Consider the following 60,948-nt stretch of genomic DNA (forward strand, 5'->3'; position numbering starts at 1 on the left):
CTTCACAGGCTCCACATCAGCGGTTTACTTGATCTTGAACTTTCCAACCTCTAGAGATATGAGAAACAGAAGTCTGTTGTTTACCACCACATGGTCTGTGGTACTCTCTTCTAGCTGTCCAAATGAGTAAGATGTTTTGGTGGATAAACACTCATCTAGAAACACTCACCATGCTCAGGCTGGTAAGGATGGCAGGACATACCCACCATCAGTTGGTACTCCTAGCTGAGAAAAGATGAAGCATTTAGATCAGATCACCTGAATCCATCACCCAGATTCACCATCCTTTCCTCTCTAGCTGTGTGACTGAAGGAAGGAGCTCTGGCTTGGATGTGTCTCTCAAAGGCCTGTTTGTTAAAGGTTTGGTCTTACTGGTGATTCTACTGGGAGATTTTCTGGGACCTTTAAAAGGTAGGGCCTACAGGGAGGTGTTTAGGTCATTGGGGGTGTGTCTAAGATGTGCTAAATATAATAGGCTTCACAAGATTCGGTAATCTAGTGTTGAAGACTTAGATTGGAACCCCCTTGGGGTACACAGCATGGATGCAGAGCCTACCTGCCAGGTATGCTAGTCACCCACTTTAGAGGAAACAGGATTCTATTTAGCTCAAGCAAGTTCACAGGGCCAGAAGTTTGAGCTCTTCAGTGTCTCAACACTAATTGAGTTTCAACAGCCATTTGGCTTCATTTCTGCCCTTGCCAGACACTCCAGTTCTCATTTTCTCGACCAGCAATTAATAGAGGAAGCATCAAGGGCTATTTCAGGAACCATGAAAAGCTAAAGTGGCCAAATTGTTAGCAGCATGCTTGGAAATACAGTATGGAAATAATGCTCTGTTCCAACTGCCCTTCCCCAAACACCCAGAAACACAGTGTTCTCGGACTGACTCTTCCACAGACTTCCTCCACAGTATCTCTGATTAAGCATCAAGGCATTGTGAAACGCACAGGCTTTAAGGACACATATTTCCCTGTTTGGTCTTGTTTACCCCTCATGTTATCCTGGACCAGTACCTGTGCAGCCATACCCTGCAATCTGTGCTTGGAGTCTTTCAGCACCAGGGCAGAATTTCAGATGAGTCTCGTGGGGAAGAGGAACTCAATGACCTCCAAGCTCAAAGCTAAAGGCTTACCCTCACCCTACTTAATTCTCATGTCCCAGGAGGCTTGAAGAGGAAAGGCATCAAAGGCCTGAAACAAACAAACAAACAAACAAACAAAGATATGAAGTAAGTTGACTTGGTTGGCAGAGAAAGCCTAGAAACTTTTCCAACCAATGGCTACACATGACATGATAAAACAGAATGTGTGTGAGAAAAGCCCCAAGATCTCTGAGTCAGGAGAAGCAAAAAGCCCTGTAAATGACCTAGAAAGAACCAGGATGCTTGTGGACCAGGGCTTTTCGACCTGTCCTGACCACCTGGTCTGTTTCTACTCTCAGCAATGCCTTTCTCTTTCTTGCTACCTATGTGCCCCTGGTTCCAGCACACAGGAATCTGTAAATCTTAGCAGGTGCAGACTCTGGCCCACACTATAACAATGGTACTTTTTCAGGACCAGTCAATGGCATTATGACTTGAAGGTGTCCTTTCTACCTCTGGACAGCTTATCACTTCAGATGGGTGAACTTCTTTACTCTCTAAGGTCTTCCACTGTCTAGTCTATGTAAATCTTTCCTGGGAGGCTGTTCATGAACATTAAGTATTTGGGAGTAAGCTAATCATAGCATGGGTGATGGAGTACAGAGGAGCTGTGTGTGTACAGTGGAAAACAAACATTAGTAGGCTCTGCATCTGGTAGTGCAGGAGGGACCTATTTAAACTATCAGGCATTTTCATACCCAGCCTTAAAGGAGTGGAGTGGATCCTCTTGCCCTGGGACCATGGTCTAAGCAGCACTCCCAGAGAGCAGCACAGAAGACTAGTTCCTAACTGCTGATGCAGACATGGGCAGCTTCTGGACCACAGAAAGTAGTGGCTCTTCAGAAATAGAGCAAGAGGCAAAAGAGGTTTCCAGCAGCTCACATAAATCAATATGGTGGATCTGTGCTGAATCCGTTTATGAATGGCTGGTGAAATGCTAAATATCTTTCTATTTGGTCTCCAAAAGCCATTTGATCCCAATAACCCCAAGCCACTGGGAAGATCAGAGCTCTTTAGCACTTTAGTATAAATTCTATGGGCTTTTGGCCAAAAACAATAGTGAACTGGACCAACCTTAATTCTTCATGGATAATTTTGTTTTTTCCCTTTGCATGATTTTTCTATATTCTGAAAAAGATTGTGATCAAATGAAATCATCCCGGGCAATGTCTTACATTAGACCCACCCTGAAACTTTTATCAGTCTCTTTGTAACAGGGAAATTGATTTCCATGAAAGCTGATGAGGCCACTCAGGTTCTCAGTTTTCTTGCCCAGACAGCTAATTGTCTGCGTGAGTCCTAATTGACTGAAGACCAGGTTGTCTTTGAGTTGGAAAGCAGTTTCTACAAACTTGACTCAAAGGCCACTGACTCAAAGGTCAACACTCCAGCTGACGATGGGACTAAACTAAGCCAGTGACTGCTGCCTTCATACTAGTAGTGTATTCATAGCCATTGCTTCTGTATGACAACCATCTCAGTAACAAAGGCAAGGCAAAGTCTACATTGGACACCCTTCATATAAGACAAAACTGCAGGAAAATGGCTTCTGGCCCTGTGAGGCACATAGGTGATCAGGTAAATTGTTATAATAGTTATATCTCCTCCTTCCATTTTCAGGGCAGTGCCCTCTGCTGAAGGCCTGGTCTTTGTACTAACACTGCATAGATTCAAGGAGACTTTTCCTTCATGAGAGCTTGGCGGATGGTGTTATGCATCCCAGGGTCCTCCCTGATTATTGTGGCCAGAATGTGAGACATCTTTTCTATAGGCTTAGGTGTTTGAACACTTGGTCCTTAGCTAGTGACACTGTCATGGAAGGTTGTGGAACCTAAAGGAGACAGCCTCATTGGAGAAAGTGAGTTATTGGGTGATTTAACAGCCTGGCTCTACTTCCTGTCTGTTTTCTATTTCCTGACAGCTAATGGGATATGACATCTCATGTTCCTGTCACCATGCTTTCTTCATCATGGTCAGAATTCCTTCTTAAACTGGAAGACATGATGAACTCATCCTCCCTTAAGTTGTCAGGTATTTGGTCACAGTAATGAGGACATTAACTCTGGTTGATGATGGCCACACAATGCCTTTGTGAGTCTCCATATGTATTATATGGCCCCTCTGCCTGGTCAGGGACATTTCCAACAAACTTCCCAGAATGAAAAGTCAAAGGAATGAGGTTTTCAATCAGAATATCAGGAAAATACATGTTACCTGGGCTTTCTACAATGGGTAGAACAAAGAGTACAGTACTAGGAAAGTCCAGATTTTTCCATGCAGAGGAGAGTTTGTGTGTCTGCAGAGCCAGCAGGAAACCCACTTAGTTCTTAGTTACTTCCTCTTAGTGATGGGAGTTGAGGTGAGTGGTGAGGTGAATTTCAAAGACCGTTTTCGTCCCCTAATCAGCAGTTAGACACCAAACGTTAGCCAAAGTGGGCCAAATGGCACTAGTAGGTTTTTACATCCCTGGATCTGGTTCTGAATAACTCCAAGTTCCCTTTGAACATTGTATGGCATTTTTGAATGAGAGGAAAATGGGTATGAGAGCCTCGATTTTATGTACATTGACCCTAGATGAACTATTTATCCCCTTGTGTGCTGGCTAATTTTATGTCAACTTGACAGGCTAGAATCATGGGCTGTAGTAAAATCTGTAGACCATTTTCTTAATTAGTAATTTATGCGGGAGGGCTCAGTCCACCGTGGGTGGTGTCATCCCTAGGCAGGTGGTCCTGGGTTCCATAAGAAAACAGGCTGAGCAAGCCATGGGTAGAAAGCTAGGAAATAGCACCCCTCCATGGCCTCTGTACCTGCTCCTGCCTCCTGGTTCCTGGCCCATTTGAGTTTCTATCTTAGCTTCCTTCAGTGATGAACTACTGATGTGGAAGCTTAAGCCAAACAAAGCATTACTTCCCCAAATTGCTTTTGGTCATATTTCACCATAGCAATAGTAACCCAACTAAGGTATCTTGAAGCCAGTTTCCTTATCTGAAAAATGAGCTTTGGTCTCCAGGGCCTCTGAATGACAAGTTCATCATGCTATACACAATGTTTTGGGCAGTAGCAAAGTCCATGAGACCATGGGATTCTAAGAGAAGCTTCAGCATCTCATGGTAGAAGAGGCCATAGCTGTCTCATACTCACCTTTGGGGATTGCATCAATGTACTTTTGGATCCCATGCCTTACCTGACTCAGTTCTTGCTCATGGCAGAATGATGTGTGCTGGTCTCATGGTGATGCAAGGAGCCTCTTCTTAGATGACAAAGTGAAGGAAGGAGCGGTGAGCAACTATGCTCTTCTGCCATCTGAGGGTGAGACAGCCATGTGGAGTCAGCTGCAAGCCCCATGTCATGCTACAATCTTGGCCATAAGGTTCAGCTGAGGCAAGTGTGTGAAGGGACTGGGACCCTGAACTTTTTGTTGCTAGTCTGGTCTTGTCAGCCTCTGGAAATGAGCCCATGTGTGCTGAGGCCACAGCTAGCTTGGTTTAGAGGTCCATGAACTCCCTTCTCTACCCCATGAGGACAAAGAAAATTGGAGATGAGAACCAGGTCAGGCAGCTCTAGGTGACCATCACTGAGTCATAGGCCTCATCTTCTAAGGAGGTGGCTCAAAGATGAATCAAATCAAAGATGGCTGGGACCGGGAGAAACCATGAGAAGAAGCACAGTGGTGTGCTGTTTCTGAGGTGCTGATGCCAGGGACAATCACTGTGAGGTGTCCTTCACATCTGCAGGCACTACACCAGGTCACATGGCAACACTCCATGTATGGCACTCAGGGACCCAGTCATCTTGTAGGTATGCCAGCTTAATTAGCGCCAAATGGATCTATCATCATCCTGAGGGAAGTGGGGCCCAGGGATTTTCTCACAACAAGGATTAAGCCAATCAAAAGCATGGGTATGTGGGACCTTAGGGATAGAGCTCCTAGCCACGTGCCATATGTCCATCACTGTGCCGGAACAGCTGTAGCATACCCCTGTCCTATCTATCCTGTTTCACAGGAAGCTGGGAGGGTCCCACACACAGCTGGCCAGAAATGAAGCCAGGACCCACAGGCCACATTTTAGGACTCCATAACTTAGGATCTTGCTTTAGGCCATAGGTATAGCCCAGATCCCTGGGGTGTCAGCCAGAAGTTCGGGACAGAGCCTAGCTTCCCTGCTTTGGGGAGGCTGCCCTTCCAAGCCAGTGCATCTTATTTTCTCCTGCCTATTTGATTTTTTATCCCGGGCTCTGTGTGCTCCTGTAGCACCCCACCCCCAACTTTAATTAGAGCTTATGATCAGCTCATGAGCTCATTCTGCCAACCAGTTCCCTCGGCTCAGGTGCTCCTGTCTCTCAGCTTCTCGCAAAGATGACCAAAGAGAGCCCTGCAGCTTTGAGCTCAGGTAATTGGCCAGAGGATCTCTGGGGACACCGAAGGATAACTGTGCACCCAGAGCCACAAGCAGAGCTAGAAGGTGACATTTGACACTTGATGAAAGCTGCTCTCAACTTCGCAGAGCGGGCAACACTCAGAACAGCATGTGATAGAAGGAATGAATTCCAGGAGAAACAACAGCAGGATACAGATTAGTGGAAGATGATGGTCCCAGAGAGGACCTAAGACAGAAGTTTGACACAAACGGGAGCCTTGGCAACTTGTAATTAGCAAAATGGGATACAATCTCAAAAGCCAGGGACAACTATAAAGCTTATCTCAACTCTGTGCCTTAGAATCTCCACCCCTTTTCAAGGATGTGTTTCTGGAGGCAGAAGTCACAGAGCCAATAAAGTCAGAGATAGTTCTAGAAAATCATTCCCAGGACCAGCTAGTTCCTAGGACAATCAGACTTGCATATAGCACCACTGGGTGGGACTGAGAGAGACTGTGTGAAGCAAGACCAATGATGGGGAGTAAGAGAAAAATATAGAAAATTTGGGGGAGGAAAGAGATGTTGGTCCTTGCATAGACTCACAGCACAGTGATTGGCATAGCTGTATTTCATAGCAATCTTCTTTTTCTTCTCTATGTATATTTGAAATGCTGTGTTAGCAAGTTTTGCAACTATTTTACCTATAAAACATCTTTCTTCAAGTTATAATTTTATAAAAATGATTTCATTAGTTGTACTGTTTGTTGTATGTATACAAGACTTTTTTCATTTCTTTTTATTATTATTTAATATTTTTTCTTATTTTATATATTGATCCCGGTTCCATCTCCCTCCCATCCTCCCTTACCCCTCCCACAGACCTCCCATTCCATCCTCCATCTACTCCACAGGGAGGGTTAGGCCTTCCAAGAGGGATCATCAAAATCTGTTAAGTCATTTGGGGTAGGGTCTAGGCCCTCCACCGTATCACTAGGCTAAGGAGTATCCCTCCATAGGGCAATAGGCTCCCGAAGTCCATTTGTGCACTAGGGATACATCCTGGTTCCACTGTCAGAGGTCCTATAGACTGCCCAGGCCTCCTAATTAACACCCACATTCAGGGGGTCTCGGTTGGTCCTATGCTGGTTTCCCAGCAATCAGTCTGGTGGTCAGTGAGCTCCCCCTTGTTCAGGTCAGCCAGTTCTGTGGGTTTCTGCAGCCTGGCCTTGACCCCTTTGCTCATACTTCTCCCTCTTTGCAACTGGATTCCAGGAGTTCAGCTCAGTGTTTAGCTGTGGATGTCTGCTTCTGCTCCCATAAGTTCCTAGATGAGGGCTCTAGGATGGCATATAAGGTAGTCATCAATCTCATTATCAGGGAAGGGCATTTAAGGTAGCTTCTCCACTATTGCTTAGATTCTTAGTTGGGGTCATCCTTGTAGATCTCTAGACATTTTCCTAGTACCAAATTTCTCTCAAACCTATAATGGCTCCCTCTATTATAGTTTCTCTTATCTTGCTCTCCTCTGTTCTTCCTCTGACTCAATCTTCCTGCTCCCTCATGTTCTCCTCTCCCCTCCTCTTCTTCCCTTCTCTTTCTCCTAACTCCCTCTCCCCTTACCCCTGCTTCCAATTTGCTCAGGAGATCTTGTTCCTTTCCCCTTCTCTGGGGGACCATGTATGTCTCTCTTAGAGTCCTCTTTGCTTTCTAGATTCTCTGGCAGTGTGGTCTGTAGGGTGCTAATCATTTTCTCTATGTCTAAAATCCATATATGAGTGAGTACATACCATACCTTTTTTGTGACTGGGTTACCTCACTCAGGATGGTTTCTTCTAGTTCCATCCATTTGCCTGCGAATTTCAAGGTTCCATTTTTATTTTTCCCTGCTGGGTAGTACTCTGTTGTGTAAATGTACCACATTTTCTCTATCCATTCTTCAGTTGAGGGGCATTTAGGTTGCTTACAGATTCTAGCTATTACAAATAATGCTGTTATGAATATTGTTGAACAGATGTCTTTGTTGCATGAATGTGTATCTTTTGGGTATATGCTTAAATCTTGTGATAGACTGATTCCCATTTTCCTGAGGAACTACCATAGTGACTTGCAGAGAGGATGAATGAGTTTGCACTCCCACCAGCAGTGGAGGAGTGTGCCCCCTTTCTCCACATCCTCTCCAGCATAAGCTGTCATTGGTGTTTTGGGTTTTAGCCATTCTGACAGGAGTAAGATGGATTCTCACAGTTGTTTTGATTTGCATTTCCCTGATGGCTAAGGATGCTGAGCACTTTCTTAAGTGTCTTTCAGCCATTTTAGAGTCCTCTATTGAGAATTCTCTATTTAGTTCTGTACCCCACTTTTTAATTGGATTATCTGATGTTTTGGTGACTAGATCTTGAGTTCTATCAAATGTGGGGTTGGTGAAGATACTCAATTTTATATGGAAAAACAAAAGACCCAGGATAGTCAAAACAACCCTGTACAATAAAGGAACTTCCAGAGGCATCACCATTCCTGACTTCAAGCTCTATTATAGAGCTATAGTCCTGAAAACAACTTGGTATTGACACAAAAATAAAGAAGTAGACCAATGGAATTGAATGGAAAACCCTGATATTAACTTACACACTATGAACAACTGAACTTTGACAAAGAAGCTAAAATTATACAATGGAAAAGAGAAAGCATCTTCAACAAATGGTGCTGGCATAACTGGATGCAGAAGACTGCAGCTAGACCCATGTCTGTTGCCAAGCACAAAACTTAAGTCCAAATGTATCAAAGACTCAACATAAATCCAGCCACACTGAACCTCTTAGCATGAATTGGTACAGGAGACCATTTCCTGAACATAACTCCAGTAGCACAGACACTGAGGTCCACAATTAATAAATGGAACCTCCTGAAACTAAGAAGCTTCTGAAAGGCAAAGGACACAGTCAACAAGACAAATCTTTTAACATTTGATTTATTTCTGCTTGTTCATCTCTTTTGTTTTTTAGACAGTCTTACCATGTATTGAGGCTAGCCTGGAACTATATGCTCTAGGCTGGCCTTAAACTCTCTTAACTCTCCTGCCTCGGTCTTCTTATTGCTTGGATTGAGGCAGGCATATGTCAGGAATAGTTTGGCATCCTGGCATTCAGCTTGGATTGGTTTATGCACAGATATCCCCCTCATCCTTCATCCCACTACCATTTGCAAGAATGTGATTGGCTGCCTAGCACCTTTGCCTGCATGTCCCAATGTACCTAGTAATCTCAGACATGCCCTTTCATTGAGGTGTAGTTATACCCTCTACTAGACAATGGGATAAACTTCGCCACTCCTAAAAATAAAACTTAGGGAGTTTCTTTTTAAATATGTCCCCAGTGTACCCAGGTACATAAAATAGAAAGGATGATCCAGCTTAAACTGATCTGGGGATTCACACTAAAGAAAAACCTATGTCCTCAAGTAAGTGTTAAGGTAAAAAATCCTCTATTGCCTTATTATCCCTATGAATAGTTGGGCGTGTGTATGATCAACATCAGATGCATTATGGGAAGGGACATGCATAGTAGAAAAATTACTGTATGACCTAGTCTCACAATTCAATCAGAACTCTGTCACTATAGTAACCTTCTTCTCTTAAACCCCATAAAAAGAAAGTCCCAAACATAATTGGGGCCCTTCAGCAGTTTCACTCATGTGGCCCATTGCTCTTTTGCAGTGTTCTCTAATATTTCCTATCATTTAAATAAAATTCATTTGGAAGTTTTACAAATCAGTGTGATACCTATTTCAACTCCCGAGTAAGAAGCCAGGGACCTTGAAGCAACCGTACCAATCAATGACCCTTGCAAGCATGAGCCACTGTGCCCAGCTTAACTGTTCATTATTATAATGATATTTCTACATTGGAGTATTTTGTTAGGAAAGACCCCCACCCCAAAGTAAATTTTGCATGCCAAAGAATGTACCTACTTGTTAATAATGGGCACCTGGCTTGCCTAAGGGCAGTCTGCTTACAGAAATGTACTCTATAATGATTAAGATAGTCAACTTGATGGGATTTAGATTTACCATAGAAACACATCTATGAGATTATTTCTATTAGGTTTATGAGGCTATTTCTAAGAAGGCATTATTAACTGAAGAGAGAAGAACTATCCAGAATGTGAACTGAGGTCCCAGGCTGAATTGGAAGAAGGAAGTAAACCAAGCATCAGCATTCATCTCTTTCTTACTTGACAGTAGATTCAATGTGACCAGCTGCCTCAGACTCCTGTCACTGTACCTTCCTCACCATGACAACTTAGCTAAAATAAACTTCCTTACATTATCATTGTAAGGAGGTACTTAAAAAAAAAAAAAAGGAATGAGAAGATAACTTATACTGTCCATGGACTAGCATTAACCCTTAAACAGATCCTACCTTCCAGTCTTGGTTTTGGCTTCTTTTTGCTCCCCCCCACCCTATCCTTTGGATGCTTCTCTTTGTATCAGGCATTGCTGTGGTGTGGGTGCAGTGATAGAAACAAAAATGAACAGTTCGGTTGGGTGTGGTGGGACATATCTGTCATCCTAGTACTGTGGAGATTGATGCCAGAGGATAACCATGAGTTTGAGGTCAACCTGGGCTATACAGTAAGCCTGAGAAATACAGTAAGACCAGAGAGAGTGAAAGAGTGAGTGAGAGTGAGAGAGAGAGAAAGAGAGAGAGAGAGAGATCATTCCTGCTCTGCAGAGACCCGTCTGATGGAAGAAGGGAGACGAGTAGGCAAAGTGGTGGAAACGAAGCTGCACATGTTTTTCTGGGCACAAGGAAGCTCTACTCTGCCCACCCCAGAATCCTGTTCCCTAGCCACAGTGCCTCTAAGGGCACCCCCATCTTCTTCTTGGTGCAGAAACCCTCACACCCAACCTCTTGCTTGTCTCACATTCTTGTATGTGGGCTACAGGAGTTTCAGCTGTCCTGGGTCTGTGATTGTGTCTCCTGCTTCCTACCTAGCCAGGCAAGCATCTTCAGATTGCCAGTGAGGTTGGTTTGCCTGCCCCATCTTGTCTTTTAGAGTTTCTCTCTCCTCCACTCCCTGAAATTCAGTGGCAGCTGGGTTGGTCAGTTCTTTGCCTTCAGCGAAGGATGCAGAGAGGATGCTTGTCTCGAGGCATTAATAGTGCACCCTAGAGACACAGATTCCCTGTAGATCATCTCCACCATTACTCTGTAACTCACATGGTCTTTGGGAAAAGGCAAGTGCCTGTCAGAGGATCCAACACATGGATATTTCAGGGGATGGAAGATTGCTTCCTTGCGGCTGTATTAGGTGCAAGCTGTTGGAGCGAAGAAGTTTTAATGTGTTTTCAGTTCTTCTCTGTCATAACCTGTTTAGAAGCAGGGACTAGTCATCCAGTTTGATTCTTTTTATCCCCCCCAACTCTTACACAGAGGCAAAGTTGATGAGGAGGAAGTAGCTTTCCTCATTCCCAGAAGACTGTAACAGTAACACTTTAGCTTCCCTCTAATTACAGCCACCATGACAGTTCATATGTTGTAGCAATAAAAATAACCATAAACCTTACATAATCATTAAAGTTAAGCAAACAGCCCCGCACTGCATCATAACGTACAGGTAGTTGCTAATAATCCGGGAACAGCATTGGGGCATTCAAGGAGCAGCTTTCCTATCTCCACAGTTTCTTAAACAACTTCAGAGACATATTTTTATTAAGTATATGCAAGGCAGATGATCTTAAACCTCAAGAAGAGTGTGCATAATAATTGTGTACTCTTGTAATGCTCTCTGAAGACCTATTCAGAGTCCATTCGGAAAGACAATAATATATCAAGAAGTTCTGCAAACTTCCTCCTAATGAAGACATGCCAATTTGAGACCAAGAATGTGGCCTCCAAGGACAGAATAACCACTGCTCTCTGTCTCTCGGTATTTTGCTACTTTATTTCAGAGTGATTCAAAATCTAATTAAATTTCTAAACTCTAATGAAATTACAGAAGAAAAATCATTTAGGATTATATTATGTACAATTACTCACGGCTGAAAATTACAGCTACCCTCTTTCACCGGGATGGGGTCTCCAGGGAAAACCACTGTTATTTATCCACCATATAAATCTGAAGCTTCTCCCACTCCTTACAGGTTGGAGGTAAAACTGAATTAATTAAATGTATATATCCTGAGACACAATGGATTGGTGGAGAGGGAGTTCAGGGGAAGAAAGAATATGGGCTGAGGTCTCCTGGTGCAGAACATGGGGTGGGTGAATGTCCTCCATCTCCTGATATAAGACATGGGTGGGTGAGTGTCCTGCAAGGGCAGAGTCCTTTGATACAGGACATAGGTTGAGTGAGTGTCATTCAGGGGTGGGACCTCCTAATGCAGGACACGGAATGTGTGAGTCTCCTCCAAGGATGGGGATCTCTTGATGCAGGACATGGTGTGGAAGATTGTCCTCCAAGGGCAGGATCCCTGATGGGTGAGTGCTCCAAGGGTGGGATCTCCTGATGCAGGAACATTGCCCACCACAATCACAGAAACTCTAGGCAAAGCAGAGAGGCTGAATGTGAATGTACATTCTATGTGTTGTTAGGCTTCAAAAATTTTAGCTTATTTTTCTGGAGACTAGAGAAGGAGTTATCACTAAAATAATGCAAAGAGATAGAGGCTGGAATTTCTAGTTTAAAGAGGATCAATGACTGGATCAACCCTGATTCTTATGAATAATGAGACTTGTGGAGTGTTCCAGCAGCTGTTCAGTAATTTAATAAATCTCTCTGTTTATGATCTGTCTTTCCATACACAGAGAGTTTTGAAGATGCTTCCACAGTTGCAAATATTGCCACCAGCTGCAACAGACTTGACTTGGATTTCCAGGCACACACACTATGTCATTTGTACTTTTGTCCTTGTTAAGAATGACTGAAGGAACTAGATACAAAACTTTTTTAAAACATCTATTTAGAAATATCAGGTATCTACTAAAGCAAGGAAGGGTGGAAATTCCACCTAGAAGGAGAAACAAAAATGTCTTAATTGGACAGGATTTTCTTCTAGAGGCATCTCTAATACCAGAAGAGGAGGAGAGAGGCTTCCAAGCAAAGAAAAGGATGGTCTGCCACTCAGAACTTGTTAGTCTTAGCTTAGTTTCAGGCTAGGATGCCAAAGGGAAAGTCCATAGCAGAAATGGTGACCACAAAGTCCTTGAAAATGACAAAGTCCAGTTAACTTATCATACTCTGTGAAACTGTATCTAGATGTTGGAGTCTTATAAGAAAAAGATAGAGGACAATAAAAGCTACATGGTTGGTTCAGTGACAGAAAGTGTGACCTCAGGTTTCAAGCTATTTTGCCTCCAATACTTTTTTAGTGTTGGCTACTCATTAAAAACTAACAACCAGGTCCTGGATAAAGTGACTGAATGGTCTCTTGCAAACCTGTCACCCTGTATAAAGTGACTGTGATGGTCACCTGTCACCCTGCAGGAAGTGACTGTGATGTCACCTGTCACCCTGCAGGAAGTGACTATGATGTCACCTGTCACCCTGCAGGAAGTGATTGTGAGGTCACCTGTCACTCTGCAGGAAGTGACTATGATGTCACCTGTCACCTTGCAGGAAGTGATTGTGATGTCACCTGTACACCTGTCACTCTGCAGGAAGTGACTGTGATGTCACCTGTCACCCTGCAGGAAGTGATTGTGATGTCACCTGTACACCTGTCACTCTGCAGGAAGTGACTATGATGTCATCTGTCACCCTGTAGGAAGTGACTGTGATGTCACCTGTTACCCTGCAGGCAGTGACTGTGGTTGTCACCTGCATACCTGTCATTGTGGCAGAGGAAAGGTTTTCCATGGTTCTTGTCATACTTACCATGAAGGTCCATCAAGACACAAAGATGTGAGCTGAAGAAGTTAATGTGTGTGTGTGTGTGTGTGTATACGTGTGTGTCTGTCTGTCTGTTTGCTTGCATGTGCATACTTGCAGAGGTCAGAAAAAGGCACTGGGGATTTTCTTCTCACTCACTGACTGTTCCTTTAGGCAGGGTCTTCCCCTGCCAGAAGCTCATGTTTTATCAATAAGGCTGGAAGCCAGCACTTCCCTTGGGGCTGAGGTGACAGTTGTGTGTGCAAAGGAAGCCCAGCTTGATACACAGGTGCTGGAATCTGTACTCTGCAAGCACCAAGCCATCTCTCTGGCTGTCCCTGAAGGTCATGTCTTAGTTTGGAGCATATCTTATGTCATATGTATGTAGTAGACAGAACCAAACAAAAACACAAACAAATGCTAAATGTATACATTTAGAAGCTAGCTTATGAAACATTTCCAAATCTCATGATTCACATAAAAAAGAAAAGTGACATAGCTTACCCAGTTTCAACAATACTATACACACTTCTTCATTTATATATAGTAAAAATCATGCTAAAGAAACTTTTATAAACAATATTTTTAAGTACTGAAACCAAAGTTCAATCAAATTTGTGAAAATGTATACCTTTGGCCTAACAAACATTGTTATGTGAAGAAACATGATGTAGGTTCATGGAAGAGAGTCACATACAGTTTTGCCAGGCAGTTGACAAATTAAAATAGTCACATGGTTTCTAATGACTTTTATGTTGTTTTTTAAATAATTTGTAATTTTCTGTGGTTTTGTATATCACTCTAAATAAACATTCACATTTGAACCTAATTTTATCAGTTATTTTGTATTCTTTTAATTTAATTTTTATTATTTTTAAATTGTGTATGCATGTTTGTGGGTATGATTGTTCACACTCATGTCACAATATGTGTGTGGAGGCCAGAGTACAATGTTTGGCATTAGTTATTGCCTTCTGCCTTTTTGAGGCAGTGATTGTTCACTGCTGGCCAATGAGCCTAGGAGACCCTCCTGTCTCAGCCTCCCATCTTCCTGCAGGAGTGAGAGAGTACATGTATGCTACTGTGCCTGTCTTTACATGGGTTCCAAGATCTGAACTCAAGCCCTCACCCTTGAGCCATCTCCTTAGCCCTCTTTCTATTTTAAACCACTAACTACTTAATTACTTCACCTACATTTTTATCATCTTGAGGGTATATAAAATCTGGATCTTTCACAAGAAAAATAATCAACAAAATATTTTAAATGGAAAAGGGAAATTGCCTATTTCTAATTCTAATGATATCCAGCAAAAAATATCCTACACACATGAAAGTATGATGTAAAAGCCATTTAAGAGGAGAGGGAGGGTAAAGGAGGGAGAGAGAGAGAGAGAGAGAGAGAGAGAGAGAGAGAGGGGAGGGAGGGAGGGAGAGAGAGAGAGAGAGAGAGAGAGAGAGAGAGAGAGAGAGAGAGAGAGAATATTACCAGCAGACTCACATTGGCAACATGCAAAGGTGTTCCTCAAAAGTGAACAGAATGGTGTTTCTTGTGGCTTACAGATGCAGGGAGGAGAAAGGGCCAACAAAAGAATGACTTAATATGAAATCATCACCACAACTAGGTAGGACAAGTTCACCAGCAAGGCTCATCCCTTTAAAACATCCTCTTAGGTCTTCAGGAGTTCTAAGATCAGGGCACAAAGGTCTTTTGAATTACTATTGTCAGTTTTTGAGCTCCTCCATGTAGTTTCAGAGAATTGTCATATCCATCAACTACTCAATTTATAGATATGATAGTCATTGTTTTTATTTAGGTTTTCTTGAACATCAACAAGTCTCTAAACATCAACTTAAGTCTCTAAAAATGACTCCTCCCTTACACTTTTGGCACATAATATGATAAGGTCCCTTGTAGCCCAACCTAGCCCGGAACTATCTATGTGGTCAAGGCTGATCTTAAACCCTTGATCATCCTATATCCACCTCTGGAGTGCTGGGATTACAAGTGTGGGCCACCATGTTCAGCTTAGGACAAAGACTTCAAGGATCAGGAGTTGAACCCCTGTCATAGCAGCAAGAGTATAGAACCTAACCACTAAACCACCAGGGAGCATCATTGAGCTATTTCCATGAAGGACATTTCCATACTATGAATTAAGTTGCTATTGTGAATAGAATGTTAAAACTTGAATGTCCTTTTAATTGGTTTATCAGAGAAAATAGTTTACACAGTGGTTTGTATTCAACTACATAGCTTAGATACCTATTTTTATTTTTATGTATTAATTCTATTGCTTTCTATTCAGATAGTCAGTTGGAATGGAAATAATGTCAGTTTGCATCTTACTTTTAGCCTCAAGACAAAAAAAAAATCTTGTATTTTGCTTTTAAGGACATACAGTGTTGTTGATTTATTTAGATCATTGTTTATTTTTCTCCTTTGATCAACTAATACAGCCAATTACATTTATAGATTACTTTTTACTTTCAAACCACTTTACAATTGTTTGGTTAAAATTTGGTTGATAGAGTGTGCCAGGTATTAAACTAAGTAATAAAAAGACTTCTGGATAAATGGCAGATTAGAAGGGGTGTCCATGCGACTCAGTGTAGGAGGAGAGTCAGGGTAAGAAAGGATACATTCATTTCCAAATACAGCACTAGCGGAAGAGACCAGAGGCTCACGAGAGAGACAATGACTTAATAGTACAAAGAAACAGAAGCGAGGAAGGAGACTCAGCAAGGAGGCACAGACAGCTCCTGCAGCGATGGTGGTCGATGGTGGTGTGCACGGGAGTGCAGGTGCCTGCCAAAGCCAAATGAGGGCATCTGACGCCTTGGAGCTGGAGTTACAGGCAGTTGTGAGCTGCCTGGTGTGGGTGATAGGAACTGAATTCCAGCACTCTAGAAAACCAGCAAATGCTCTGAGGACCTAAGCCGTCTCTCCAACCCCAGCCCTATTTTTATTTGTCCTCTTAAAAATGTCATTTGATGCACATTCTTTAATTCCTTTTTAAAAATTAAAACAATCTTATTTTACATATCAATCCCAGTTTCCTCTCCCTCCGGTCCTCCCTTTCCTCCCTAATGACCCCCACTTCCCAACCCCCATGCACTCCCCAGGGAGTGTGAGGCCTTCTGTGGGGGATCATCAAAATCTGTCATATCCTTCCCCGTGTGACTAGACTGACAGAGCATTCCTTCCTAGGGAATGCGCTCCCAAAGTGCATTTGTGAACTAGGGATAAATACTGGTTCCACTACCAGAGGCCCCATAGACTGCCCATGCCTCCTAACTGACACCCACATTCAGACTGATTGGTTCTGTATAACGCTGTGTAACGCTGGTTCCCCAGTTTTATAACTAGGGTCCAAGTGCTCTCACTTGCTCAGGTCAGCTGTCTCTGTGGGTTTCTCCAGCCTAGTCTTGACCCCTTTGCTCATCACTCCTCCCTCTCTGCAACTGGATTCTAGGAGTGCAGCTCAGTGTTTAGCTGTGGGTGTCTGTTTCTGCTCCCATCAACTACTGAATGAAGGCTCTAGGATGGTATTTAAGGTAGTCGTCAATCTCATTATCGTGGAAGGGCATTTAAGGTAGCCTCTCCACTACTGCTTAGATTCTTAGTTGGGGTCATCCTTGAAGCTCTCTGGACATTTCCCTAGTGCCAGATTTCTCTTTAAACCAATAATGGCTCCTTCTATTAAGGTATCTCTTTTCTTGCTCTCCTCTATTCTTCCCCTGACTCAATCTTCCTGATACCTCATGCTCTCCTCCCCGCTTCTCCCCTCCTCTTTATCCTCCCTCCCTCCCCCTCCCCCCTGTGCTTCCAATTTGCTCAGGAGCTCTTGTCCCTTTCCCCTTCTCTGGGGGACCATGTGTGTCTCTCTTAGGATCCTCCTTGTTTCCTAGTTTCTCTGGAGGTGTGGATTGTAGGCTGGTAATCCCTTGCTGTATGTCTAATGTCCATATATGAGTGAGCACGTACCGTATTTGTCTTTCTGTGACTGGTTTACCTCACTCAGGATGGCTTCTTCCAGTTCCATCCATTTGCCTGGGAATTTCAAGATTTCATTTGTTTTTGTTTGTTTGTTTTTTATTTGTTCGTTTTGTTTTTTCCAACGAGTAGTACTCCATTGTGTAAATGTACCACACTTTCTTTATTCATTCTTCAGTCAGGGCATCTAGGTTGCTTCCAGGTACTACTATGAACATAGTTGAACAGATATCCTTATTGTATGAAAATACATCCTTTGGGTATATGCCTAAGAGTGGTATTACTGGATTGTGAGGTATAGTGATTCATATTTTCCTGAGGAACTGCCATACTGATTTCCAAAATGTCTGTACAAGTTTGGACTCCCACCAGCAATGGAGGAGTGTTCCCCTTTCTCCATATTTTCTCCAGCATAATCTGTCTTTGGTATTTTGATTCTGACAGGTGTAAGATGCTATCTCAGAGTTATTTTGATTTGCATTTCCCTGATGGCTAATGATGTTGAACAATTTCTTAAGTGTCTTTTAGCCATTTTAGATTCCTCTATTGAGAATTCTCTATTTAATTCTGTGCCCCGCTTTTTAATAGGGTTATTTGGTGTTTTGGTAACTAGATTCTTGAGATCTTTGTATATTTTGGAGATCATCCCTCTGTCAGATGTGGGGTTGGTGAAGATCTTTTCCCATTCTGTGGGCCCATTTTGTCTTGTTGACTGTGACTTTTGCTTTACAGAAGATTCTCAACTTCAGGAGGTCCCATTTATTAATTGTTGATCTCAGTGTCTATGTTACTGGTGTTATGTTCAGGAAGCAGTCTCCTGTACCAATTTGTTCAAGGGTACACTTTCTCTTCTAAGAGGTTCAGTGTGGCTGGATTTATGTTTAGGTCTTTGATCCATTTGGACTTGTTTTGTGTATGGTGATAGATAAGGATCTATCTGTAATCTTCTACATGTCAGCATCCAGTTATGCCAGCATCATTTGTTGCAGATGCTTTTTTTTCCTCCCTTATATGAGTTTACCTTCTTTGTCAAAAATCAGGTGTTTGTAGGTGTGTGGGTTAATATCAGGGTTTTCAATTCAATTCCATTGTTCTACCTGTCTGTTTTTGTTGCAATGCCAGGCTGTTTTCAGGACTATAGCTCTATAGTAGAGCTTAAAGTCAGGGATGGTGATGTCCCCAGATGCTCTTTTATTGTACAGGGTTGTTTTGGCTATCCTGGGTTTTTTGTTTTTACGTATAAAGTTGAGTATTGTCCTTTCAAGGCCTGTGAAGAATTGGGTATGCAGACATTTTTAATTTCAGTTAAATACAATTTATCCATTTCTTCCATTGCAATAAATATATCTACTGCAAAATTCATAGTATATTCTTTCACTTTATATTTATTGTACTTATATTGTAGTTATTTCTTTCAGATACCCTTTTTACTGTTTTTCATTTGTCTTTTCCTCTTTTGTGGGGGAGTGTATGGGCTTCTTTGGACAGACTTAGTTTCCTGTGGTTGATTTAAAATTCAGGCAGTTCACCTTATGATTCTGATGTTTATCCCTAGCCTATGACTTTCCCCTCAACAAATTCTCAAGAATATCATTGCCCATGTCTCTGTTGGAATAAGGAAATCACTTCAGCACATGCAAACTCCCACCAGATACCATCCCATCCTCCTACTCCACACTCGTGTTAGAATCACAGAGAATATTAGTTGTAAAAATGAGTGTGTTTGTAATAATTTTTACAACAAAAGAAGGTAGAAATTAAAATGAAGAACAATTGGATTTAAAAAATAGGAAGTACATATTTTAATGAAGGTGCAGGGGCATGGCCTTACTCTGGAGTTCTGTGAAGTCCAACCAAACACTCAGAGAAAATGTCCCCTGTGGGACTGAAATTTAGTTTCTTTTTATCTCTGAAGTCTGCTAAACTAATGCAAAAATCCTTCATCTTTACAGTATGGGTAGCATACAAATGACTTGTTATTGATCCAGCTATATCCATTTTTGCTCCATCCCTATCCCTCAAATGGATTTTCAAAAAGAAATGTATATTTATTTTTCCATTCTTTTGGTAATTGATTGCTTTTTAAAGTTGCTTGTAAAAATAACAACATTGAATTCCAATATCATTGTTTGGTTTCCTGAATTCCTTTTTAGTGGGATATATATTTTTTTCTTCAGATGTTTCGCACCACTGAGACTGTATCTTTTTATTTTAAGGGGCCTGGGTGTGAAGCTGTGGCTTTGGTGAGTGCTTGTCTGGGTGTGAAGCTGTGGCTTTGGTGAGTGTTTGTCTGGGTGTGAAGCTGTGGCTTTGGTGAGCACTTGCCTGGGTGTGGAGCCCTGGCTTCAGTGGTGTGCTCCAGCTATTGTTTAACAGCTGCTTCGGTTGCTTCAGTCAGGATACACAATGCAATCTAAGTTTTATCAGCGATCTTCATTCTCTCTCTGAAGGATTCCAAAGTTTCCTTTTCTGTGATTAAATTTGGCCTCCCATCATGTCCTTTAGCTATTTTGTTTTCAATCTTTTATCTTTATTATTGAAAAACGTCATGTATCATTTCCCCAAATATTTCTTTCTTTTCATAACCTGTTCTCTTTCATATCTATGTTGACACTTTACCCCACGTTTCTCCACACTTAGTTCTCCTCTCTGCAACCTTTCCTTCTAGCTGATATGTTCTAGAAGAGCAAAATACTCTTTCCTCTGGAGCTAATTAATTTTCCTGCCGTGTTCAGTCTTTTATTTTTCTCCCCAGAAATGCTCCTTATTTACACGCCTTCATTCCCAGAGGCTCCATTTTTTAGTCCCCATTTTCCCACTGAGTGAGTTCTTTGACAATTACATACATTTATGTGATGCATTCCCATGGCTTTCTCCCTGCCCTCCTGTATCTCTTTCCCACCCATCTTGACTCTCACTCCTTCCTATTTGTTCCATTTCTAGATGAATGACTCTTCGTTGTGTGACCCATTTAGTTCATCCAGGACCATCTGTGTGACACTGAATTGGAAATGTCCACTGGAACCTGATGGGGTCACCGGTGGGTGCACAGGTCAAAGCATTAATTTCCCCTTTCCCGGAATGTATTTGCAGGAAATAGCCCAGCAGTGAGGGGCTGGGCCTCCTGAGTCCTTCCTCTGTCCTTACCTGGATGTCTATGGGCCCATTCTCATGCAGCCCGAGTGCAGCCACCTGTAGCAGTTGAGCATTCATGGCTGCAATGGCTATGTATTGCCCAGAAGATGACAGTTTTTGCTGTCAGTCTTCTTATCTTCCTGCTCTTAGAGTCTCCTGGTCCCCTTTTCTGCCCTGTTCTCTGAACCTCAAGGAGATGACACTAATGTCTTGTTTACAGTACAGCCCTCACTAGACACTTGCTGCCACTGCCCTGTGTAGACATGGATCTGCGTTCCTCACAGTTCACTGGAAAAAGAGGCTTCTGTGCCAGAGACTGAAAGCGCTACACTCACCAACACATAGACTTATAAGGAGGGTTGGTGCTGCAGCAATTGACTAAGCAACAGAATTAAGCCCCTCCCCATAGGTCCTGTGACCTCTGCCATGAGTTTGTGAGCAAGTTTGCAATACAAGGTGTGGGTTCCCTGCTGTGGAGTGGGAGGCGATGTTTCTATTCATTTTCATAAGCGCTTGTTCCCTCCTAACCTTTCCAGTCTCCTCTCTTGTCTCATTGGGTTTTGTTTGTGTCTGTGCCTGTCTCTGTGCTTATGTTAGATTATAGCTTTTCTTGCTCTGTTAACTCCAGTTCCTCTTCCATCATCTGGTGTCTTTTTTTTTTTTTTTTTTTTTTTTTCTTTTGCCCTTGGCTCTCTGCTTTTCTGTTCTGACTACCATGTTCTTGGCCACAGTTGGACTTTTTTTCTCTAGAAAATACTTGGCATGACTTAGAGTGTGAGAGACTGAGTCTGGAGCCAGGGCTGTGAGGCTCTATACAACTATCCCATGGTGCCCCAGCCTCTTCACATTATGCTCTAGGCTTCTGCAACCATGTGCTGAAACCCAAACACGTCTGACCCACAAGGGTTTCCCACAACTTCAGTTTAGATTGTAGAGATCCACAGATCTTCCCTCTTCTTTGCTGGAAGCCCTGTGCTGGTCAACGAAGAGCCAGGAGCAGCTCTAAGCCTGCATTTATTGGAGTCACTTATTGTGTCCTGGATTTGTAGCAATCGTTTTATATATGAAAATCGAGTTCATTCTTTAAGTCAGCATTGCAAGAAACACTAATAACAAAGACAGCATGGGTGGCTTATGTCTTGATTTACAGTGTGCCAATCATTGCTTGGAAGTTGTTGGTGATTAATTGTCTCATATCACCTCTATGAGTACAGTTTCTGTTCTCTCTCTACAAACGGAAAAAAACAAAAACAAAAACAAAAAAAAAAGGCATGGAGCAGTGTAAGGTAAGTGGCATCTGGTTCCTCAAGTCTGTCTGTGGTCTGAATCATTAGAGCTGGTTCTAATACATATATACACATATATAACACAAATATGTACTATATATATTTATATATTAGAATGTGTGTATGGATTGATATAGACAGACAGACAGATAGATAGATAGATAGATAGATAGATAGATAGATAGATTTAACCCAAACACTGGTTATTTTTCTAAAAAAAAAAATTTTTTTTTCACTCTTCCTCATCTCAAATCATGGCCAAGTGTGAAGGTCCGCATGTATGGCTTTGAGAATGCTGCCTTGCTCTCTGAGAGCCACCCTTTGCATTAAGCTCACAGAAGGTCTTGCCCTGGAGCCCCATTCCATGTCTCCTTGGATGTAGCCCTTTCTACCACTGAATGTGTTCGGGTCTACAGCTTCCCTAAAGTGACATCAGTGGATGTCCAGCTCATTAGCTCTCACTGGTCACTGGCAAAAAGTTTAGGGTGAAAATAGCTTTTGGATTTTGGAGCTTTCATTATTTCAGGATTGATGGCTTTAATAATGAATCTTACATTAATACCTTAATGGACTGTATACTTTTTTTTTTTTATCATGACCTGGCCATATTTGAGAAAATTTAGAATCTAAATATTATTCTTGGGTCAGCAACATAAGTGTGCATAGTCATGAGGGATAGGGAAAGAAATTAAGCCATGAATATGTAAAGGCATAAATATAACTTTTACAATCAGGAAGTAATAATAAAACCACAACACACACATATGTCCGTACAATAAACTGGGAGCACATTTGTGTGTAAGATTCCCTTGGGGCTGCTCCCAAGTGCACCACATCTTCATTTCACCTCATTACTACTGCTAAGCACACTGCAAGGTCACGATGCTCTTTTAATGCAAAGGGTGTAGGGCAGGCGGGCTGCAGCCAATGGGCATTGTGCTTACAACCTTCACTTTCCTTCTTTCCCAGGAAACAGGTCTCCCCCAATGTGGAGGGCAGAAGTGGACCATCGTACTGGCGATTATTGTGTGACAAAATTTCCTGGGGAGACACACACGTAAGCACGCACGCACGCACGCTCTATTTGCTCTAGACAGGGTATCCCATGACAGACCAAAGTACGGATACCACCAAAGTCCAACTTGTTGAACCACTGTAATTTCTTTGGGGTAACTTACAGGAGTATGGGTGAGGGGGTCCTTGCAGGACCAGAAATGACTCACACAGGTGCATCACCAAGGCCTGCCCCAGCAAGGGTGCCAGCTCACAAAAGTTGGGAGACATAGAGCACACTGTACAGCCTGCAGGCAGCTCAACAGGTTGGCGAGGGTCCTTAGACCCTGGACTAAGCCTCTTCTTTCAGGCCACTGGTTTGCTCTTAGAGTTGTCTTTGCCGCTCGGTTTCATTAGTTTGAGATGGACTGTCAGCCTTTATTACTTACTCAGCGGGGAGGGGCCCAGCGAATCTGGTCAGTTTCAGGGACTTCCTTAAGCTATTTTGTAATGTTTATCTTTGTGTGCAAAGATTTTTCCCTGTAGGATGGAATGTTACACCCTCTAGAAGCTGCTACACCACACCATCACAACCCCCAGCTCAGTGTCTTCTTGGAGCTGTTTTTCTTCAGGTGGGATTGATGAATCAAATCTTGTAGAAACTCCTTTTTCTGTGACTCTGGTGAATGGACCCAGGAAGGTCCTGTCCCAGATGCTTGCGGAAGCTTTCAGAGCAGCCAGTGCTTCTTGCTGGAGTGGACAGAATCATTTACATTCCGGTCACACAACCTTAACATTTGTTATAACTTTTTCTAATCATTTAATTTTAGGTGTGCAGTTTTTTAATAAATACAAACTTGCCATGTACATGTTACACCAGATAACTAAGCAAAGCCAGACTTTTGTCAAATTTTTGCAAGTGAAGTGGAAACAGCAACCTTTCCCTCCAGGAAGCTTAGTAAAACATCCGTGCACCCACTGCACAGTTAAAGGATTGAACATCATTTCGGCAGCCCATGTACTTGCTTGCTTTCTCTGTCTCCTCTCTCAAACTCACTATGAGAGTTTGAGTCTACCAGTCCCTATATATAACCCATATAATCCCCACCCCCAAGCACACACAACTCAGTGAATCCAAGAAGGGTTTCTGGATTCTCTAGCTTGCTCACTTCTGCACTTCATGGAAATGGAATCATCTTGTCATCTTCTACACTGTTTTCTAACACCATTTTCTGTTTCTGAGATTTGCCCTCCATGTCCTATATGGCTGTCATGTGTTCATTTTTATAGCTGCATGCCCTTCCAACCTGTCCATTCTCCCACTGTTAGATTGTTGTCATTCTTCTGAGGTGAGGTCTTCACTGGATTACAAGTCATGCTTTCTATGTGTCCTTTCCTGTATCTCTGAATGCCCAGGCAAGAGTCCCTGGGACTACATCTGGGAGAGTGGCTGTGTCATGGGACCTGCTGATATTTAGCTTTATCCAGAGAATTAGAAAATTGTTTTCAAAGATGTGTATCATATTGGCTTACGTTCCCACTTAACTAGAACATTACCTAAGGGTTTTAATGTTGGCAATCAAAGAATGCACAAAGTATCACCGTATTGTGCTTCTGGTTTCCATGTGTACAGTTCCTAAGCCCAGGAGTGTAGGGTTTCACCCACACTACAGCTGACTTATACAGTCAGTGTCTTTGTGAGTTTTGAGGTCTCTCTCCTTCCCATGAAAGTATATTTTCCATTTATTTGGATCTTCTTCTGCACACCAAAATTCTTTTGACATTAATCTAGGGTAACCATTGTCTGATCACTGTACACATACACTCTGATAAATGTATTATATTCTATGTAGAGAGTCATTCTTGATAGTAGTATCATTTTGAGTTTTAGGTTGTGTTTTTGTTTGTTTGTTTGTTTGTTTGGTTAGTTAGTTTTGTTATTTTTTTTAAGACAGACAGGGTTTCTTTGTGTAGCTCTGGCCATCCTGGAACCCACTCTACAGACCAAGCTGGCCTTGAACTCACAGAGATCTGCCTGCCTCTGTCTCCAGAGTACTGGGATTAAAGGTGTGCATTACCACACACTGTTTAGGGAGAATATACTTTTTAAAATATTTTCTATGCTCTTTTATTATCGGTGAAGTTTTCTGCTCCTAAAAAATCCTAAATTTTTCGTAAAACTCTTTAAAGTGACCTGCACTCCCCTCTGTTTAGAAATGAAGCTTTTAACAACTTGATTGCATCTGTTGAAAGGTGCCAGGCTTTTCCTGCTTTCCGTTCCTCTCTAGTGTTTCAGGAAATTATATTTTCCTGAGATTGTGTTCACTTCCCCCAAACTTTTATAGTTGGCCTAAAATTGTTAACATTTCCAGTATTGCATGATTGGAGTTTTCTATACTCATATTATTTACTCTTCATACACCATGTTTTTAAAATGTGTTTTCTCTTTTAATCTATTCTTTGAGAAGTTTGTCATATTATTAGTTTTATTAGCAAAAGAAACTTTAGAGCTTTCTGCTTTCTTTCTTCTCTGGTTCATTATTTTAGATTTTAATATTTTTTATTTATTGTTCCCTTTTTGAGGGGGTGGTGGAGGAGAAAAAGCATGCTAGTTTTTATCACCTTGCAACACTGGCTATGCAACTGTTTCCTATTCTTTTCTGCCCTTCTTTTCCTTTCTTTCTTCCTTCCTTTTATTTTCTCTACTGAGATGCATCCTGTTGTATAGCCTTGGCTAATTTGGTATTTGTGACCCTCCTGTCCCTGAGTCCTGAGTGCTGGAACTACAGGCACACAATACCATGCAATCTCCTGCATTTCTTTTTGGCTTTTGCATTTACATATTTCCTTCTAATTATTATCTCTGTAGTTCTATGAAATCTTATATGTAATGTTTTCATTACCATTGGTCTCCAGCTGCTTTTGACCTCGGAGTCACTTAAAAACATCTTTAAATTTCCAAATCCTCTGAACTTCAGCTGCTCATTACAAGGGTCATTATCACAACTCAGTTGTACTGTGCTAAGGAAAATGACCTGTGTGTCAGACATCCTGTGACATTTTTAAGATTTACTGTGTAGCCCATGTATGGCCATTTTGGGTGGCTAGAGGTGAACAAGATCCAGATGCTTCTAATCACTAGGTGATGAGCTCTAAGTCCATCTAACAGCCCACCTGTGTGTCAATCCTTCCCCCTCTTTATTTTTGCAAATATCCCATAACCCTGACAGCTTGATAGTTCCTTCAACCTTGCACTGAAGGGACACGGGGTGGGGCCGAGGGCATGTGAGGAAGGCAGGAGACTCCCTGGCATGATGGAGTTGAAGGTGAAGCAGCAACTTGGGGGCAGGGCGGTGCTTCCAGGCTCTGAACCCAGTTCCCCCTCTGCTCTGGGAGGTGACCGTTCTAGCCTCAGGTAAGTTCTAGTCCATTCCTGCCTGTTGCAACTGGCCCTGTGTGAGATGGGTCAGGATTTGATTCCTTCATTAAGTAGTCATGAAGCTGAGCCCATGCTATGTAGGATACCAGGTAAGGTTCTGGCTTCTGCTCACACATTTACCAGTTAGCACAGTGGGAGCCACCATGACTCCTGTGGCAGCCACAGCCACAGCCACAGCCACAGGTTATTCATGACAGGCATATAGGATAGGACACCTGCTCATGCTGGGGACAGCATGCCACACCGGAAGGGCAAAGGCTCCATTTTTGGGGATGTCAAGTAGTCATTTCAGGCTCTAGCCTAGAAGGTATCTTAGCACTCAGTGCTCTGCTTTTTTTCTCCAGTCTAGCAGCCAGCAGGCTTCAATTCTCTAGCTCAGGGAGTGAAGGCAGATGAAAAACAGAAGTTGCTGCTTCCCTTCCTGGGTAGTACCAACAGGCCGTGCCCCTGGGAGGAGGAGCTGGTGGCAGGCAGGTACCTGTGTTAGCTTGCCATGTGGAAATATGTGAAAATTGGTTGCCAGTAATGGAAAAATGTATGTGTTTACAACAGTATAGAACCATGTGATCCATCTTAGTGCTGGGTCTCCTGGAACTGGAGTTGAAGGTGGTTATAAGCCGCCATGTAGGTACTGGAAACTGAACCTGGGTCCTCCGTATGGGTAAGTTCTCTTATCCATCAAGCCATCTCTCAAGCTCCTATGGTTTCTTATAGCACTCTCAAAGTAGGTGAGGTATTTTTCCTAGACACCATTAATGAGAAGGGTTAGTTTTAGGTTCATACATGTTTAGAGAAACAAATGTGAGTATTTTAATTATTGTGGTCCAGGGGTCTTGGGCGTGCCAGGCAAATGCTCTACCGCTGAGCTGCATTCTTGCTTTTTATTTTTGAGGTAGAGTCTCACCACGGAGCCCAAGATGGCCTGAAACTTTCTAACCTTCATGCAGCATCACACTGGACTGTATAGTAAGACCATATACACATGTTAGTGTGTGTGGAGGTGGGAGCATAGGACATTGCTAAGACACTAAAATTCTGCAAAGGACATTGCTCATGATGCAGCCTCTTCTCCTTCCTGCCCAGAAGGCGCAAAAGTGACCACGCCAAAGGATCTAATGGATGTCTGTCCACCATGGTAGTCTGCCATCTCTGTTTAGACATCTGGGTCTCTGATAGTTGTCAAAGGCAGGCGGGAGGGTGACACAGGATGCTGGCTGACTGGTTAGAGCCCAGCTCTCACACACAACCTCTGTGTAGACTATGGTTTGGTTTCTTCCTCTGTCAGAGTCTGGTCAGTCAGTATTAATAGTCAACACGGGAGGCTGGGATGGGGTTAAGTTGACTGTCACATCCTCAGAGAGCACCAGCCCAGGAAAAAGTGCTGCTGTAGATGGTGGCCACTTACAGGTTTGACAGGGGAGCCCGATGGGTGGCTCAGAGTCTCTCAGCTCAGTTGGAGGTTCTAGACTTGTCATTGTGTGGACTTAGCATTTTGCTTACTCAGTATACTCAGAGCCTCGAGTCAGCTGGCTGAGCCTGGAAAGGCCACCCCAAGTGAGCCCTGAGAACTTGAACGGGAAGCCCGCACTCCCGGCAGTGCAAAAACGTGCAGTACACTGACTGCAGAGATGTCACCATGGGGGTGACTATTATGAGCAGGAATCAAGGATTTTCCTTCATACTCCTGCCCTTGCAGAAGCTAAATACCCTTAAGTGTGAGTGGTGTTCACCATTTATCTATGAGCAGATCCTGCAGTTGGCTATATGGTAAGGAGCATGCATTCTTCTTTATCACAGGTTCCTTGGAAAAATCATTTTGACACCCATGTTTTATCACTTTGCAATCCTTATCTACTTTTGTGGGGGCATCTGAAACTGTTTTTCAGCTGGGCCTGGTTGCACACATCTGTCTGATAAAGGCCTTAGCAGGCTATCATTCATTTAAGTGCAACCCGGGCTACACATTGAATGAGCTGTCTCTGGGAAAAAAACAAAACAAACAAACAAACTGGGCATTAAGGATATAGCCCAGAGGTAGTCTTTGCCTCATGCTTGAGGTCCTGGGTTTGTTCTTAATAGCACAAGCAAAGAAAACAGCAACAGAGCCTGTCATTCTGAGAGGACAATAAAAGGCCTCCTCAGGCTCAGAATCTCCCTGGTGTGAATGTGAGTTGGGGCTGAAGGGGAGGTTGCAGTGGTGAACACTACAGTTCCAGCCCCAGGGCTCAGAGGCTACTCAAGGTGTAGCTTTTTTGACATAGCAGGTCAGGTGATATCCTCCTATAAGACCTTCCAGCAGGGGTCTTTGGGCAAGAAACCCACCTGAAGTGATACCTCAGTCTTAGAGCTCCAGGGAGGGAACCAGAGAACTTACCAGAGCAACTGCTTCAGCCTCCAGTGGTTGACTCTCACCAGTAAACTCCCTCCCACCAGCAGCAGGCAGAAGCCAAGTAACAGGGACTTCCCTCACCCCTGTCTGCAAAGGGCCAAGAGGAACCCACAGCCTCTGACTGTGGCTGTAGCTTCCTTCCTTCTCAGTCACGTGGGGCTTGGCTCTCATCCCCGGAGTCTGGGGTCATGAGGCTCACTTGCCTGATCTCTCAGGAGCCAGGACCGAACACCACAATGAGCTCTAGGCTCCCAATACTGAGAGCCCTCCTCTTCCTCCTGGGTAAGTGAAGGCAGGTGATGGAGATGGGGTGGTGATGCCAGCCTGGGAGCCTAGGGAGCATAAATTGCAGACCTAACCGCCTTGGGCCTCACCTCCCAATTGTGGCACACCCCTCAGGATAGACGGATGGATTACTGACTTAGGTGGGATAGTGAGCAATGTCTCCGTTTCACTTCAGATGCTACTTACAAATGTTGGCTGGGCTGAGGGAGGAGAGGAGGGGCGGTGCAGAGAAAGAGTGCCAGGCTAAGAGCAATCTGCTTCCACTGGCTTTGGCTTTGTTCCTTGCAAACCGGGATGTGCTTCTGACACTTGGAGTTTCAGCTTCTGACCTAATCAAAAGGGAGATAATAATGTTTACTTCATAGGCTTGCAAGAGAATTGAGTTAAACTTAAGTGACCCAAATCAAGATAATTGCATAGCACAGATAGGCAGGTGGTGCCGCCCTGTTCCGGGTGACTGTGTGTGGAGTGGACCCAGGAGCATCTTTAGTTTTAGAAATCACCTTTATTGCTAAGCCCTGAAAGGTAGAAGGAAGGAGAGAGGCAGGGGTAAAGTGGCCCCAACAGGAAAGGAAAACCAAACCAAACCAAAACACCAGGGATGCATAGAGAGGAGGAAATGTGGAGAATTGGAGAGAAGTTAGGAATTTGCGGAGATGTGGACGTCAGTGATGGGGAGAAGTGCTGCTTTGCAAACGCTTGTCAGCTGTTATTTCTTTGGACGGCAGCTTTGCTCACATTTATCAGCACACCACTGTTGCTTCTTTTGGGAAGGCAGCAGAAGCCTTTTCCAGAAAACTAAACAGAACTGAAAGCCAAACAGACTGTCTCCTAATGGTCTCCTGTCTCTGGAGGTGTGGCCTGAATCATGAACACAGACAAAAAGATTCCCACAGCTGGCCTCCATGGGTGCCTGTGCCAGGCAGGGGCGAAACAGACCTGGGTCTTGGGAATTAGCATCTCAAGATGGACACTGCTCATCTACACAGGGACAGATGTGGAGCCCTGACTGTGACAAGGCTAAGATAGCAGGAGCAGCAAGCTCAGGGTAGCTGAGCTCAGTGTTCCCTCCGAGCAAAGGGCCAGAAGCCAACAGAGTCTCTAATTTCTGTTTTGGGCTAACAGAAATACAGACTGGTCTGTCCCAGGGAATTGGAGAGGGAATTGTGGATTTAATAAAAACCAATGAAAAAAAAATCAAATTGTATAAACAGGCAATTCATTGAAGAATTGCTGCAGACAATGAGCTTTGGCGATGCTCAGGCTGACATGAAGTGTTGACATGAGGCATGTTTTGGTGCTTTGAGGATGGGAAGTGCTGGTCAAAGCTTACCTTGGCTCAGTCAGTTCCCACAGCTGTATGGAAAGCCACCTGGGGTACCTTTTTACACTCCGTGCCTTTTTATACTCTGTGGCCCAGGCATTCACCTTTTAATGCTTTCACGAAACGGTGAGGATCGTGGGGTTAACTTCCAGAATGTTACTCTTTGCTCTGCTCTTTGCCTTCCCTGAGTCAGTCTCCTCATCTGTCATTTGCAGCTAATGACCTATCCAGCTTCCCATGGCTGTTGAGAGAATTAACCCTGCTGCCTGCCACCTTCTGTCCTCTTAGTGCAGCGTGTGGTGCATGGCATACACCCAGGGTCAGCCATTAGAGGGACTTGCCGATTCAACTTCACAGAGGCATTGGGGGGAGGGAGGGGGAGAAGCTGTTCACAACTTTTGACTCAGAAATTCCAGGTCAAAGAATTTACCCTAATGAAATAATGGGGTATTGCTTCCCAAGGCATTTAACAAGATGTTGCTTGGCTCAGAAGGGATCACAGCGAAGGGATTGCCCAGACCAGATTGGTCAGTGCCATGTCTATGGGAGCCATGTCTACGGGAATTGTCTTGTTGTTGATAACATGGGAGGGCTCACTGTGGGTAGTGCCAACCCCAAGCAGGTGGTCTGGGTTGTGTTAGCAAGCTGACTGAGCATGAGGTAGATGCTAGCCAATAAGCAGCTTGTTAGTAAGTTGGTTGTGGTCATGGTGTTTATGAAGCAACAGAAGATTAAACTAGAACATTATTTGAAATGTGTTTGTGTGTGTGCCTTAATGAAAAGGTAGTTTTAGCTTTCTGTACGTAATATAAACACCCCTAATATTTGCTTTAGAGTCTTTCGTCTACAACCTCTTTGCAATGGTGATCCCATTCAGTTCCCACTGAGTACACATGCGAACTGCCTGTTCTGGGCCGTGATTCTGGATTGGTCTATATTAGTACTGTCCTGCTGGTTTAATAAAGAGCTTAGGAATCTTTGTTGCTTACCTGTAAGGTTACACATTCTGCTAGTTGCCATTAGATTCTTATTAACTGTGAGAGTTCCTTTCTATTTCTCTGGGACTTTTCCTCAGAAGCATGGTGAAGGTCACTCCCTGAAAGTCAACCCCGTGTGCCTCTTCCCTAAGAGCTGTCCCATGAGCCTCATCCACTTCTCAAATACAGCCCCAAGGGTGCTGCTGTCCCTGTAGTCATGCCCGTTTGGACAGATGTGGAGAAAGAAGCACAGGATGATGAATCAGCCTCTCAGAGGTCACACAGCAGGAAAGTGGCAGAGCCCAGGTTCAAAACGGGACATTTTGATGCCCCAAAGCCACATTTTCAAAGCTAGCAGCAAAGCACCTCTCCGCTCAGTACGGAAAGGGTATCTCTCTCATGGTTTTTAAACTGCCTTGTTCAAATTTCCATTTCACACTTAAAGGAAGGCACAGACAGTAAGGAGTATGCATATACTCAGAGGGGTTGACCGTTGAGAGCAGTTCACCCCATTTCCTTTATCTGTACTTCTTTCTATATGTCTTATTCTATAAACCATTTGAGGCCAAACTGTGTAATATCAAAGGTCCTCTTTATCCCCTACATTCATCAATGTGTGTTTCCCAAGACTAGAGACAGGCTCAGCAGTGTGGATGGAGCTGGAGGGACATCACATGACACAAAGAATGCCAGGTACACAGACCCGATACCACGTGCGATCACCTGCAGGTTCTGACAGAGTCGTTGTAAAGGGCAGAGCAGTGGGTAGGGTTTACAGAGGGGCTGGATAATACACACAATGCATGTCCGTGGGAGAAAGTAGTGCTGGTGTTCCTCGATGCCACAGGATGACTGCAATCTGTAGAGTATTTCAGCATGGCTAGGCGAGTACCAAGGTTCCAGTACAGGGATATGAGAAGGGGGAATGGGACTGCTGGTTTTCCCTACCCGACCATTGCCCATTGTACATCGTGTGTGTGTTCAATCATTATGCTACCATTGCCCATTGTACATCGTGTGTGTGTTTAATCATTATGCTATGAACACATGCAAACATAACGTGTTCAATCTTTATGTTGTATTCTATAAGTGCATGAAAACATAAGTTGTTGATTGGAAATGAAGACAGAATATAACCCCTTACACAGCTATAATACGGTCAATAGTCTTAGGAATCATAGTGCTAATAAAATAACCATCTGGGAACCACGTTTCAATATTTCCCACAATGATTGTTGCCACCTTGACTGTGGGGCAGGTGCTGCCCAGGGTTAGCCTCATCACTTTAGCCTTCTACAGGCTGGGGTATGCATGGCCTTGGTTTTCAGGCCAGTGATGTTTTTGAAGTACATAACTTCCTGTTAAGTAAGCCCCACCCTGCGATAACAACCCTCATTTGGGAGTTGCCTGATAGTCCCTAACGATTACACTTAAGTGATTTTTTTTTCTACCAAAAAACTACATGGTCAATGCCCTTATCGTCAGCTTTGTGGGTGGAGGCAAGACTGCATGAAAAAGGCTGAGGCAGTGTCGACCTTGTGATAAAAGACTCCAAAACTAGGTCTTGGACTTCTACTTAAATACCAGGTGATCAATATTTTTAAGTTGAGCTAAAATATTGATCAAGGATAAGCACTGGTAACATCTAGTAAAAGTCCTCAGCATTTTATTAGAGGTCTGTTTCTTCTGAAAGTGCTGCTGTAAGAAATATTTCCATGGACTTGAATTCCAGCAGAAACGTCAGCCATCTGTCTTTGTTTTAATGGTGTTGGAAAGCATCTGCAGAATTCTATGTATTATTATAATCATGAGAATAAAAGGGATACAATATCACTTTAATTATGTTCCAGGGCCTAAAACACCCTTCACTGGAGGAGCCAGGGTTATTGAGAGAGAGAGAGAGGAGAAGCTTTTCCCCCCACTGCCTTAATTTATAATGAAAAGATGGCAGAGGCCGGAGTAAAGAGAATTAAATTCGTTTTTATCTTACAAAGTCAAAGTCATCACTTTATTCCTTGGCTCTCAGTCCCTGAGATCTTTGTGCGAATCTTTGCTGACAGCTTTTCCCCAGTTCCAGTCTCTTGCCAAGACGATGCTTTAGATTCTGCGGTGAGGAAGATGTGTGAGAAGGAACCAGTGTGTTCATTCTCCTTTGTGCCTATCAGATCATCACGAGGAGATGAAAGGAAACCATCCCCCAGGGCCTCTTAGCCAGTGGGCAGGCAGGTGGGAAGAGAGGAGCCTGGACAGACGGGCAGGGCCAGGGACTCCACAGAGCAAGATAGCAGGACTAGATTTAGGAACTGATCCCTTTTTCTAACTGGGTTACTCCCCAGCTTCAATTTTTTTTTTCTTCTTTGTGGTTGGTTGCTGGGTTTTACTGTTGACTTCCAGGCGTTCTTAGAGTCATCTAGATGTTCGTGTGCCACCTGCCAAATCTGTGGCTGAAGAATGGGTTGGATATTGTATAGACTCATTTTTTTGTGTTTTAATTTTTAAGTTAAAAATTTGAGACAGGGTCTCAATATGTAGCTCTGGCTGGCCTAGGAACTGCTAAGTAGAGAGACTAGAATAGTCTTAAACTCACATAGAGATCCACTTGCCTCTGCCTTCCAAGTACTGAGAGGAAAGGCAGGACCACATCTGGCTTTGTTTTTGTTTTTATTTAGTATTTCTCTGTGTGTCTACATATGTGTTTGTGCTTGCAGAAGCCAGAACAGAGGTGTCAGGGAGTTACAGGAGGTTGTTAGCCACGTGTTGTGGCTGCCTGGAACCAATCTGGAGTCCTCTAGAGTGCAACAGAAGGTCTTAACCACTGAACTATTCCTCCAGCCTGAATGTATCGAATGTCAGTGAAGTTTAATTTACTGGTTTTCTTTTCTTTGCTATGAGGCATGAAAAGTTTTTGCCTTAAGTTCTCAGGATTTTTGCCCAAAATCTTTTATAACTCCATGCTTTACTTTTACATCTGTTTTTGTGTATGTGGGTGTTTTGTATGTATGTATTCATATACATATGTATATGAACATGTGTGTGCAGGTGTGCAAGTTATATGCATGTACACACAGAGGTCACTGTCTACATTGGGTGTCTTTCTCTCTATTACCCTCCATCTTTTTTTTTTTTTTTTTTTTGTGCATAGGATCACTCACCAATTGAGCTAGACTAGCTGACCAGTGAACTCCAAGCATCCCCCTGTCTCTGCCTCTCCAGATTACAGGTATGTATCATTGTGCCCAACGTTTGATGCAGGTGCTAGGGGACTGAATTCAGGTCCTTATGCCTGTGTGGGGGCACTTTATATACCATGCAACTACTCCAGCCCACTGTGGCATTTTTTTTATCTTTTTGTGTGCCTGTTAAGGGTTTATGTCTAGGTGTGTTATATTGCATTTTGTTGTCAATGGCTTTTTGGCCTACAGGTCTCTGATTGCTTCAACATAGTTGGTAGAAAAAAAAAAAATACTATCCTTCCTCCATTAACCTGGATCTGCTGCCTTGTCATAAAGCAGATGGATGATTTTGGTTCTCTTTTCTGTTGATACATATCTGTCTCTCTGCCATGGGGGCAGTCTCAAGTCCTGGGCTATAGAGTCTCTAATTTGTACAGCAGCCCCTCCTAGCTCCTCCTCCTGCTGCTGCTGCTGCTCCTCCTCCTCTTCCTCCTTCTCCTGCTTCATAATTCCAGCCACGTGAATCTGAAAAGGCCTTACTGCACTTTTTGATATGATTTGCATAAAGGTGTAGAGCAACCGTGATAAATAGGACATCTTTATCATGGCTCTGTCTCCTAGGAACTCGGTGTTTCTTCACTTATATTCTTCTTGATTTTTTTCTCTTCAGTGCTGTGGCATTTTGGTACACAAATGAGAATGTATAGATTAGATTTACATCGGAGTGTTTTCCTGTGATTAGGAATTGTATTGTCTTTCAAGGCCTTCCTTCTCTGCATTGTAGAATGTAAAGACGTGCTGCTGTTTGTATGTGTGGATCTGAGACCCACCACCTTGTTGGACCCACTTATTCTAGGAGTTATTGTTCGATTACTTAGAATTTTCTTCTGAACATGATATTGTATGCAAATGATGCCAGGACCCATCCCCTCCCCCCATTATGAGTAATGTGGCATTTACTTCCTATTCTTACCTTGCTGGCCTGGCTAGGACTTTCTAGTACTGAACTGAGAAGATGTGGTGACAGCAGATTCCCCTGAATTGTTCCTGATTCAAGTGAGATATGTCTTGTTTTTCACCATTAAGAGCAGTGGTTCTCAACTTTCCTAGGGCTGCAAGCCCTTTAATACAGTTCCTTACATTGGGGTGACACTTCTCCCAACATAAAATCACTTCATTGCTACTTTATAACTGTATTTTGCTATTCTTATAAGTCACAATGTAACAATGTAAATACCTGATATACAGGATATCTGATATGCGACCAATGTGGGGGTCACAACCCACAGGTTGAGAACTACTAATTAAAAGCGATGTCAGCTGAAAGTAAGTTTGCAGATGGTCTCTGTGAGTGTGAAGAAGTTTCCCTTCATCCCTGGTTTTACGAGAGGTTTTATCATGCATGAGCATAATATCGAACAATGTGCCCAAATGCCCTTAGTGCTTTGCTCCTATGGCCATGTGACTCTTCTTCTGTAGCCTGTGAGTATGGCAGGTGGCACTGACTGATGTTCAAATGTTGAATCAGTCTATGTCCTAGAAAGCTCCACTTAGCCATGGTGTTTAATTTGTACATTGACTGAATCCTTGATAAGAGGCAAGGGTCTTGGGAACTATGCTCATGAGGTTTCCTGTATTATGCTGCCTTTGTCTGAGTTTAACATCAAGGTGAGGTTGACTTCAAAACATGGATGGAAGCATTCCTTTCTCTTCCATTTTCAGGAAAGAATTATAAATAATTGCTGTTCATCCTTTAAATTCTTGCTGGACTTATCTCACCAAAAGGTGTGGGTCTACATCTTCCTTTGGGAGAGTTTACAAAATAAATTCTATTTCCTTCATAAATCTTAAGGCTATTTAGAACATACGGTGAGTGAATTCTGGTGGTTTGTAAGTTTTGAGAAATGGATCCCTTTTTCTAGACTGGCACATTTTTATATGTAGAGCATTTCATAACATTTTCTTCTTATTGTTGTTACTATTAATTCTTGCTACTGTTGGTTATGGCCATCAGCATCATCTTTGGTGCCCCAGACTCTGGAATGGCAGTCCTAATTTATCCCTTACTTTGCTAACTGCTCTTTTCTAGCTTCTTTTGTCAATCTTGTCTAGATTTTTCAATTGGACTACATTTTCAAAGAAACAATTCTTTGTTTCACTGATTTTCAATGTTGCTTTTCTGCTTTCAATTCAATTTATTTCTGATCGTGACCCTACCACTTACTTTCCTCTGCTTGCTTTGAGCATATTTAGTGGTTTGTCTCTGAGTCTCTTGAAGTGACAGATTATGGACTAAAACCTTTCTTTCCCAAGAGTTTAGTGATGTGATTTTTCTCTCTCTGGCAGTGTTATCTATGATCCACATGTTTTGACGTGTGCTATTTTCATTAAGTTAATAAATGTTTTATTTCTTAGATAATTCCTTTTGATGCATACATTTTTTTCTTAGTTTCTGGTTGATTTCTCCCTTCATCTTGCTTTCTTTCTCTTTCTCCATACAGGGTCTTACTGTGTAGCTCAGGTTGTTCTCAAAATTATGATGCAGGCTGGCCTCAAACTCCATGTCCTCCCATCTTAGCCTGAAAACTGGGATCACAGGAACTTGCTACCATGCCTGGATGAGAACTGGCTCTTCTTAGGACTCTTGTACATATGCTTCTTGGTGTTTCTGGGATACCTGGTGAATTGTTCGCTTAATACTGTGACCTAATGCCCACAAAAAGCAACCTATGAGAGAAAGGATTTATTTTGGCTCATGGTTTGCTAGGATAGTGTCCATCATGGCAGGGAAGGCATGGTGGTGGGAGCATGTGGCTGACCAGGCAGTGAAGATCTCATCTGCCATCACCCTTTCTCCTCATTTCAGTCTGGGCTTCCAATCCTCTCACTTCAGGGTGAATCTCCCATCTACAGTTAGCCTGCAGTGGAAACACCATCACAGAGACACCCATTGTACATCTCCTAGGAGACTTAAAGCCCTGTGGAGATACCCATCACTGCAGTTTTCTAATGTCTGGCCTGAGATATACAATGCAGGAAGAAATCCAAGGGAATCCACTTTCTAGTTATTCCAGGAGTCCCTGGGCAGCTTGCCTTCTCTCTACCCACCGGGTTCCATTTACATTTGTTTTAAAATATGGTACACAGGGATTTTAGTTATATTTTAGTGTGTCAGTCAGATATACATCCTTGATCCCAGAGGATGCTGAAGAGAAGGCTAAAAGGCAGAAAGCGGGCTGAATGGCTCAGTCAGCCTTCTCACCAGCTCCCAAATAAAACTGTCTGTGTTTCCTCCTAATATCTCATCCAGACCCTCATTTATCTAGCAGAATTGCTCCAACTGATCTTTTTAGTAAGTCTGATTCCAATAGATTCTCAGCAAGGAAAGCTGGGTTTGCTCACTCCTATGGTTCTGCCTGGCATCCAACTGTGCCCACCCCAAGATTGGCCAGAAATGTGCAGAGCCATCAGGGCCAAGGCTGGCCTCTTGAGGCCCAATTGAACTCCTCATCCATGCTTTCCCACAAGAAGTAGTATGCAGGCCAAGGCTGAGTGTGTGTCTGAGCTGTTTCTGTCACAGCTGATAGTCAGTCAAGGTCTGGTCCCACTGGAGGATGACATTGGGCATGACAAGCTCAGTGTTGGATGGCAGCAGCCATGGCAGCTAAACAGACTTAGGAAAGATTTGGGGGGAGACTTAGTGAAGAGTCTTGAGCTTCCCTGGGGCATTGAACATCAGAGATTCCTGTGACATTGACAAGCCCTGACCACTGAGCCATGTGTGACCCCTGAAAATAGATAACTCTTAATGATGATCAGCTCTCCATGCTGGTCTGAGATAGTTGAAGAGCCATGTTCAATCCTAAGATCACTCATTTTCAGGCATGTGAGCTGAACATGTTGTGTATCCTCCTGGGTTTATAGTCATCCAGTGAGGACTCTATTCTGTGCCCCTAGATACACATGTGCATGTGCGTGCACATGCACACACACATACACGCACGCACAAGTACCATGCAAAGGTACTTTCCCTTCCCGCTCTTGACAGGAAATATTTTCAAAATTCAGGACTTAGGTTAGCATTCAGTTGTGGGGAAGGGCATGTGTGGGCATGGGAGCCTCCAGATGAAAGCAAAGGTTTGTGTTAAGACAAGAGAAACCTCAGCATAGTGGTTGTCCTGGAGGTGAGAGATGGAGGGAGAGATTGCTTTTATTTCCAGCTACCAGCAGACCAGATATCCAGAGGACGGGATCTCCTGTCCCTAAATTGTAGGCATGGATCACAATTAGCACCATCCAGAAGTCTAAAGGAAAGCCAAGTTTGGGTAAAGGACTCTGTGAGGGATCTGTCATAGAAGGCCCCAACTCCAGTCCTGAGGGTCTGGGGTTCCAAGCACCTGGGACCAAGCCTGGCTTCTTCTTGCTCTGCCCATGCTGCTGCCCCTGGAAGCATTCTAGCAAAACATCTCTCTCCAGAAGGGGACTGTGGCTTGCTGGGAGGGTAAGGCTGAGAGATGGGGTAGGGTAAGGCAGGCACTGCAAATGGCTTGATTTATAGCTTAAATATTTAAATATGTGACACACCCCCGGGCTGTGCCAAAGTCAAGCTGCCTTTTAAAAGACAGCTAGAGCAAGATACCAGTGCGTAGCAGGGCTCACTCAACAGCCTGGTAAATAGAGGCAGATGGGTAGCTGGCAGCCTTGCCCTGGGACTACTTGCTGCTGCTTTCTCCGCAATGTCCATGGCCCCTTGGAGTGGGCCAGGCCAGCTGTCATCCCCCGGCTCTGCTGCCTGCCTGGGCATGTGCTTCCCTCCGCAGGTCCCTCAGGACTCCAAGCAAAGCTTCCCAAGGCTGAAGAGTACAGTATGAATATTGCATGAATAATAATAACCCCACCACTTAGCGGTTATGCAGCGCTTCCCTCTTTCCTGATACTTTACCATCATTAATTAGTTATTCTGCACTGAGCCTGCCTCCCTGCTCACTGCCAAGACAGCCCCACAAAGGCAGCTCTGAGCTGAAGCTCCAAGACAGGGTTGCAGACCTTCCTCCTTTTATAATCTGGTCCCTTCTGCTCTTGCTGGGAGGACTGTCCTTCAGGTCTGAGCACTCCCTTGAGAGCCCCTCCTTCTCCCACCAGGAAAGAAGACACTCCCTAAGAGGGTAGCATGTTTACAGGTGCAAAGACAGCTGTTGCCTGCCTCTCGCTTGGGGCACACACATCCAGGGGATTCATTTGGCCACACTCTGCCAGTGGCACTGAGCTCTGCACACCACCATACTCAGCCCAAAGTCACTGACAGAACGATGGGTGGCTGAGTGGGAATTGCTGGTTCTGAGTATCCTTCACATGTCCCTCTATGCCTGTGGCTCCCTCTCTCCTCCCCAGGTCACAGGGAGGCTTTCGGGCACTCACTAATGGGTTTGGAGATGTAACAAACCTTTTCCCTAGTGAGTGTGGGCCCGGGGTGGGGTGGGGGACTAGAATCCCTTGGGGGCACTGCTCACCTTGCTAACATGCACTGGGCTCCCCTTCTCTGGTGTCTACAGCCACCCTCAAGGCTAGCAGCCACTTCCTTGCCAGGTGTGGCTTGGTGTGTGTCTTTACTTCCTGGTAAGAATGGACCCAGACCCTCCCAAGACTCCTCAGTTTTGCAGAAGTTCTCATTCAGACCCAAGCCATCTCCTACCTCCAGCCCCTCCATTAGTCTGAGAAGATATCGATTGCTTTTGCTTCTGGAAGCTGAGTGTTTGGATACCAGTGTGTGAATCTTTAAGAATTAATTAGCCAAGATTGCTGGGGAAAACAATATGGGCCCAGGGCTTTGATGTTGTCTGGTCACCCACTGTTATCATTCCCCTCTTAATTATGTTGCTATTTCTGGAAGGTGGAGGTACTTGCTCATGTTTCATGGCCTTTCTTGGCCTCCTCGTTAGTCTGGTGGCCTTCTATGGCTTCCTGCTTTTCACTCTTGCTCAGGGCAACTGTGTCCTCACTGGACAAAACATGGGCAAGACCATACTCTCCAGCCTTCAGGACTTCTGTGGGCAGCTTAGCAACAAGTACCATCAAGGTGACCTGTAGCACTGCCCACATATGTGTTTGAGGACACTCATGACAGTTCCCTGAGAGCTCTACCCCACTGAGTCACCTCTTTGGTTCTCACACTCTCAGCCCCTTCTCAAGCCTCCTGTCCCTCATCCCTGCCTCCTCCTCTGCCTTCCCCACCCCTACCACCCCTCTTCATTGGCTCCCATGAGTCCTCCTGTCTTTAATTAAACTGTGAGCTTGTAGAAGCTTCCCAACACCCCAGGCAGAGTTGAATGTTCCATTGGTCCTCTTTGCTGGCCAATCACCGTAGACAGAGAGGTCCTGTATGGCCACAGCCACTTACTGTCCATCTTCTTGGGTGTCAAGTCCAGGGGCTTGACTAGATGTGTGGATCAAGGGGTTGCTCTGAGTCCTTGGGGACTCTCTTTCCATGGGTAGGGCTCCAGTGGTACCAGGGGCCAGCCATTGTGCCCCCAACTGCCTGTAGCCCTCTCTGTTTATCTTCTCTCTGCTCTACCGCATTTGCTCTTGGTCTGACGCACACAGCTCTATCTCAAATCTTGGTCCTTTCAGAGACAGATTGGGGCATACAGAGCAGTGGGAAGATGTGAAGATATCCTGTTTGCTTAAAGTTTGGCTGCTAAGGTCTGGCTGTGATGAGAGAGTGGGTGACCCAGGAAAAGCTGTTTCTGATGGTTTTGGAGCTTGTGGTAGGGTACCTGAGGTTTCTGCAAGTTATGGTATCTCAGAAAGTTCTAGACTCCAGTGGAAGCCACACAGACAGTGGGAGTGAAAAGACCACATAACCAAGGGCAGATAGCATGCTACTGGGACAAAGGCTGAGACATACTACATAACGGCAGACACGTGCCAGTGTTAGGGTCAGTTCAAACAACCCTGCGGAGGGCTAAAAGGGACAAGGCACTGGCCTTGCTTTTCTTAGATGCCTGCCCATTTATGAGTGGCCAGGAAGGGAAGGAACTGATACCACATTCAGACCACCAAACAGGCTGACCTAAAAAGCATGCTTTACTCTCTGCTCTAACTTCCTCTTGCAGAAAGGAAGCTGTGTCTTTGGTCAGACCAGGGTTTTCTGTCCCCATTTTCCCAGGAGAAAAGCAAGGCTCAGGATCAAACAGTGACATGAAGCCCAGCCAGACTTTGATTTCGCATAAACAGGGTCCTTTCTGAGCCTCTTTCAACTGCTACATAGTTCTAGCCATGTGCCAGCATGTCCCAGGCCCCTGGGTACTCAGCTCACTGCAGAAGATAGAGGTATTCTTGGTAGCTGTTCCCAGGCTCAGAGTCACATGTGAAATGCTATCACTCATTTGTCTCTGTGGTTGAACTTGACTTGAGTTTTTACAAACTTGATCTTATCACTTCAAGACTTCAAGCTGCTTCTGGGCTGTGGAGTAGCTTTAGAGTGATTGCTCAGTCAGTTCAGGACTCTGCCTTCTATTGTTCTCTGTCAATCAGACAGAATCCAAGCTCCAAGGGAGTCTCAGGTATCATCCTGGTCCTGGAGAAAATAGATCTCCTTGTATTAGTGGTACACACAGAGCATGTCACAAGGGGAGAGGTCTGAGGAGGGTGCGGGAGTGATCCTGAACCAACAGAGACAATAGGAGACTTCCAGAGTTCTAGAGGTGGCTTTTTCCCCCTAACTCTTAGAGGTGATAAAAAATAGGAGGACAGGGGAAAGCATTGTACCAAGGCTGCAGCATCTGTAAAGGCCCAGGGGGTATAAGGGCTTGTTCTGCTGCAAGCTCTCACTGGGTTTATCTGCCACTATCCTAAACAGTTCCCCATTTCAGCCAGGGTTCTCCATTCCCGCCTCGCTTGACAGCCTGATTTTCCACAATGATGTGTCAGGACCATCCTCTAATTCGGTGACCAGTATGGTTCACAAGGCCATCCTGGCCTCCGCTCTTCCTCAACAAGAATCACCTAAGTAGCTCCCCAGAGGAACATCAAGGTGTTACTAGCAGACAAGAGATCAAGGATGGTGGTAGACATTTATTCCAGTTGCCTTCGTCACTCTTTGGCAGCTCATGCTCTCCTCAGGGCACTTTGGATTGGCCTGCTGCCGACTCCTTGTTTGTGTGTGGACACTTTAATGACAGGGTGGATGATGTTCCTAACATTTGAGACCCATTTCCTCTAGCCGGGGATGTCGGAATTCATGAGATCTAAAGTTAGGACCCAACGCCCACCCCACAATGTTTAAGTACCAAGATGAATGTGGCCAGGCATCAGTTGACAAACACTTAGGGCGGCCACCCTATTTTTAGCTCAGATACTTATAGAATGACACATGGCGACTAGGCCACAACTGAGAATCACACACGCTGATTCTTCCCAAATAAGGTGGCATTTTAGCCCCCCAATGAGGGTGGACCCAACAGGTGGACAGCATAACGAGGCGTGGGTACCAGGGATGGGCTTTTAGCTGGTCAGATTCCAACAGAGATGAGCAAGTCCAAACTGTGCCCTGGGCTCATTCTTGGCTCTCCTGTGGCAGTCCTATCCTCTCCTGCTCCAGGAGAAGCTAAGCCACTTGGTAGGGACATTTACTCTTACCCTCCTTCAGTGCTGGCAATGAGATGTGAGACTTCATTCTTGCTAAGTAAGTGCTCTACCATTCAGTTACCTACACCCCTAGCTCAAGAACCATTTGCTCTTGCAGTACTGGAAGGCACCTGCAGAGCAGACCCCAGGCTCAAGGGATGCAGAGAGACACTGCTGTGTTCATACCCTCATCAAATTTACCTTAGAGCTGCTTTGATAAGGGCAGAGCATCCGGCCCAACTGGGGTAGGAGAGACCACTGAGTGTCTTGATGAAAGTTCCCCTGAAAGAGAGCTCGCATGTGCAGGGTGCCACCTAACCACTCGTGATAGCTGTGTGGACCACTTCTCTGGAATGTTTCAGGGTCTCAGTAAGTCTTTCTAGAAGGTAGCAACAGAGGCTATACTAGGTTCAACCTCTATACTCAGCTCATCAGGAACAGTGCTGGGGTATGGTGTGTGTGTGTGTGTGTGTGTGTGTGTGTGTGTGTGTGTGTGTCTAGGCTCATGGGGCTAGTGGTCACAGGTGACCTTTGTCTTAGGGACAGCAGTACATCCACATCCAGCCTCTCTGGACCGCTTGAGGGTCTTTGAGCCTGTGTTCCAGTACTGTGTGCCCTGCCTCAGCATAGCAAGGACTCCTGCTAAGCAGAAGCTTCTGCTGACCTTGCTGAGGCTTCCTCCTGGGGTCTCACACATCCCAGTGCAGAGCAAGGCATCCTGCGTGGAGTACTCTGGCTATGCTGGAAGACAAGCCCTGCTAGGTCCATCCATCCTCCAGCTACTTTGCGGAACTGGGGGCTTGCTGAGGGTCTATAGCCCAAGAGGGACTCCCCCAGCTCGTGACCCTAGCAGGAGGCAGGTCACCTGGTGGATGGATCGTCACCCGGGGGCTCATTAGAGAGTTAGACCTCCCTGCGAGACAGTGAGAGCAAAGGAGTTAGGGCAGAGCGGAGCCGTTTTTTCTCCCTGAGGAGGGGAAAGGCTGCCGCCGAGTGGCCAGAGGGCTAGCTAGCAGGAATTACTGCTCCAGTGCACAGCTGGATCCACTAAGTTTGTTTCTTCACACTCATCCACTCAACAGTAATGCAGACCTAAGGGAGGAAGTCCCCCAAACTGGAAGCTCCAGAGACGGATGGAAAGCCTCAAAGCTTAGAGGGATCTGAGCACAGTAGACATAGGGCATTGTCTCAGGACCTGCAAAGGGCTGAGCTGACTAGAGGCATGGGTTCCCACCTTGGGACCCAGTAGAAGGACCTCAGTGTAAGGACAACGTGAATCTAGACAGTATCGCTGACTAGGATGGGAGCTGAGGAGAGCATAATCAGGCTGCTGTTGGGTGGGGATGCCGGGCCAGGGCTTGCAGCTCTGACACTGGGACTTGCCCTCCTTTCTTCGCTCTTCCCCAGTGGCCTGAGCCTCCTGGCACAGCCTCTGGGTCCTGTGGTTGTGTCTCTTGGCTCTGCATCTGGCTTTCTCATCTGTGTTTCTAATCTTTATTTCCTTGTCAGTTTCATCTGGGGCTGGTGTAAAGTGTGTATGGCAAATGCTGCCATACACATGGTCGCCAAGGGAAAGATCCAAAGAAGGGAACCTGGAAGTCCATGATTGGGCAGCAAAGGTAGGCTGACCCCTAGAGGCCGGACCTCCCTAGAGGATGCGATCCCTGGCTCCTGCCTTTTGTTCAGTACAGACAGAAAGAGGCCCCTCTGTCAGCAGATGGCATGATTCAGTGTGAGCACAGAGGCTCTGAGGCTACAGCTTCTGCCTGAAATCCTGCTCTCGTCCATAGTCCTTCAGTGCAGTTCTAGATCTTTCCCAAGTATATGAGTGGTTCAATCTAGCAGACTTAAGGCTTAATATGTGGAAATGTTAATGCAGTAGATCTTATTGGGGGCTTCATCCATTAGAGAAAATCAAGGTGTGTGTGTGTGTGTGTGTGTGTGTGTGTGTAAGATTGACTTCTGTATGAAAGAGACATCTGTGTCTCTCCAAAAGGAGCTATGGCTTCATTCACCCATCAAATGAGTGAGCTAAAACTTTAAAACTTGGGGCTAGGGAGATGCTCAGTGGACAAGATCACTCACTACTCTTCCAGAGGACCCAAGTTCAGTTCTCAGCACACAAGCCAGGCATTGCATAACTGCCTGTACCCCCAGCTCCAGGGAATCTGACACTGGACTCCTTAGCTGTGTGCACTTACACATGCATGCTCCCCCAAGACACATACCTATACACACAATTAAAATTGAAAATAAACCCTAGACTGTTATGATGCTCTCCTCCCCACTGAACAGAGAACACAGTTGTCCTTCATATAGTTCTGACTTAACACCCTGTGCTGAGTGTCACTGAGGGTGGTAGTGGTCATGGGTGAATGGAAAAGGTCTTTGCTGATTGGGCAAACAGTCTCCATCCCTTTCTCCCCCAGGAAGTTGGGGGCTCAGGAGGTAGCCTCCTGGGATCTCAGCTGGGAAGGGCCCAACCACTTATTCTCCCCCCTGGGAGACCCACTGAGGCACACGATCAAAGGCTGAGGCCCATTGACCTGATCGGTATGGAATTATGTCCCCACTCTTGTTAGTTTTATTCTCTGGAGTTTCAGGCATCTGCAGTCTGTCATTATCTCAAAAGCTTAATAGGAAAATTCCTGAAAGACACACTTCTAAATAACATTCTAAAGAAACATCATCATAATCATGCTATTTTACTCTTGGCTATTGTAAATATTTTTGTCTAGGTATATATGCAGGAGGGAAGGTGTGTGTAGGGTTTGTGATTCCGTGGTTTTAGGTGTCCATTGGGGATTCTTGAACTGTATTTCTCACAGATATGGTACACAGCTTCTGGGCTTGGTCTTTGGGCACATTTTTTAAGCCCTTGGTGTCTCTGGTCCTTCATTCAGCAAATGGTGACGATCACAGGACCTATGCAGAGTGATTGTGATATTTGTATTAAATGCATGACCGACTGGACTGCATACAACGTCTGTCTCAGAATAAGTGACTGGGTATTGACCATTTTCTCCAAGGCCCACAGTATTATGCAACCTGTCTGTGGGACCACCAGGTTACTAGTGAATGGGGTCTCCAAATCCTGGCCAGAATTGCCAGAATAACAAGGCATCCCTGCATGATGGCCTTGCTCTACCACCTTTATCATTAATTCAGTCATTCATCAGATATTTGTTGATACTTCCTATATATTCCTATAAGTCAGATGCTGTGTCAAATACTGGACACTCTGGTGAAGACAGTGGGAGATCTCCAAGACACATTCTGTGGGCTGATAACTAGTTTGAGATGCTGCTAGCATGGTACCCAAAGCACAGCAGCAAGCTAGCATGGTACCCAAAGCACAGCAGCAATATGTGAATGTTGAGTTTATATTGACTTGGTCAGTTAGATTGAGGAAGCACAGGGCAGTTGAGGTTCCGGAAGAGACGGCTTACCTAGGTGTGGGGATGTAGGGAAGAAATAACATAAAGCCAACACCAGATAGGAGCAGAGAAAGGAGGAGGAGGGACCAGACAGAGGGAGAGGCCCGATGACAGAAGATGCCTGGGTAGACTACAAGGCATGGTGAGAGTGACCAAGATGTAGGCTGGGATCGGCACAGAGATGTTAGAAAATGCTCAGGAACAGTGTGATAGTGTGCTGAGCCCAATGGACCTTGTTCCTCATTTGGGTGTTGGGGGAAGCTTGAGTACCCCAGCAAGGCCCTGAGACTCTGTGGTAGTCAGAACCCCACTGAGTCCTTGAGGGTGGTAGTCAAGGGGAAGCAGGTGAAGGGGAGTCAAGTTTGGCTAACAACCTCCCAGCTGGAGCTCTGATCTCTGTCCTCGCCAGTGTTGGGGCTTCTTTTTGTTATTTTTAGTGGTGTGTGTGTGTGTGTGTGTGTGTGTGTGTGTGTGTGTGTGTGTGAGAGAGAGAGAGAGAGAGAGAGAGAGAGAGAGAGAGAGAGAGAATGCTGGGGATGTGCACACATGCATCTGTGCATATTTATGTGAAGGCCACAGAAGGACACCGGATGCACTGCTCTATCACTCTTGGCCTTTTCCTTGAGACAGAGTGTCTTAGCTAGGGTTTCTATTGCTTTGAAGAGATACCACGACCACGGAAACTCTTATAGGAAAACATTTAATTGGGGCTGGCTTATGGTTTCAGAGGTTCAGTCCATTATCATCATGGTGGGAGCACAGTAGCACGCACTCAGACATGGCGCTGAAGAAGGAGCTACAAGTTCTACATCTTGATCCTGAGGCAACAGGAAGTGAACTGTGACACTGGGCATAGCTTGAGCATAGGAGACCTCAAAGTCCACCCCCACAGTGATACAATTCCTCCAACAAGGCTACACCTACTCCAACAAGGCCACACCTAGTAGTACCACTCCTTTTGGGGACCATTTTCTTTCAAACAACCACATAGGGCTTCTTACTAAACCTAGAGCCATGCTGGTAGCCAGTAAGCCCCATAGCCATCCTGTCTCTGTCCCACTACAAAACTGTGGTTACAGGCACATGTGTGACCATGCCTCACCTCTCTTTTAAAATATAGGTGCTGGGGATTGAACTTGTGTTCTCATGCTTGCGTAGCAATTTCTCTTACACTAAATAATCCCTCAGGCCTGACTGTGAGTTTCTAAAGAGGCTTGGATTTCTTTCTTCACAGGTGTTGGAGGAGCTCAAGTGCTGGCAACGGACAAGTCTGCTGGGACAGAGGTTGGTAGGTGGCCTTTCCCTGCCTGGTCTATACACAGAGTCAGGGTGAGACTCTACAAAGAATGCAGGTAGATGCTAGGGTTCATTCTTGCTAACTAGCACACATCTTGCCCACAGGTCCACTTAGTGGCCAAAATAGCATTGTCCTGGGGACACAAGCCATCAGGCCACCTCTGTGTACTGTTTGTCTCTGATCAGCAGCCCTAGCTCCCCCAGTGCCTTATCCTGTATTTATGAACCCTCAACAGCAGACTCTGCCATTCTCCCTGGTCCCCACCCATTCATCAGGCCTCTTCTCACAGTTCCTGCCGCTCCCCACATTGAGGCTTGCCTTTCCTAGCAAGGAGCATTCCACACCCCACCTCCTTTAAGAAGGCCCTCAGCCCCAGGGCTCCTACACCAGTCCAGACCACCTGTCCTGTGATCTTAACTGTGAGCCCTTTGCCTGACTTTCTCAGCAGACTCAAGGCTCTGCCATGACAGTGCAGGTCCTTCCCATTAGCTTTCAAGTTCACCACATAGCAACAATGTTCATATTCTTGATAGGCGAGTCAATGAATGAATAAGGGATAAGTGAAGTAGGGTGGCAGGCAGCCAGAGTAGTCAGCTGCCTACCACCAGAGCTCAGGTGGCCAGGTTCTGCTGCACTTGAATGACCCTTGAAGATGGGAACATCTTTGAGAACTTGAGGCCAGGGATGAAGCTTTGGGGATAGAGGAGGGATTGTGAATGGAGTGTGGCAAACAAGGCTAGCATGGTAGGTTGACAGTGGGTAAAGGTCCAGAGACATGAGCCTGGACTTCGTGTAGAGCCATGGAAGGCCCCTGGAGACTGGCAGCTGAATCTTGAGTTCAATTCTTCCCTGTGTTTCAGATATCAAGTACGCCGTCATTGGCATGGCCTTGGGAGTAGCCATATCTGCAGGTTTCCTTGCCCTGAAGATCTGCATAATCCGGAGACATTTGTCTGATAATGACTCTGCAGACCTGAAGAACACGCCGCAGGGTAAGGGACCCGTGACAAACAGACCCTTCCCTGCTCTGCAGAAGAAGGGACTATCTGTTGGTCCTTGGTGCTACTGTGACAAAATACCTGAGACAATCAACTTCAAGAGAGGAAAGGGTTTGGGACTTATAGTTTGGGGATTTTGGTTCATGCTCTATTGGTCTTCTTGGTTTGGGGCTTGTGGTGAGTGTGCAGAAAAGGAAGCTGGTTCCTCTCAGAGAGAAGAAACTGGGACTGTGCAATTCCTCTCAAGGACATGCCCCCAAGGTCCAAGATCTTCCAGTAGGTCCCACCTTTTAAAGGTTGTCCCACTTCCCAATAGCATCACGGGCTGGAGACTAAGCCTTGGAGAACATTCTAGACCCGAGCTATTGCAAATGGTGTCCTATGAAGCCACCTAATGTGAAGCACTGGCGGTGGTAAGGGTGGGAGACTGTGCAAAAGAGAGAAAAAGCACAAGCCCACAGCCCAGGAGCTCCCCCAGAGAACAAATGGGCGTCTCTGCATCTATCTTCCTGCTGTATGTCCCTGCCTAGCTCTCCATCACTGTGAACTTCCGTATTCAGTCGCTTTCAGTAGTCTGAGAATTAAGCTTTCTGGAGGAAGGTGGAAAGATGTTTTTGGTTGCATTTATTTTTTTAATTCCTTGCACTTTGGGGGGGGGCATCACCCAGCTTCCAAATAAATACGCACAGAGACTTATTATTACTTATAAATGCCTGGCCTTAGCCTGGCTTGTTTCTTGCCAGTTTTTCTTAAATTATCCCGACTACCTTTTGCCTCTGGGCTTTTTATCTTACTCTTTTCTATATACTTTGCTTTACTTCCTACTCCATGGCTTGTTGTATAGCTGGGTGTCTAGACCCTAATGTCCTCCTCCTTCTCTTGCTCCTTCTCTCTTTTGATCTCACCTCCCAGATTTCTCCCCCTACTTTTTCTCTCTGCCTGCCAGCCCTGCCTGTCCTTTCTCCTGCCTCGCTATTGACCGTTCAGCTCTTCATTAGACCAGCCAAGTGTTTTAGACCTGCAAAGTGGTACAGCTTCACGGAGTTAAACACATGCAATGCATTTTTTCATTATTAAACAAATGTTCCAGAGCATAAACAAATGTAACACATCTTAAAATAATATTCCACAACAGAAGGGACTGAAGTTAGTTTCAAAATGGTACTTCTGTCTTCTTATCCCATGCGTATGATCAGATAAAACTGATCCCAGGAGGCCCTGAGGTGGTTCTGAGCTCAGCTTGTTGATGGGCAGGTCAAACCCAGAGCAGGGCTGAGTGGCTGCTGGCGATCCAGATGTGTCTGGGCTCATGTGAGTCTGTGAACAGCAGCGTGTCACATCCCATGCTGTTTGGGGAAGGGGGCAGGACTTCACTGCAGGATCTGAGCAGTGTCTTTGTGAGTTATATAGCAAATGCAATGCTGATTTCCAGCCCTCTCTCTGTAAGATGCCTAGAAAGTACTGAGACAGCGAAGGTGGTAATAATGTAGTTTTCTGTGGGGTGGATCTGAGGACAAAGAGGAAGGATGCTCTCTTCTCTTTGAAAATATAACATGACCTGTAGAGATACATGAGAAGGGTCATGTGGGTGGAAATGGACATCACTGGTCATAAGCACTGGCTTGGCTTTGATTTTTGTTTCCCTACCAGTAAGAGTGGAGGAAGCTGTCCCTTTATTCCATAGTCCCTGGCCTCTTACTCTCCTGAGAACTTCAGCCCCTTGCAGAGACTCAGGCTGCAACCAGTGGGGATGTGGGATGTGGGCCCTGGGCAGTATGGGGAACAATCAGTCACACCTGTGTTCTAGCCAAAGGGCTCAAGGACTGGTATGGACAGAGAGGTTCCAACAGCACTAAGATGAGCCCTGAACCAGGTCCCAGTGAGTGGCCCACCCTAGGGCTCCTTCACTGGGCTGGCTTTGACCCCCCCCCCCACCTACCAGCTAGGCAGAGGAGTAACAGGCCATCCTTGCTAATGCTCTATTTTCTCTCTTTAGACACCATCTTGCAGAAGAAGAGAAGCCCCAGGTAAGGTTGATGCAGACTACTCAGTGTGTACCAACCCTCACCCCCAGCCTCTGGCTCCACCTCACCATAGAGGACTGAAATGCACCCTAGGGGTCCTGCCTGCTACTCTTCCTTTCTTGGACCAGTTGGGAATCATGAGGGTACCGTAGGGGCCAAAACTTTGCACAGCTTGGGTTAGATTCCTCCTCAACACCCTGCCCAGAACCATCCATGTGTGGTACTCAGAATAAAGCCATGACAGGTCCTCCATGACCAGAGTCTGTCCTGGGTTAAATTTAGCTGCTGACATCCAGCAGCTTTGCTTTCCTTCACAGAGTCCTTGTCTTCTTGGGTCAGCCCGCCCCAGGGCCTTCATACGCACTATTTTATAATAGAGATGCTCTTTGCTCAGATAACTGCAAGCCTCACACTTCATTTCCTTTACTATCTCTGTATCAGAGCTGTCATTTGATTTGAGATAGCTGGCTTTAGATGGGAGCACCCACTCTGGCCATCTCTTTCTTTTCCATGTGTGCATGTGAATGTGTTTGTGAGTGCCAGGCTTGCATACGTGCATGGGCACACCTGAAGTGTGTCTTCCTCATTTTCCGGCTTATTCTTTGAGACAAAGTCTCTTGCTGAGCCCAGAGCTTGCTGATTTTGTTAGGCTGGCTGGAAGCAAGGTGCAGGGAATCCCCCATGGCTCCCTCCACAGTGCTGGGTTATAAGCCTGTGCCCGGATTTTGCACGGGTGCTGGGGATTAAACTCAGCGTTTCATACTTGCTCCCAAGAATTTACTGACTGGGCCATCTCCCCAGCCCTGGCTTTATTTTTCTCTAGACCTCAATTCCACAGATGCATGACAAATCACATGTCATTAAATTCTGTGGCTTTTTTTGTTTGTTTGTTTGTTTGTTTCCCTTCCTAAGATGTAACCTCCTTGAGAGCGGGTCTTTCTTTTCATCTCTGCAGCCCCAGCAGGGTAGCCCAGTGCCAAGAAGGGAGTGTGAGCCTGTGTCTGTGATGAATGAATGAATGAATGAATGAATGAATGAATGGTCATGCAGCCATGAGACAAGTCAAGAACTGGTTGGCAAGATAGGGAAGACAAATTCCCTCTGACTAGGGGGATCGCAGGTGACAGCCATCTGGGAGCCGGTCTGGCCCTGTTTGGCAGTGTGGAGGGCTGCACACCCAGTGGGAAGTAGGTGGTGTCAGGGTATGGGTAGAAAACAAGCACAGGGGCCCTGGGAAAGGACACCAGTGCTCCATTGACCAGTGAGGGAGCCCTATGGTGAGAGCAGATGCTTTAGTCTTTTGTGTGGGTTGGGAAGACATTGAAGGGAGAAGAGTTTCAGCTCCCTGGGGCGTGAGTGACTCTGACCCCTGCCCTGGGACTTCCTGTCCAGCCCTGAGGACTGGGGCAGGGAGAAGGGAGGAGCTGGGATGGTCACCGGCATCCTCTTTGGGCTAGGAGGAGGGCCTGTGCAGATGGGAGCCCCTCTGGAAGTCCCCTCAGAGCTCCTGGGACATCTGCTGAACCACAGCCAAGAGGCTGCAGAAAGAAGACAAAAGTGGGAAAGTTCTGGATTCTTTGAGGTGTGGGAGCTATGTGAACTGCAATAGCTGTTCAGAAATGAACCTTCAAAAGCAGCAACCAAGGGCAGTGAGGGAAAGGGGAGGGGGAGGAGTGACCGCAGCACAGGGATGTGTCCAAGTTTTCCAAGTTATCACAAGATGAAGTCTGGGGATCCCAGGCAACTTGAGATCCCAGCAACTGAGCACAAGGAGCCAGGGCTCCCACACAGCCTGGCCTCACTGTCCGCTTTGCACCAGGCTTAGTTCTGAGGCCTCCTGTTCTGAGGCTGGTCCTCAGTGTCTTCCCTAACAGGGAGGATGGCTGGCATTGCCCTGGTGGCAGCCTCCCTCCTCTGCTTGCCATGGTGGGAGTGCAGGCACCATGTAGAGACCTTGTGCTCTGACAGCATTCCTTTAGGACTGTGGGAAGTTCTCGGGGATAATCCATTGACCAGAATAAAAGCAAAGCTGTGGTCATTTGCTCCATTAGTGTTGAGAGAACCGAGCTTTAACTGAAGGAGAGTCTGGTTTTTCCACAATCTTCGTTTTGACAGTGGCCAATCTGTTAGCCAATCCAGTTCATTTAACAAAAACAAAATCTAAAACACCACTCTGTGTTAGCAGACTTCCGTGTGCTTGACCATTTGTTTCTCATGCTGCTTTGTGGGGCTCTGGGAGTGGGAAAGGCTGCATATTGGGAGCGGTTGCTGAGAGGCAGGATCTTTAGGGTCTGGGTTTAGCCTGTACTTCTCAGTTTTAACTACACACTACAGCAGGATTCCCTAACTCACATCCCCTGGTCACCTGCATAGCTGATGGGCTGTACCTAGAATGGTAACTCAACATCTGCCTGGGATGGCCACTCTAGGTTTGAAATCATCTCCTGTCTTCTTTCTGGTGGAAAAAAAGAACTTGAAACCCACAGAAAAGGTGAAAACTTGCAAACAAAATATGTATGTTCTCTGCGCCCTTTTTTTTTTTTTTTTTTTCCTTTCTCAACACTGTTGTTCATTTTGAACTGCCTAAGGTAAAAATTGTGTAATGTCCTATTTTCTTTACTTTTGGGGTGGGGGTCAAGAATACCGGGGCAGGGGTGGCATTGTCTACCTTGCCCTGTCCAGCGCCAGGAGGTACATACCTAACCCTAGCCAGGCTCCCTGTTGGTTTTGCTTCTTTTGGTAGCTTGGCTAGGGAAGCTATTACTTGCTCGCAGCAATGTAGAGATTACACTGTTCTTTGTCAATAGCAAATACACTAATATGGGTATCTTAATCCTCACCCATTGATTTCACCTGAATTCATACGCCAGGTCTGAGTCAGCTGTGGCAATAGTTGCTTATAAAAATATTGAGTGTCCAATCCTGGTACATCTTCTGCATTTAACACCCGTTATTCTTTTGGTGTGGGGTGATTGGGATGAACTTTTTATAGTTCTCTCTTTCTTTCACTTTTTTATTTTTACTGATTATTGATATGCTAGACTTCAATGCTTTTTAATCTATCACTGTCATAATTCTTTGTTGCTCAAAGTACTCCAAGTTGAGTAAATGCAAGGCATTCCTTTTTAAACACCTTTTTATTTATTCCTCTTGTCTTTCATATCGTGCATCTCGATTCCATTTACCTCCCTGTCCCTTCTTACCCACCCTCTGCCTTTGCAACCTCCCCTCCCATAAAACAACACAAAATTTGAGAGAAAAGAAAAAAGAAGAAAAATTTCATTGTACATCCTTTAGTCCTTATTATATCTTTACTTGCAAGTGTTCCATGCAAAGAGTCATTGAGCTGGTTCAAGGCTACACTATTGATATTGGGCTCTCTCTCACTGGTTCTCATCTTGGATATCTTGTTTTTGTTGTGAAAATCCTGCAGCTTTGAATCTGTAGGCCTGACCCCTTCACTTGCTCCAGTAGATCATAGATAGGGTGGATGCTGGGGTGTGCCAACTCATAGCCCTGGTTCTGGAGCTGGGGGGTTGCAAGGGTTGGTCACCCTGCCAGCTAACCTGCAGGAGCGCTCTCACCAGAGCGAGCATCTCCAGTGTTGCCTCTGTACCCTGTGTAGCAAGGCAAGTTCTCCTGCTTTCAGGCCCTGGGGTCAGCTTATGCATACCTACAGCCCCAGGGCCAGTTCTACTGTGTTCCCCAGGAGAGGAACAGGGGCTACTCTTCTGAGTGCTGCAGCTGGTGAGGGACAGGGACAGATTTCTTGCTCTTATGACCTCGGGGACAGCTCCCCCAACTAACTGCCAAAGGCCAGGAAGGGCAGGAGAAAGGGGAAGTAAAAGTCGTTTCTTGATGACAAGTGGACCCCTGTGACAACATCCTGGCTGTTCTGGAGTACCTTCCAAATTAAACACACACAGATGTACACAAACAAACATATATACACATATACATAGCCACACACACACACACACACACACACACACACACACACACGTATATACACATGTAGACATACACAGACAAATAGCCACATACACACATGCATACACAGATACATGTATGTACACACACAAACACACAAACACACACACACACACACACACACACAATATCTCAGGTTCCCTTTCTTTGGGGTTCCTTCTGGTTTTGTGGGGGTTGATTTTTATAAATTAGATTTGGACAGACTGTCACACTCATGGCCACCAGCCAGGTCATTTTTCAGTGCATATATGTACAGTGTATATATGTAGAAGGCTAAGCCAGTCCTCTGAGGTCCTCCTAAGCTTCCCCATCTGCTTTTCCGCCTTGCTTCTCCTGACATGGAGACCCTGTTTGTCTAACATAGCAGGATTTTCACCCTTTTGCTCAAGTTCACTCACCACACACGATGCTTCCTGAATCACAGCAGTGTCCTGACCCAGCCTGCCCAGCAAGCGTGAAGACGTGTTTGCAGCACTTTATGTCTGTAGAGTTTTGCTTTTTATGTGTATATAGCTAATTTTCTCTGTGTGGTTAGTGCTACCAAGTTGATACAGAATTCGAGATACTGGTCTCAGGGCCTAGGGTAGTTTAGTGTTTTTTAAAACCCTTAATATTATTTTTGAACGTGTAAGACCGGAACAAAAGCCAAAGATGAGACTGTTCAAACACAGAGAGAATTGTTTCCCTCCAAACTATTAACTTATCTCTGCTTTGAGGTCAGCATTTCAGTGGCTCCTGGCTGACTAAAGCCCCGCCCTGGACCCTTTCACAAGAATGTGTTGAATTTTCAACATTTACACATAATCAGTTTTAATTTTATATCTATCCATGACACTTTAATGATATTTACATATAATGATAAGTTTTTATGTCTACTCAGATATATTTGGGCTATTTTAAGAGTATTTTTATTTGGAATTGTAGGCATTCATTCAGGTGTGTGAGGTGAGCTGTTGATACATTTGGTCTTTTACACATTGGTGGGTGTATATAGTGGTGTGTAGTGGTGCATGCTGGCAGGATTGCCAGGTCAGCCTGAACTAGATAGTGAGTCCCTGTCTCAGAACAAACACATGGAGCTGCAGAGATGGTGCAGCAGAGACGGTGCAGCAGTTAGGTGCTTGCTGCCCTTCCAGAGGACCCGGGTCCAGTTGCCAGCACCCATGTCCTGTGGGCCACAGCTGCCAGGGACTTTGAGCTCCAAGGTGACTGATGTACTTTTCTGACCTTCAAAGGCACACAGGTATACACACTCTATACACGCCCACTTACAAAATAAATAAATCTTAAAAGCAAACCCGAGCTGGGTGGTGGCCGTGCACGCCTTTATTCCCAGCACTCGGGAGGCAGAGGCAGGTGGATCTCTGTGAGTTCCAAGCCAGCTTGGTCTATAAGAGCTCCAGGACAGCTTCCAAAGCCACAGAGAGACCCTGTCTAGAAAGGACCAGGAAAAAAAAAAAAAAAAAAAAAAAAAAAAAAAGAAGGAAGGAAGGAGGAAGGAGGAAGGAAGGTAGGAAGTAGGAAGGAAGAAAGAAAACCAGAAGACAAACAGTGCCCTCTGATTTTCCATTCTCTGATTTGCTCTCGGTTCCCACGAATGTGGGGGTGTTTCTGGACTTGGCCACCTGTGGTCAGTAGTGGGCAGGTACCCACTGTGACTGGTAGGGATTCCTGGTGTGCTTTGCCATCTGATAGGCTGGCTCCTCCCACCCCCAGCAAACTCACACTGCTCTTGTTCCTCAGGGAAATGTTTGCTAATTTAGTTCTGGTAGCTTTAAGTACGACTTTCCAGTCAACTTCAGAACTTTGCTATAAAAACAAATGTTTTGGTATTTCATTGGGGACATATTATTTTTACATATTAGGTTGGAGCCGATTAATTTCATTGTGACATTAACCAATCCATGGGAAAATCTATTTTATTTTTGATTAGCAAATGTGTTAATCACACATAATAGTGGGGTTTAGTATGTTGTCTCAATACATGCATCCAGCATTTAAATCCAGCCTCTCTTTATCCGGACTTCTAGTGCTCAGTAGTCTATGTTCAGGTTAACTTTTTCTTAACATCCACCTGGGATAGCTTTCTGTGTCTAGCCCACTTCACTTAATACATTGTCCTCTAGCTCTATCAATTTCTACACACCACAAACTCTTTGTTCTTTATGGCTGTATTCTGTGTGAATATATATACCATAGTTTTGTTAGAAAGACACTTAACATGCCTGTTCTCATGTGTTTCAGTGAAAGCTCTTGGGTTTTATTCTTACCTTTCATGTAAATTTAACCCTTAGTATTGTGAATATCTTGTGTGTTTATGGCCTTTCCCCTTACTTCTCTGGCCTGGCCAATGAGTATATTGTACTGGATGCCCTCGTGGATACTTGTGTCATTTGGCTTTTCCCCCCTTTGGTTCCTTTCAGTTTTCATGGCACCCCGCACATCTGCCCAAACGCATCCCTTCTTTCCAAGTTCTTATGACTTAATTGTTCTCTTCTCCAATACAGCTTAAATTGCCACTGTTATGTGATATGAGACACAGAATACCACATGCCTTGTGCCTGATCTTTGTGGGAAACCCACTCAGCATCCACTGACCAGTGGGCTGTCAGGGAAGTACTTTACCCATGGCATTTCATAGGCTACCTCCTCATCAGTCAGGCATTTCTGACAAAACCCAAGACCCATGCCTATTTTCAAAACTCAATAATAAATGCTCCCTGGCTCACCAGACACAGAAACACATACTGATTTTATTATCTATTTGGTTTTCCTTTTCTTATTGACCTGCACACGATTTTTTGGAGAACATGGTAAAATATTTTAGCTTAACAGTCACTCTAATTGTATTGTGTCCAAAATGTTTTGTTTTTCATGCCTTCTCTTCATGCTAGACTTCATGGGAAGTCTAATTCCAATACTCAACCAACCAGCTTATGTTGTCCCCTCCTCTGCCTAGCTTGCCTTTTAGTGCAGGTTGTTTGTGTCTGGCTGCCAGGAGGAGGCTGTGACACCCATACATTCATAGAGTCATGACTCCTATGAGAGAATGACTTGGTTCAGGAGCTAATTCCCTAGCTCGGGGCTGCCATGACAAGGAAGCTGTTCTCCTTGTCTGCGTGGGTCATCAGTATCTTAAGCACTCATGATGAGTAGGCCCAGACACTTAACATCCTCTCCTCAACTCTGAATGGGATTTTTAACTTGGGCTGATTAAAATAAACAGAAATCTGCTCAGCCTCTGCCTATCTCAACCAGCCCTCACAAACTCCATGTTCTTTTTTACTATTATCCTTTTTGGGGAGACACACTAGTATTTGACAGCACTGGGTGCCTTCTCTTAGATTTCTTTCTTTAATTGTCTTCTCTTTTTTCATCAGATCTTTTTCTTTAAATGTTTTTATTAACATATATTAATTTAACAAAGTAATGGGTTTCTTCCTGACATTTCCAGGAATGTACATAGGGTACCTTGGTCAGACACACCCCTGCCCTAGATTATTTTCTATCACTGTGGATAAGATCACAACTAAAGGCAGCATGGGATGGAAAGGGTTCATTTCATCTTACAGCTTGTAGTGCATCACAGAGGGATGTTGGGGTAGGAGCTGGGGCAGGAGCCTGGAGGCAAGACCTGAATCAGAAGACTGGCTTGCTCTCCAGGTTCATCCCACAACCAGTTGCAGAGGGATGGAACTTCCCACATCGAGAAAATGCCCCGCAGACTCGCCTACAGGATGGAGGTATTTTCTCATCTGAGGCTCCATCTTCCCAGATGACCCTTGTTTCTGTCAGGTTGACAAGAAACTAAGTGGTGCACCCCCATTACTCTGTTGTCTGTCACCATGCCATCCTAGCTTGCTCATCGTCGTTGTTGGTTCACCTGCCAGTAAACTCCATCAGCCTGAGCCTCATGTGTGTCCTTAGCCCTCAGACTCAGGCTAGGCGAAGATGGGCTGTCTCTTATGGTGGTTGACTTGACTTGCCCCCCCCCCCCGCATGCTCCATTCTGCTGTCTTCCTGCCATGGCTCCTCCTATGCCTATGCTGAGATGTCAGACACCAAGAGATTGGTGCTGATCAGGCCCAGTGGATAGCATTTCCAATTAGGGAACAGTAAGTAAAGCATGAATGTGGCATTCTGTTGTCACTATAGGTGATTCTTATGAGAGACTATGGTGTCGGTGTGAATTCCATCTCCTTCATGGAGATGTTGGCAACCTCCATGAAGATGTCCTATAGGCCAGAGCTGTGTATCCCAACCTCCAGCTCTAGGTGTTTGTACCAGAGCCTGGTTTGGTGAGTTCATCTTTTCTGCTGTTTTCCTCTTTTGAAAAAAAGTTCATGGACAGTGCCTTCTCTCCTGTCTCAGTTGGCACAGAAGCTAACAACTTATCATTCAGAGCTGAGAGCATCACCTTTCATTGCATTTCCATAGACTTCTCTACCTTGTTCCTCTTAGCCTCAGCCCAGATCTGAACATGTTTTTCACACAGGGACAGTGACACTTCCCTAAATAGTCTGATTAACCCTGAGGAATGAGTCCCGGACACTACTGTATTGATGTGGGTGAAATTTTGTGGCCTTGGGTTCGGCAGGCAGAAACAACCTCATGGCTGATATCCGGCTTCAGTACTGCCTGCAGGCATCTTTCTGTGTCATTTGAAGAGAGCCTGCTTGGTACTGACATCTGCTGGTGAGCTCCTCGCACATACTCACTGTGCTGCCAACACACAAAGCCAACCATAAGGACACAATCACTCTAAAAGTGAAGCCTCTAATGTTTCTTTTCCTTTCTAGAGATGCCCAGGCGATTGAGCTGTGAGCGGCCAGCTACACTGGCAGAGGCTTTAAGTGTTTTGGGTTTGAACACCCAAGGCTGATGATGATGGATCGTTACATCGCCTTAGCACAGCAGCAGGTACTAAAAGGACTACAATTAGCAGCACCTCAGTCCTGAGGGAAGATGCCACGTCTGTTCTGTAAGAGTATCTGCACAGGGGAAGTCCATGACTCAGCAGCAGGGAAAGAAGAAACCCCAAAGCCATATTTCCCAGCCTACATGCCCATGTAAGAGCTGTGCAAGCTTCTACAATAGCATTGTGTCCCTATCAGTGGAACCCCAACATAGCTCATGAAAACAGGAACAAAGGCAAGACAGCTTCCTCAGCACCGCAGGCTTTAACCACCTAGACTCAGGCAGTCTTAGCTGCCAGGAAATTCACATTTTAAAAATGAACCATGCAAGCATCCAGGGGATTGTGGAGCTGATGAGCCAATGGAAGACAGACATGGTAAGGGAGGAGAGGACAGTCCAGGCCAGGGTGAGAGGAAGGGCATCGACAGCCAGGCCTGGGAAGGGCCTTGGAGCTGCAGCTCTTCACACGAAGGGGGCGGGAGTCAAGAGCAAGCTGGAACGGTGCCCCACAGAAAGCTACAAGAATGCAGGCTGGCATTGTTACCCTCATATAATGGTTTTGTGGTGACTGTTGCAGTATACACAGTGCTTGCATGAAAGGCCTTGGGAAACCCATCCATGTCTTGCTACTCTTGTCATAAATACAAGATTCGGGACATAGGCTCTGTCAACATTTCTGTCTTGGAAGACCTTGCCTTTCCATTCTTCCAGAAGACAGGTGGCGGTGTGGGCTGGGTCTGCTCAGACGTGGTTATCTTCAGCACATTCTGATGAAAGAGCAGCTTTTTTTTTTTTTTTCAAAACAAAGTGCTGCATTATAATAACGTCTGGAATCCCAGGGTGTCTTTTGTCTGACTTGATAATAGTGCTACTCATTAGCAGCTTTTGCTAACTGATCACCTAAAGCAGTTACATGATACTCATAAGCAATCTTCTGTGTGTGAGATAGAATAAATCATCGTGTACTGGAGCTGGTAATTGATTTGTTTCTTTTAGCAGCATTTTAATTAAAACATCTGGTTTGTGAACGGCAGAATCACTGGTGAGCGAAGGTGAACGGCTTTGGATTCTCAGTCCTTGTCTTATGTCCTCTCCACCACTGCACCTCGTGACGTAGTTTCCAGACACGAGTTTGGTTTTTCTCCTTGCCCTGAACAAAGTTTAACAAAGGGCAGCACAGTCATGTGACACTTGCTGGTGGGAAAACTCCGAGGAAGGCATCACTCCATGCTTCCAACCTTGGATAGGGACCAAACAGCATGCTTTACGTACGGCAAATCAAGATGGCTGTAAG

The 60,948-nt window shown here is 44.9% G+C and overlaps 1 protein-coding gene across 1 annotated transcript; it reads left to right on the top strand.

The window, feature by feature from the left end:
* The first annotated feature begins 28,726 nt into the window (after positions 1-28,726).
* On the top strand, positions 28,727-60,624 carry Tmem273 (transmembrane protein 273). Its single transcript, XM_051202491.1, has 5 exons — positions 28,727-28,889; positions 47,663-47,716; positions 48,586-48,717; positions 50,720-50,750; positions 59,537-60,624. Exons 1-5 carry the CDS (start codon positions 28,796-28,798, stop codon positions 59,559-59,561), a joined length of 336 nt encoding a protein of 111 aa, XP_051058448.1. The 5' UTR covers positions 28,727-28,795; the 3' UTR covers positions 59,562-60,624.
* Positions 60,625-60,948: the final 324 nt, after the last annotated feature.

This window comes from Phodopus roborovskii, unplaced genomic scaffold (assembly GCF_943737965.1).
Source record: "Phodopus roborovskii unplaced genomic scaffold, PHOROB, whole genome shotgun sequence".
In the NCBI taxonomy this organism is placed as follows: Eukaryota; Metazoa; Chordata; class Mammalia; order Rodentia; family Cricetidae; genus Phodopus; species Phodopus roborovskii.

Coding starts and splice junctions, on each gene's coding strand:
- Tmem273 (XM_051202491.1), top strand. CDS start 28,796: ATGAGGCTCACTTGCCTGATCTCTCAGGAGCCAGGACCGAACACCACA. Junction 28,890..47,662: donor AGCCCTCCTCTTCCTCCTGG/GTAAGTGAAGGC, acceptor CTTTCTTCACAG/GTGTTGGAGGAGCTCAAGTG. Junction 50,751..59,536: donor CAGAAGAAGAGAAGCCCCAG/GTAAGGTTGATG, acceptor TTTCCTTTCTAG/AGATGCCCAGGCGATTGAGC.